A 72,089-nucleotide genomic window follows, 5' to 3' on the forward strand; every position below is an offset into this window, starting at 1 on the left:
TGTTCATTTCCAGGGCCTGGAATTCTGGCATGAGGGCATGACACTGGTTGAGGGGCAAAACTCTGGAAATAGAAAGCATGGAGTGAATCAGAAAACAGAAAGTCTACAGAGGAAGCACTAGGTATAAGTGGGTGACATCATGTAAAGGACACGAGGAAGAAAGAAGTCAGTCCCTGTCCGTGATCACATACTGGTTCCATGCCAGACATAGGTATTACAATACTGGGAAGTCAGGAAATGTTGTCAATGGCCAGAAGCAGTAACAACCAAACTCTACAGCCCTGCTTTCCACGTTTGTTAAAGATGTTGGGTGGTTTATGGACGGTCTGCCTGGGAACAGGAAGCTGAGGTGTATGATTTGAGAGGACCCCATCCAGGTGTAGAATTACCTGCCTCCGTGAATATAGCAAACAAAGGGACCTCCATTCAAATCAGAGCCGACCAGAATTCAACAATTAAGCACCTAAGAAGCCTGACAGAGAAGTTTTGCAGTTGCTCCACACCCCATGCTTTTCCAGAGCAATAGCTAATCCCCCATGAAGAATACTGGGTGTGCAGCCATCTTCTCCTTGGACACCACTGTGTTTTTCTGCAGCTCAAGTTGGCCTCCATGCTCATAGCTAACAGTCAGAGGCGAGCACACTGCTGCCAGCCAAATGGCTGGCTAATCAGCGCCTATTATGTTCTAGAAAGCCGCAATGATGTGCCTCTTAAAATTTTTCCACTGACACACCTACCATCTGACACCATACAATTAGCCCTGCTCTCTTGGAGCCCATGGTAGCAGCAATATTACCACATCAGAGAAATCATTATTTGAGTTTCAGAGCAGCCCGTGTACACACAGAGCTCCTCTGCCCTTCTAGGGCAAAGGACTGAGGGTGTTAGTCTTTATATTGTCCAAAAGTGTTAATTTTCCAGAGCATTTTCTCTTATGAAAACCATGGTGCTATACTGTCATCTGATCCATTACGATTTACCCCACTGGGAAATGTTACCCCTTCTAGGAACTGAGGAAATGGTACCGTACTGAGTATTTCTTTGTATGTTAGACTGGAGAAGAATATCTATTTGGGGAACTCTGTGACATTTCAGTTCACCAGATAATCATATAGAAAACCTCCATGACATCTCTGAATGTTCTACTTCTCACGTCTTATCCCCAGGCTAATGTCCCGTACTCCCTGCTATAAACACACACACACACACACACACACACACACACCACAGAGACACAGACATGCACACAGATAAATAGATACACAGACACAGAGACACACAGAGGCACAGACACACAGACACACAGGCACACAAAGGCACACAGACACGAAGACACACAAACACTCACACACAAAGATGCCAGACTCAAGTCCAATTCAAAATAGGACAGAAAGGACAATACTACAAAGGTAAACTCCTAGAAAAAAGTGATAAAGGTCTCAAGCATTCAAAGCAGGCAAAAAACTGGGTATAAATATTATGAATAAAATTCTAATACATAAAAAAAAATCAGGGCGCATGGTATACTATGTACAAATGTGGTTTTGAACAATGAGGACAGAGCATTAGAAACGTGAGTTGTTAGACTATTCCAGATACATACTTGTCAGGGGCATGGAAAACAGCCAGTGGTCAGCAGGCTTAGATAAAAGCTTTCTTGAGCTGTGAACTAAACCACGGTGTTTCTCCAGCAGGAAGTTTGTGGAGCAGGAGGCAATGCATTCGGGGAGCCCTGTTCACACACCGTGTACTCCTAGCGGCGATGCAAAGCCACTGGTGAGGGGCAACTGGCAAGCACAGGGAGGGAATTCAAGGTTTTAGGATAATGTAAGATATTCCCTCTGGTGCTGGTTTTATAACCAGGGAATAAGAACATTTCCACCTTTCTCCAATCTGTGTTTATCCATCTGTAGTCTCAGGAACTTACACAAATCTCCTGCTGCAATTTCAAAACAAATGAAAAAAAAAAAAGCAAAAAATCCCCTGAACCTTAGATACTGAATCATTTCAATAGTTGTTTTTGTTGTTGTTTTGGTGATGGTGGGTCCTCATTTTTTTTTCTACTTCAGCTGCTGCTCTGAAACCCGTCATATTTCTTGGGAGGTGCCAAGGGAACAGTTTCTGCTGAATTTCCAGCTGGAACTTTTAGGAATGAAAATGTCCCAGTATGCTATTTCTAGTCTTGTTTTGAATCAGAATTGACTAAGAATATGGACTTTCAGATTTTGGCAAAAAAAAAAAAAAAAAAATGGAAGACAGGAAGAAATCTTCACATTGAAATACTTTAAAGGTTTTCCAAAGACTTACCTACTTGTTTGGGGTGGGAGATGGTGGCTCCTGGTCAGGCAAAAGGTCTGTTGACTCTTTTGTATGACAGAAATGTTTCAAATGGACTTGTTTCCTATGTAAGTGATGCTTCCGAAATCACACCTCCTGATTTCCCCACAGTCAGTGGCTTACATTTATGTATTAGAGTATCTTAAAGCACAGGAGATTTCTTTTTTCTTTTATGATAGCACAGACTTTCTCAATGTAAAGGTAAACATGCTTGAAGAAAATAATGGAATGTGAAGACCTGACATCAATGTCAGCACATCTTCTAACGAGCTTTAACCATGGCGACTGCCATACCAGTGAGACCACCTGCTCCAGGCAGACAGATGGAGGCCCTATGGGGGTCATGGCTCCCCTTGTAAAGAAAGCTGGAGTCACATACGTGCACGATTTTGGCAGGAAAAAACCCACCAAGTCATTGACACTTCACAGAAGATGGTAGTGACTTTGTTAAAGAAACATCAGCCATCCCAGCTTCCTGACTCCCTCTATTCCCCATCATTTCAGGGGCTGGGCAGCCACATCCTTAGCACATTTGCCTAAGAAGAATAGGATGAGAAATTAGCATTCTCAGAGGCTCTGGCAATCATATGGATGGAATGTACATTGGGGAATGAAAATAAAACCCAGAGCAGTGCTTCTATTTGGACCCATACTCTACCAATCGCAGCCATATAGTAGTGATGAATTTTGGATGATTGAAGACAGCACTGAAAGGGAGAAAAAATGTGACACCAAGAAAGAGCTTAGATGGGAAAGAAAGGGGCACATTGGATAGAAATTCTATTTTTAAGACGGTGTATGGGTGAGCTATGCTATTAGGAGATTCTTAGGAGATATACTTAAGGAAGAAAATTTGTAATTTTAGGGGAATAAAAATATGCTCTGTGTCCTAGCAAACATGTTAATAAAATTCACATTAAAATGTGAGTATAGAAGGTGGGAATGTAGATTACTCTTGGTCCTATACAAAGCACGGCTTTATTTTTATGTTAATGTTTGAGTTTCAAAGACTTTAAAATCACTTTTCATTTGTTTTGGAAGCCATATTTTTGCTCATTAGAAAAGTTTTGACTGCATTTATCATATCAATAATGAATAGATAAATTCATTCACTAACTCATTCATTCATGCATTTGTTCCTTCACTCATGTCTCCACTATGGTGCACGATCCTGCAGACCGTTTAGAATTAACGGTTCCCACTGACTAAATACCTTGAGCATTCCCCCCCCAAAAAGAAAATAAAAAACAAAGAACAAAAACCTCAACTCATTTCCAAACATTCTGGAGAAGGAAGAACACCCCCCTATCCCCACTTCCAGTTGAGAATTCTCAAGAGAGGCTGTGGGTATAAAACAAAAATATATGGTTTCTAACTCCCAGGAATGAACAGTCAGGTGGGGAAATAGATGTGCATGTGTAATCATTTCATTGATGTGTCACCACTCAGTTTCTTGTCCTTTTAAAAACTTCTGTGCAATAATCAGTTTAGAGCCCGGCTCTTCTCTTCCCTGAGCTCAGCCTGTGCTCCCAGAGCCTTGTCATGAAGGAGGGGTATGTGCCAGACAGCTGGGGCAGCAGAGAGCCCCTTACAGCATTGACTTTGGGGGTCTGGATGGTTCCATCTGGTGCTGATCGCCTCTGCTGCAGGAAATGTGTCCAGGTAGGTGGTGTGTGGGAGTGATTTGGGGGCAAGCTATACCACCTCATTCTGTATGTCCCTGGCTGAGGAATTCCTTGACAGAGAAGCAGCACAGACTCTCTTCAGCCCTACTAGCTGCTCACATTCCCAACCTCTCGTCTAGGCTGGGTTTCCCAACCTTTGCCAGAGTAGTCATCTGAGCATCCCTACAGCTCATGCTCGTCTCTGTCTCTGGGCTCCTCCATGTGGAGCCATAGGAACAAAGGAGACCCTCTCTCGAGACTAGAGTGACTAAGGAGATATGATGACACATGCTGTGTCATGTGGTAACCTGGACTGAATCCCAACAGAATGACATTAGATAAAAGCAAGTATGATCTGAATAAAATCTGGAATTGAGTCAATCATCACACACTGATCCGATGTTGGTTTCCTCACTTTTTTAACTACACCATGGCAATGAAAGATGTTCACCTTAGTGGAAACTGGGTGAGGGGTCTATGAGAACTTGCAGCAATACCACTGCAACTTTTTATGTCAATCTAACATTATTCCAAACTAAATGCTCTAAAAAAATTAGGGAGAGCACAGAACAAAGCTTAACTCAATAGTGGGGTAACGGCCTTATCAGAAAGGATTTTATATGTCGTGTATGAGACACCTGAAGAATGTTGGTTGGAGGAGAAGCATAGTCACGTTTTTGAATTCCAGAAAGATTATATCAGAAGCTGTGTGGAGGAAAGGATTAACAGGGAGCTGAGAGCCAGAGAAGGAAGGGTGGTGTGAAGAGTTTGAATGCAGAGTTTCAACAAGAAGGCTATTGCAACAGTCTGAGAAAGAAATCATGTGGGCCTGTGTGGGAGTGTGAGTGTGTGTGTGTGTGTGTGTGTGAGAGAGAGAGAGAGAGAGAGAGAGAGAGAGAGAGAGAGGGAGTACAGCAGGCCACATCAGAACAAAGACATTTCTTGTCAAATGCTGCAAAGAGAAGTATATATAATACATTTTATAATAAAAATGAAACATAGATCATTGTTTCTATTTGGTTGTATTAGCTCTAATAGGATAAGTTCAGTTGTTTTAATGCTTTTTGAAGAAGCAGACAAAGGAAACAGCTTCATCTGATTTGGAAACAACATTGCAGATTTGGCATTAAAAAAAACTAGATTCTTGTCTTCAATCAGCTCTTTGCTATGTAATCGTGATTTAATCATTTCAATAGGACAAGTTTTTTCCATTTCTAAAACAAGGAGATTGAAACAGAATGCCTTTGATTTCTGAAATAGCTATCAGAGATGTTGCAGTGAAACAACTACATTTGGCAAATTATTGGATTAGAAGATGATTAATAAGTTTCCTCCCAGGCCTAAGGAGAGAATTAGTATTTGTCGAGTGCTTGCTATGCTAAAAACGTTTTTTACCATTAATGATTTTTTTTTTTATCCTATGAAAGTAATGTTGGCCTAAACAACATAAAATTACCTCATTAACAAGAATTCATTTCAAACTTTGCTATCTTTTAAAATTTCTATGACTTTCAATATGAAGATCTAGGACTCCAGCATTTCCAAGCAACAAGACTTGTTTTGTACCTATGAAAGTGTTTGCAGTATTAAAATTGTTCATAAAATACTTTTAATGCTTTAAGACTTCTGAGAAAGAAATCAACCATGAAAAAGTTAGACGGGCTCTTTTGCAATAGATGTTCACAGCCAAAATGTGGATGAAATTTTATAAGCCTGCATTAGTGTTGTGTGTGTGTGTGTGTGTGTGTGTGTGTGAACTATTACTAATACAAGTAAGACATTTATTTGATAAGGCAACAGTGAACAATTTGACACATTTAAGAAAATGTCCAACCTGAGAAATTTGATATAATTTTGGGGGGACAGGACACTAAGTAAATAAAACTTTTCTATTATTTAATTACACCCATGAATTTCTTTCCTGAAGCCAGCATGTTAATCACATGTTTACACTTCTCTGATACACCTATTTCCTATTGTTTCTAGTTCCTAAATATTTCCAATAAGCTTCTTTTGACATTACAAAATGACCTCTTTTATAATTAAAAAAATAGACTGAGCCTTATAAATATTTACTTTTTAAAATGTATAGTGTAGTTATCAATGAGCTCTCATTGGCAATTCATATCATTTTTGTAGAATGGAATTCTTCCCCACAGTGTATAACACTTGATGTTGCACCAAAAATCTTACTGTGGATCCTTTAAAATAAAAACTCATTATTAGCCCAGGACAGATAAATATACATGATTGCAATTAAGTTTAGTTATATTTTAGGGTCATAAAGGAGGCGCTCAGACATAACAGAAAGAAAATCTTTGCAAGATGTACATCGCAGGTTCGTAAGTGACTTCTACCATCTGTAGAAATTGTTGGAGGGAGAGTGCTTTGGCCTTGCCTTATATATTAGAGAGGTAAATCTAATTCTGATCTGTCAGAAACCAGTGAAGCTCATTTCTACTCAGCATTGATTTGGCTCTGTTTCAATTTGTGCCATTATTGAATAGCTTCTTCACTTTTAATTTTATGAGATTTAGAATGTTGAAAGCCCACATCAAGCATGAAAGAGGAAAAATGTTGTATGATTACAGATATAACTCAGCAGAACACACTAAAATTTGCATATGACCTGAAAAGGGAGCTTGATATTTGAATGACTTATTCTGACAGTTTTAGAGAAATAGAGAAGGCAACGGACATCTCAGTTGGGGCCATATCCTCATACCCCATTTTAAATGAGTACTACAGAAATATTCCCACAGATTCAATTTTGCCATAACCCAGTGCTTTAAGTGCAGCTTGCTGAGATTTCTTTCTTAATTGCATCCCATTCTGTTCTGTAAGTATTAAACCAATACTTACTTTTCAACTATTTTGGGAATCTTCCAGGTGTTCATCAAACAAGAAGGAAGCCGCTGTCTCTGTGAGATGCATCCCTACTTGTTCCTACGGTGTCTTTTAGTCACTGGGACAGCCTTGACTTTTACTTTTGTGTCCATGACCCATATGATAAATGCCACCTGAACAGAACAAAAAAAAAAAAAAAGGAAAGAATAAATGGAACACGATATTAAAGAAACATTTTAAAGGTATCTAAAAAGACCAAGCAACATTTTTGCTTTTTTTATTTTTTAAATATAACATCAGAACTCACAGTCCCTGATCTTCCAGCCTGTTATTTCAGACCACTGAGCCATGTTGCCTCTCTTAATAAGTGGACAAAGATTTAGAAATGCCTTTGCAGTGTGAGGTGACTTCAGAAAATATATTGTATCTAGAACAAAGAAGCAATGGTGCCTCTCTAATCGATCTTGTTACCACCGCTCCTTCAATCTGAGGGCCACTCCTTTCATATCATTGAAAGGCTATGCAGAGATTCCCTTCTAATGCTGGCAGAGCATAAATATATAGCAGGTTTCAAAAATAAAATGTAAAATTCCTGATCTGATTTATACACATACCCTGAGTGTGTAAGAAAGTTTCATTTCAAAATTAACACATTTTTAAATGACGGGGAATGAATGTAGGTTGTGAATACAAAAAAAGAAGAAATTAACATAAAAGCATTACTGCTGGTATATAATTACTTTTAATATATTGAAAGATACTTGGCAAATATAGGTAGTTGCTCAAGTTTTCTCTCTGACATTCTAGAAATATTGGTTTCTTTCATAGGATAAAAAATAAAGAATATTAACCATCAAACATAGTGGCTTTCCTGAGTTTGAAATTAGTATCTGTATCCTCAGAGTCAGTGTTTTCCAAAGGGTACACCAACTAGCCTTACCTACCCATGAATTCTTAGTAAATCAAGGCATCATCTCTTAGTTTCAAGAGATAGTAGTAGGTAGATGCAATTCTTCACTACCCTCAAAGCATTCCTTATTACACACACCGACACTCCAACCAAAGCGTATATATTTGATTTTGTGGGAAAGAGGGATCACACTCATTCTACAGAGGATTTGATGTTATGCCTCTTATAAACAAATGTGCACCTCAGATTTCATATTTATTTCCAAAGTCTATGATGTATAAACTACATGGTTAAACATTCAGGAGGAAATAATTTTATTAGCATTGCAAAAGTACACACTGTTATGACTAAGCCTGTGATTTACTTTCTTCTGCTTTCTACATGATTATAATATATTTAGTAATAAAATATGTATGCTCCATATAAGAAACACTTATCTAAAGTAGATTCCTGTCAACTGAGTTGACCTGTAAAAGTTTTGGCAACATTTTTGTAAAGTTTGAGATTCATTTTTCTTCTGTTACTGTCCAAAGAATAGAATATCCAAAAATTAGAATATGCTTTGGTAATTTTTGATGTTTAATGTCAGTGGAGACTGAAAAGAAAAGATTATAGGAATTTGTCCTAATAGTATCAATAGACAAATGTCCAGTGAACTTTCTCTCTGTGTTCCATTACATACATGTGATCTGCTAATTTGAATTGGAATTGAACAAAATTCAAAGTATGAAAAAAACGGTAAGAATTATACTTAGAATCACTCAACTGAGCTTAATAAAATTTAAAAATTTCATTCATAAGACCTCTAGAATAAAAGGTAAATAGTAATTTTGTTCAGAAGTCATTGCTAGATGAAACAAAGCATCACTTCAATTGAAATCACACCTAGAGATAAAGTGTTAAATATTACACAAATAACAGGTTTCTCTAATACTACGTTGCCTACTCTACTGGTCTGTGATGACACTGAAGATGCAAAACTGGTTAGCCTGCAGTAGTTGCCATGGTAGTTCTCAGTGCTACTCAGCAGGTTGGCTGGTTTTGCTCCTTGCGGACACACAAGATTGTGCTTCCCTGATCCTGTGAAGTGCAGTGACCATGTGACTTGTTTTCACAATGAGATGAGGGCACTGATGAATAATTCTTCAATTCCCTCTTCTCCTGGATCAGAGATTGTACACTCCCGTGTTAATATGGAGGAATGACAGAGAGACCAGATGGAGGCTCTCAGTCCTGGAGACCAGGCGTGAGATAGTAGAGGAGAAGCAAGACATACACCTTCACTATGTTAAGCCACTGAGATTTTGATTCCTTAATTAAGGTTCCTTAATAAAACATGCCTAGCTATTCCGATGGATATATATCTGCTGCCTTAAATAAACAGCTTTAAAAGGAAAGCAAGCTTGCACATTTTCTATTATACAGATCAAGCAAATCCCTATGTCGACCTATGAAGTTCATTCTCAAGGGAGAATGGCATATTTTTTCATCTTCTAGAATATCACCCAAAAGTATTTATGAGGACCTTGATGACAACTGAGAAATGGGTTTCCTTCTGGTTGACAGAGGCCACGAAACAATTTACTGTTATTATGGCACTAATTTACCTTTCTGAGACTTCTCAAAGTCAGTGTTATGGTATATTATGGTAATTTCTCTGTTTTTCTCTTTCAGCCTTTCAATCTGCTCTCAGGAGCTTGACTGGACAAGCCTAAAGATATAGTGGGGTGTGTTGCTATAACTTCGGAGATTATATATATATTATATATATATAATATATATAAAAAATATATATATTATATATATATAATATATATATATTATATATATGTGTGTGTGTTTCAAACATCCACTGGAGGATCATTAGAAAACAACAAACACAGGAAAAACTCTGATAGATTTTCCACATGATAAAAATCTACATAGATGAATATAATTCTAGAACCAAAAGGAAAGATTTTTCATTTGCAAATGAAAGCTTGCAGAAGTTGTATAAAATAACACAAGGGATAAATTTCACAACTTTTAAAGCTTTGCCTCTACTGCATTTAATCCATGCAGCACTCAAATCTAGAAATATTGCCCGCCTTTTTGCAGATGACGATAATGTGGCACAGAGTTTTTCTAACTAGTTTGTACTGGAAATAAACATCATATTTGGACTTCACATTCAAGGCAGACCCCAAACCTCCAAATTATAAAAATAGAAGTGATCTTCTCTGTCTCTGCTCCCTGCCCAAAGAATATAGCTATGGTGTGCGTGGGCTTAATGGAATCCCTGAGGGTTTCTAAATAACTTTTGAAAATTAATGAGCTTATAGAAACTCATATTTCAATAATTAACATACAATATTAGAGCTTATTCCACTATGCCTCATGAATGAAATTTTAGGTTAATGAACCTAAATAGACTATTATCAATGGGTCAAATAGTTTCACAGATGGTTCAGTGGGAAAATCTATCAAGTGACTGTCATTGTTTGTTACATCAAAAATGGAATTTTTTTCTATAGTCAGATGCAAGTTATTTTATGATGCGTTACCATTTAAAATAAGCAGTAGTGTGTTGTATTTTCACCAGCTCTTTTCCCATAAAGCATCTTTACATGTAGCACCAGGCAGAAGAGTTGAGATCAGTGTGTAGATACATCAACTGCTATATTATTTATGCTGACTCCACCAAAGTCAGGTAGAAAAACAATGCATGAAGTCCCCAAGAAGCTCTAGAGAATGCAGATATAATTTAAACCTTGTATTACTAACCCCAATTTTTCTCTTCATAACTTTAGCTGCTATCTGCAGGACAACCATGCCCACTTTCCCTAAAAACACCAAACCAAAAATACCTCTTCCCAAGAACTTCCCTCAAGATGGATTAATCAGTCACAGTCCTGAATATATATTCTCCCTCTCTGGTTGAACCCTGACTGATCTATCTGTCTTTATATCTATGTAGTTATGTATCTATGTTTCTATCTATCGGTCTGTCTGTTTATCTATATCTCTAAATATCTATCTATACACATGCACACACGCACACACATACATATAACATATAATACAATACACACACATATTTATGAGGGAGGGAGACAGACAGACCCAAAAATATTCATTGCAAGAAATTTGCCTACACAACAATTGTGAGCATCTGAAATCTGTAGGCTAGGCCATGAGGAAAGAATTAAGGGGATAGCATGGGCAGGTTTGAACTCACAGGCATGGGTAGAAACTGCTTTCTACAGGCTGCATTTCTTCTTCTTGAGAAAGCTTTAGCCTTGCTTTGAAGGCCTTTTAACTGATTGAATCAGGCCCCACATAGTATCCAGGATAATCTTACTTACTTAAAATCAATTGATTAGAGATTTGAATCATATCTGCAGCAACACCTACGTTAGCACTTTCTTGAATAACTGGGTACTGCAGCCTACCCAAGTGGACATAGCAAAAAAGCAATCACAATGGAGCTTTAGACCACATACAGTTTGACCACAAACTGTTTGCTTTATATTTTCCTTTTTTATTAGCCTGACCATAATTATTTATTGGCTATAGCAATGTTTAAAATGTAAGGAAGTCCAAACGTCAAGGCAACAAACATTGAATCATGCTTTGAACAATCTCAGTTGGAACTTTTCTTCCATTCAGTTAAACATTAGCTCTCTACTTTTTGTAATGACAAACATACTCAGGTTTTTCTATTTATTGTCTATTGATTTTAAGGATTTACAGACCTGTACATTTTTACTGACCTTTTCATATTAATTCACTTAATTTTTTTTCCCCCTTTGGCTGCATTGGGTCTTCGTTGCTGTGTGTGGGCTTTCTCTAGTTGTGGCAAGTGGGGGCTACTCTTTGTTGCAGTGCATGAGCTTCTCATTGCAGTAGCTTCTCTTTTTGTGGAGCATGGTCTCTAGGAGCATGGCCTTCAGTAGTTGTGGCTCGTGGGCTCTAGAACATAGGCTCAGTAGTTGTGGCGCACGGGCTTAGTTGTTCCGCAGCATGTGGGATCTTCCTGGACCAGGGATGGAACCCGTGTCCCCTGCATTGGCAGGCGGATTCTTAACCACTGTGCCATCAGGGAAGTCCCTAATTCTCTTAATTTCTAACTTGTCTCTATAATTTTTATTTTCTCATGTATGGTAAAGTTCCCTTCTGTTCAAAACTACACAGCCAGCTATAGGTAAAAGATAGGAGAAGTCAAAGGTAAAAGGTAAAAGATAGGTTGAAACAAAGAAGGAGCTGGAAAGGTATACTGAAATTCATAAGGAAATTAAAATGTCAATAGTTCATAAAGATCTATATGAAACGTAGTTATTAACAAGACTGATTCATCAAAAAATTGAATCAGAATGTACAGAAAAGCAATGGTAGAGAAATAATGGTTATGAAAGATAAAACATGAAGAACCAAAATATAAATATTTTGTATTTGTTTAATAGATATAAGGAAAAAACATTTGAGAAGAAGCAATAGTCAAAGAGCTAATGGATTTAATATTACCTGTTTGTGTATAAAAATTGTCAAAGAAAGATTTGTGTATAAAAATTGATAGGATTTATCATCTGCCAAAAATTCAATAAACTAATATGAACCCGGATATAATTACAAAAATATTTAAAGAAGCAAAGAAAGGATGCTATCAATAGCTAAGTAGTAAAAACAGTTTACATCCAAAGAAACAAAATTAGGCAGGTCTCTCACACTTTTATACATCATTAAAACTTGAAAAGAAAATACAGAGGGAAATTATCTATAGTCTTTTTAGCAAAATGAATTGGAAATCACATTTTATACCTATTGGATTCCTTTTTCTATAAATGCATGGAAAAGAATACTGTAGATACAATACTGTCAACTGTTCCTTAAAATAATCAAAATAAAAACTGGAAACTTCACATGGAAGATGGCAGAGACAACCCAGAGTACAAAGTCTCCATTTTTTCAAACTGATAAAATTACACACACACAGAAATATAATAAACTTGCAAAAATATGCACCAGCAGTAACAGAGCAAACAAAGAATTAAAATCTAATGTCAGATTCCTGCAAGCATACTTGATAGAATAACTGGTACTAGGCTTTCTCTCAGTCTGGCAAAAAATATATGAAGTAACTATTTTCCGGCAGAGCAAGACTGTGATTCTGAGGAGAAGGAAAACATCTGAGATAAGTTTTGTATCTGACCTGGCTTTGTAACTGGGGTGCTTTCCTGACCACAGCAGACGACGGCGGAGCCCCACCAGAACATGGTGATCTCACTAGGCTGAGGAGGCAGTGATGAGAGTACAGGGTTGAGGCTGTTGGAAGTCTGTTATGGGATTAAATCAAGATTTGGTGGAACAATCTGGGGATGATGGAGGAGTGGAGATTTTGTGTAGGGTATATCAAGTCTGCTGACCCAGTGAAAATGATTGCCTGGGAAGTTATGATTGACCTGCAAGTCATGGGGGGGGTTTCCTTCTTCATGTTGACTCAGAGGATTAATGGTATGAGTCATGGTCAGAACTGGCTGACCTCAAGTTTGCAGGAAAAAACGTACAGCAGTGGTTCTCAAAGGGTGGTCACCAGGACAGTGGTACTGTATCCACTGTGAAATGCTAGAAATGCAAATTAGTGGGTCCCAGCCCAGATCGACTGAAGCAGAAACTCTGGGGTTAGGACCCAGCAATTTGTGTTGTAACAAGCCCTCCAGGTGACTGTGATGCATGCTCAAGTTTGAGAACCACTGGTCTCTGCAACCTCAGGGTGTCTGGGGAGGGGACACTGAGATCTCTCGATTTATTTGTGGTTGTGAAAGGGACTCTGAGGGATAGTCTAGGAGATGACAGCTGTTGGCAGCAGGTCAGGAGACAAAGCAGTGGATTTTCTTATGATCTTCAAGCAGAAAGTATTAAAATACATTATGAGGGACCATCTATGTTAAAAAGCTTGATGACATCCACATTTTCTTCAGCTGTATATATACACTCTCATCTAATTAAAATATTGCTGTCACAGATTCAGGGCTGATAGCTGTGGCATACAAAACACTTCAGGTTGACATGGAATTTTCATTCATTTATTCAAAACATATTTGAGCACACACTGCATGTCAGATATTACAGGCAGTAAGCACTCGAAATTTAACAATAGGTCAATTAAAGAACCCCTTATGTTCTGAGGAGAAAAAAAAGAGTCAAACAAATTATTACAATACAGTAGCAGGGTTAACTACTATTTTAAAAAGACTGCAAGGTCTATAATAAGGAGAGAGCAATGTAAGGTGCCTGGTTGAGTGATACAAGTTTTTATACAGTAGGGTATGATTGAGTTGAATCTTTTTTAAAAAAAATTTTTAAATTGAAATACAATTGATGTACAATATTATACAAGTTACAGTATACTGTTTGAATCACAGTATAATATAGTGATTCAAAATTTGTGAAGATTATACTCCATTTACAGTTATTATAAAATATTGGCTATATTCCCCATGTTGTACAATATATCCTTGTAGCTTATTTGATACCTAATAGTTTGTACCTCTTACTCCCCTACCCCAATATTGCCCCTCTTCCCTTCCCTCTCCCTAGTGGTAACCACTAGTTTGTCCTATATATCTGTGAGTCTGCTTCTTTTTTGTTATATTCACCAGTTTGTTGTATTTTTTTTTTAGTTTCCATATATAAGTGATATCATACAGTATTTGTCTTTCTCTGTCTGACTTACTGCACTTAGCATAACACCCTCCAAGTCCACCCATGTTGGTAAAATTTCCTTCTTTCTTATGCCTTAGTAGTATTCCATTGTTTTATATACCACATCTTCTTTATCCACTCATCTGTTGATGGACACTTAGGTTGCTTCCATATCTTGGCAATTGTAAATAATGCTGCTATGATCACTGGGGTGCATGTATCTTTTTGAATTGATGTTTTTGTTTTTTTCAGATATATGCCCAGGAGTGGAATTGCTGGGTCATATGGTAGCTCTATTTTTAGTTTTTTGAGAAACCTCCATACTGTTTTCTACCATGGCTGCACCAATTTATGTTCCCACCAACAGTGCACTCTTGCACACCCTTGTTCCCCTTTCTCCACATCCTTGCCGACATTTGTTATTTGCATTCTTTTTGATAACAGCCATTCTGACAGGTGTGAGGTGGAATCTCATTGTGGTTTTTTGGTTTGCCTTTCCCTGATGATTAGTGATGCTGAGCATCTTTTGATATGCCTGTTGGCCATCTGCATTCCTCCTTGGAAATATGTCTATTCAGTTCTTCTGCCTATTTTTTTAAAATTGGGTTATTTGTTTTTTTGATGTTGAGTTGTATGAGTTGTTTATGTATGTTTGGTATTAAGCCATTAACAGTTATATCATTTGCAAATATTTTAACATTTAATACTTAATTTTAATTGCAAATATTTAATGAGCAAACGTTTTCCAAGTAGAAAAGTTGAAGAAAATCGAGTAAAACTGCACGTGCAAAACAAAAGTGGTATTATAAGATATGTGATATGGGTTGGAAAGCAGGATGTGTGTGTTTGAAGTAAGTTTTAAAAAGTAAATTGGGTCAGTATATGTGCCTAACACATGCTTTAGAGACACTGAAAACCATCTTAGTTGGTGGTGGTGTTTCATTTCTAAATACTCTGGTTGTATTTCCTACAAGCAAGGACGTTCTCCTGAAACTACAACCAGAAAAATCAGCAAGGTAACATCAATACAATACTACCATCTAATCCTCAGAACCCGTCCAATTTTCTCCTTTACAGCAAACAGGCCACGGCCAGGAGCATGTGCTGCATTTAGTTGTCATTTCTTTTTAGATGCCTTCAACCTGGAAGAGTTCTTTAGTCTTCCCTTCGTTTCCTTGACTTCTGAGGAGCACGGGCCAGTTATTGTATAGAATGTTTCTCAGCTAGGTTCTCCCTGATAGTTCAGCGTGACTATAGTCAGGCTATGCATCTTTGGCAGGAATTTTACTTAAGTTATATGGTTTTCTCATTCCATTTTATAATGTGGCACACATGATTTTTTTATATGTCTCCAAACTGCCAAACTTGATCTCTTCATGTAGGTGGTATCTGCTAGACTTTTCTACTGTAAAGTTGCTTTTTCATCACTATGTAATTAATATTTTGTAGGAAGGTATATTTATAGACATGTATATCTCCCATTCCTTATCAAATTTTAGTATGTTCCAGGAATCCTATTTAATGCTATTTTATTCTGTTGGTTATAATTTCTTATTATTTATTTAGATGCTCAAGTGGTTCTAGATTTGACCAAAGGGAGCTCCTACAAGCTGGCCCTTGTGTCCTTTTACCTGTTCCTGACATTCTTTGAGCATGCACCTCTTTAGTTTTAGAAACAAGATATTCTGAGATTATTTTACAATTTCTCTTACCCATACCTGGAATCAACCTCGTTCCTTCAGGGGAGAATAATATTTATTACCCAAGATCCAAGCACTAAGTGTGTTAATAGCTATTCAGGTATTGCTGCTCCCAGACCCTCTTAGTGGACAGAGCTAGAAAATACATGTGTAAATATATCTGCGTATGTATAAGCATACATGCACACACATAATACTTTCACACATTTACATCTCTACTCTGGACATACCCAAATATCTTGAGATCACACCAACATCTCCAATTCCAAATTATCATCACAGGGCTCATTCCTTTTTTTGTTGTTTTTGTTCTTTTTCTCTCTTTTCCTCTTTATTTGTAATTCTCTTCTCTGGCACTGATGAATATGACTCTCATTATCCTTATTTACTTATTGGAAATCTTCCTATATGTACCAGTCTCTTTTTGCCATCAAGTTGTCCCCACTAACCCCACCAGTACCCTCTTTTAGCCTACTCTGGCTCCAGCGCCCTGCATGGACCACCACCAGCACCCACGAGCACAAAGCCGTCTCACCTGGCCCTGGGCTCAGAAACACTGGGCCAGGCTGGTGCCTGAGAAGAAAGCCCCAATCACTCTTCCTGGGCTTCAAATCTCTGCCTTTCCCCAGGTCACTTTCCTCACCTTGCTCCGACACTGGGAAACAGGACCCCTTCCTGGTCCCAGCCCCATGCAGACTGGCTGGCACATCTCACCCCTGGTCTGCCTCTGCACACCTTACACGTAAATGACTTTTTCTTCACGCTGGGCTCTCGCATCCTGTGGCTGGGCTGCCCCATACTGCCAACAAGCCATCACCTGCTCACTCTCCAACACCCACCTCGGGGCCGCGCGGATCCTGCTTCCCACCCACCCATCTTCAGGGCACCTCTGCCCCCCAGGCATCCTCACCTTGTTAGCTTTAGGAATGAATTTTCAAGAAGAGAAACAGATAAATGGGAAGGGTAAGAGGAGGAATAAATAGGAAGAGAACGAGAACGAGCATTAATGTTTGTAAGTGGAGGAAATGATACAGTGGATTGAATTTTAGAGGGAAGAATTTGGTTGAGGATTTGGGGTTGGAAATAATTCAAGGATAAAGTAAACAATTCTTATTGCAATAAACTTTTAACGTTCAAAAGATAGTTCCTGAATGCTAAAGAATCCCCAAATTAATAAATATGAAAATGTTTGCAGAAGCTCCTACCTTCTCCTGCTGGACAGTATAGAACATTGCTTAAGTACCCTGGCTTTGGAGACAGGCTTGAGGAGAAATCCCCACTGCCACTTACTAACAGTGTGATCTCAGACAAGTCACATAAGTTCCCCAACTTTCAGTTTTCTCATCTGTAGAATGAAGATAATATCACCTATCTTATATAATTATTGTAAGGACCAATTGAAATAACATCTGTAATGTATGCCAAAGCACTTTGCACAATCTTGGCATAAAAATTCAATAAATTTTAGCTGGTAAAAAAGAAAAAAGAGACAGATGCATTTGGAAATAATAACAGGGCTGGTTCTGAAGCCATAAGGCTAATCAGGTCAGTTTTGACAAATCTGCATTACTGTAGTACATCAGGTGATGCTGACAGGAGTCTGAAATATGATTGTGACAGCAGGATCATTATAAAGGAAAAAAGAAATATTGTTGAGGTTGAAAGAAATTGATAATTAATTAGGTAATCTTTAAATAAGGGATATGAAAGGGTCATACTGACATTGAGTTTAAGCTCAAGTTTGGAATCAACAGAAGGTGATATTCAATGATTTGGGGATCTTCATCTACATAATCCTTTCTTTCACCCTTCTCCAATGTTCAGTCTAGCCTCTAACTTACCTAAGAATATTCTTTTAGATTTGTGCTCTTTTTTAGATGCACACCTACCATGTGTATCTCAAATTTTAGTATGTCCTTTAAATTTCTCATTATAGAACTCTCAGATCAGTAAAAATTCATCAGATATCTATCTTCTCAAAAGATATAATCTTTTTTATAAGCCAAATCTTTCATTTTGTTCTTAGAGACCTTATCTGCTGTCATATCTTTTCTTCAATATCATAGTAATGATAAAACATATATAGTAATGACCTTGACAAAGTACGTGTCTACCTGACTTTATAGTACTATCAGAATCATGAATCACCAGTAGATCATAATATCAATAGAAATCAGGAAAAGTAACACCCCTCAAATTATTTAAATTGCACCAGAGTCAGCAATCATGAACTTGAATGTTATTTAAGCTACCAGACTAAGCATTTCTGAGAAATGGCTTCTATCCAAAAAAAAAAAAAAAAAGGCTAAAGTGAACATCAAAGGGTGAAATAGAAAACAAAAAACAAACAGACCCTGATTTTTAATCAAAGTTTTGAAACATGCAAGGGAAGACAAGTCTATACCACCAATTTCTTTTTCATTTCTTGTTCTTGTTCCAATATCCATACATTATTATCAGCAGAGGCAAAGCCAAAACCTCTAAGTCATGAATGATCCTCCTCACTGGAAGTAATAAGACACACCCAATTCCTTCCTTTTGGACAGAGGAATCTATAGAATCTAGGGAAAGCGTGGGGAAAAAAAATAGAATATTTGGAACTTCTTGGGCTATAACATTGGCCTGAAATATCAACAGACATCTTTTCATATGGTTTCATCATTCCTTGCTTTATTTTCAATTTTCTGCCATTAAATTTTTATTTCCTAAGTCACATTAATATCTGACATATACGAAGTGCTCCTTAACTGTTTGCAGCTTAAACAAATTTGGCATTCTTTCCTCTCTTTCCATAATTGTCATAAAGGCAGTACAAAATTCTGTTAATATAGAGATAGAAGGCTCTAATATGGTAGATCCCTCCTTATGAAGTCATTTATTCGTGAGCTTATTGAGGGTCTGCTGTCTTCAAAGAACTGGGCATAAATTTGGACAAGAATAAAATAATTGGTTACAAAGGGCTTTATTTTCAAAGAATATTTAATATCATGACAGTGACAAGACATGGAAATTCACCTGTGTATTAGAACTATGTAAATGTTAGAAATTTATGTTAGGATGTAGAGAAGGAAGAGAGGACTCAGTATAAGTTAAACTGTCATGAAAAGAATCATTACTGAGTGATAATCACTTTAAAATACCTGCATTTGCTGATTTGGATTTCTAAAAGAAGAGATAATAGCCTCACATACTCATACATTTCACATATTATTCTTTCCTAGACTTAGTTGTTACATGAAAAATTTTCTAGCAACCTTGAAATCATTACATAATGATTTAAGTCAACAATGTTGTGTAATGGGTAGAACCTATGTGGTGCAGCAGAAACAGAAATAGCAGAAATATTCAGACTTGGCATTCAGGGCCTTCCATGATTTCAATCCATCCTCCTTTTCTAGCTCTATCAGCCAGTATTCCCTGTGGCAGAGATAATGCTATATGTTCAACAGATCATTTGCTTTTAGTCTTGCACACACAGGAAGATGTCATTTCCCTAACCTCCTGGCTTCTAGATGGTACCGTGTGTTAAGTCCTGGTCGATGGAATATGGTCAGAAATGATATACAGTGCATCCAGGCCTGCTCTCTAAGACCTTATGAATGATAATTTTTTATTTTAATCTCTTTGACTGTGGGCCAGCTGAACTCTTTGCAGAGATACTAGAAAAGGATGTCATATCAGAATTGAAGGACCCAGCTTTCCTGGGTCATCATGTGTAATGCTGCCTGCAAAACAACTCATGGAACTTTGATGTGAACGAGGAATAAATTTTAGTTTGTTAGGCCACTGAGATTTGGAATTTGCTGCAAAAACTAACATTAATTACCGTATTAAACACATCTATGTAAGTACTGGACTTTTTCTGTTAATATGGCATGCCTCGTGAATTCCTATTCCCACATACTCTTCTGATGTTCAGCTGGGTTACGTTCCCCAACATGTCCACTTCCAAATATTGTGCAGATACTTCAAGACCCAAATCAAATATTACCTTCCCATAGATTCCTTCTCCCTCATTTCCAAAAAGATTAAATCTCACACTCCACTGAACTTCTGTAATCTTTCTTCTAGCACTTATAGTAAAATTTGTCATTTGCTACTTACGTACACATTACCCGAGATTCTAGATCTGTTTAATGGTGTACATTCAGTGTCAAATTATTTATTCTGTATTTCCACAAATAGGTTCTAAAATGCAAATATTTGTTGAATTTGTACACAATGTTTTTTGACTTAAAAATATGATAGAATGGGTAGCCCTAGGGTTTTAGCCCTATTAAGCGAAGTTAAGATATTTAGGCTACTGTATAATTGTATTTCTGGTTGTACACATTATTAGAATATTTTCTAAAGCATCGCCCTATAACAAAAAGAGTGAAGCAAGACTAGATCTAACTGGATGCTTGAAAGTAAAATGAAGGATATGAAAACTATTATCATGATCAGAGGGCTACCACCATAAAGTTTATAGGGGGATCTGAAACAAACCTGAGGCAAATGCTAAGAGAATATTAAGAAATTCAAACACTAGCACCATGAGTGGTTAAAGCTGCAGTCTCCAATAGTGTGAAACTGGAATTTTAAAATAATAAAATAACTTTTTAAAAAGAGAAAATTTTCTATTTTTAGATTAAAAAAATTTGAATAGTCACTTTCTGCAAACTGTTTCTTTTAGGTAAATCCTTGGTGCTGTCCTTAGATTCTTATCGTAAAGCACCTTCCCTGCCATTCAGGTCCTGATTTCTGTCTCCTGGCAAAACTTCAACTAGACCCAGGGACATTTCTGACCCATAACCATAGGAGCATTTCTTTGTATAGTATCTATTATTTAATAATTTTTCTTGGTAATCTCACTTGATCTTTTTCTCCTGGATAAATTTTGTTATTGATTAATACAATGTTCTCAATACAATACAATTAAAATTAATACAATGTTTAATACTAAATTCATCTGAAAGAAGTTATTATTTTCTAATTGACCTCTCAATTCAGAAAAAGAAAGTACATTGGATTTATTGTTTTTTTGTAACAGGAGTAAATCAGTCTCTTATAACTAAAGCAATGGGTCGAGGACTCCACATCCTCCTCGCTTTCCCAACAGATGCAAACACAGAAAGAAGACACATGTCTGAGATAAGAAAGCAACTTGGGACACTGGGTATATTTCTGAATAACTGGATGTACTGAGTTGGCCAAAAAATTCATTCCAGTTTTTCCATACCATCTTATGGAAAAACCCCAACGAACTTTTTGGCCAGCCCAATGTGTCTGCTTCCTACTTGCCATCAGCCACTTACAACTTAGATGCAAATACACTGGGTGAGGTGGCACATTCCTTTAAATGCACATTTTCCAAAAATAAAAAACGGTAAAATGGAAGAATTTATGCTTGTCAAAATAATTTCAGATAACAGTGAGGAGAGAGGTAAAATGGGCAAAAAGATGCTGCTCTTGGAATTTCTGCCATTAGAACACAGGAAGCTACCAATTTTTCAGACTCTCCATTAATGCATATATTGGTTTCCAAAGTCTTATTTTATATGTTTACATAGTATAGAGAGTGCATAGCAGCACACGTTAATAGCAAAGAATATGACAATGTACATGAGTTTTGTGATAGCATATTTGTATTAATTTTATGTGCTATGTTTTTACTTTAGCTATGGAAAAAAGTCTTCCCATACATAGTCTTAAATTTGTATTCTTGCATTCACAAAATAACTTCAGGGGGCTTTCATTGCCCCTACATTGCCACTACAAGAGACATGCAACACCCTTTAAATTATATGATCTCTAAATCTTGACAATGAAAGGTTATAACATGAATATATTTTTTCCATTCAAAGACTGAGAATATGCTGCCACGGATTGATCTAAGTAACGCTATTTCAAACTCCTCACAATGGCATTAAATTCTATAAACCTTCTCCTCCTAAAGAATTTCAACTATGTTAGATTAAAAAAGCCCATTTCTATGTGGGATGAGAAGAGGCATAAAAAATTGCATTCATCTCTAAATTCTGAGGAAATGTGGAAATCAACACAAGATTCTTTGTCAGCAAAGAACTCACTGTATATACTTATGTTTAGGATTGTGAACACTAAGCACAACTACAGTCTTCAGATGGATTCTTACCACAGATATAATATTTTATTCTCTTCTATTTCTTTTTTTTTAAAGTCTCTTCTATTTCTTAATGCCAGGACCCACAAAGGCTTGGTTTGGTTATGAGGGACCTACTTTATTTCTAATTAGAATTCTATATCAAGAATGAAATACTAAAGAAATACACCCAAGTGCTTGAGAACCCAGAGTCTGAAGTATCATTGATCTGGGCTGGAAGTGAGGCTTGTCCATCCTTCTGATATCCTTGATCAAGTTAACAGTGTGTCCTTCGGTAAGTCATTTGATTTCTCTGAGGATATGTTCTCAGCCATAAATGTGAAGAACAAGAGTATCTTTCTCTCAATTTACTGTCAGAATAAAAATGGTATAACAGAACATTTACTTCTGGCTAGGATGTAGAATTTGGCAGGAGAACAACACCCCCATTAGAAACAACTTGAAAAGCCAGATAATACACAGCAGTCATCTGTAAAGTCACCACAGACTGTGGAGGTAATGAGGACTAGAGGGACTAAGCTACAGAGTGGGGAAAACCTCTGAAGACAAGCTGGGAGCAAAGAGCTGACGTTCTCTTGGGGACATTTCCTGATTCTTTATGTGGACTAGAGTTTGAGAATCTACATTTCTTTGTACACAATGTCCAATATTTAATAATCACAAGATATACAAAGAACTCATACAACTCAACATCAAAAACAAAGCAAACCAAAACAAACAACCCAATTTAAAAACGGGCAGGGCTTCCCTGGTGGCGCAGTGGTTGAGAGTCCACCTGCCGATGCAGGGGACATGGGTTTGTGCCCCGGTCCGGGAGGATCCCACATGCCGCGGAGTGGCTGGGCCTGTGAGCCATGGCCTCTGAGCCTGCACGTCTGGAGCCTGTGCTCCACAACGGGAGAGGCCACAACAGTGAGAGGCCCGCATACCGCAAAATAAAATAATAATAAAAATAAAAACGGGCAGAAGACCTGAATAGGCACTTTTCCAAGGAAGACATACAGATGGCCAAAAGGCACATGAAAATATACTCAACATCGCTAATCATCAGGGAAATGCAAATCAATACCACAACAAGAAATCACCTCACGCCTGTCAGAATGGCTATTATCAAAAAGACAACAAATGACAAGTGCTGTGAGGATGTGGAGAAAAGGGAACACTTGTGCACTATTGGTGGAAAGGAAAATTAGTAAAGCCACTATGGAAACCACTATGGAGATTCCTCAAAAAATAAAAAAAAAGAATAGAACTACCACATGATCCAGCAATTCCACTCCTGGGTATTTATATGAAGAGAACAAAGCCTAATTCAAAAAGATGTATGCACCCCTATGTTCATTGCAGCATTACTGTAAAGTAGTCAAGATATAGAAGCAACCTAAATGCCCATCAATAGATGAATGGATAAAAAAGATGTGCTATACATATATTATATACCTATATATAATATATATAGTAGAATATTAGTCATTAAAAAAGAAATCTTGCCATTTGCAACAACATGAATGGACCTAGAGGGCATTGTGCTAAGTGAAATAAGTCAGACAGAGAAAGACAAACACTGTATGATTTCACTTATATGTGCAATCTAAAAAAATCAATAAACATAACTAAACAGAAACACAGTAATAGATATAAAGAACAAACAGGTGGTCTCCAGAGGGGTGTGAGGGTAGGGGAAGTAGAGAAATAGGTGAGGGAGGTTGAGAGGTACAAACTTCCAGTTACAAAATAAATGAGTCACAGACATGAAATGTACAGTGTGGGGAATACTGTCAATAATTACGTAGTATCTTTGTATGGTAACAAATTACAACTAGACTTATCATGGTGATCTTTTTTTTTTTTTTTTTTGCGGTACGTGGGCCTCTCACTTTTGTGGCCTTTCCCGTTGCAGAGCACAGGCTCCGGACGTGCAGGCTCAGCGGCCATGGCTCACGGGCCCAGCCGCTCCGCAGCATGTGGGATCTTCCCAGACCGGGGCACAAACCCATGTCCCCTGCAATGGCAGGCGGACTCTCAGCCACTGTGCCACCAGGGAAGCCCCATGGTGATAATTTTGAAATCTATAGGAATATCAAATCACTATGTTGTGTACCAGAAACTAACATAGTGTTGAAGGTCAGTCATATGTCAAGAACAAACAGACAAGCAAGCAAGCTAATGGAAAAAGAGGTTAGATTTGTGGCTACCAGCTGCTGCTGCGGGGGGGGGGGAATTAGATGAAGGTGGTCAAAAGGTACAAACTTCCAGTTATAAGATAAATAAGTACTAGAGGTGTAATGTACAACATGATAAAGATAATTAACACTGTTGTGTGTTATAAATGAAAGTTGTTAAAAGAGTGAGTTCTTACCACAAGGAAAAAAATATCTTTTTCTTTCTATTTCTTTAATGTTGAATCTATATGAGAAAATGGATTCTGGTCATCATTTCAGGATGTATGTAAGTCATATCATGTTATATACCTTAAACTTATACAGTGCTGTATGTCAATCATATCTCAACAAAACTGGAAAAAACCCACATGGTTAAAAAAAAAAAGAAACAGGAGGGTAAATGGAGTTAATGTGTTCTAAGGTTCTATCATTACAGAAATTGTAAAAATATTGTAATATTCTAAAAATATTTTTTAAGAATATATCAAAGATACATGTTATAGGGCTTCCCTATAGTTTCTATAGGAGACTATAGAAAAAAAGCAATAGCCCCTTAGCAAAACTGACCAAATAGGGTGATGGGGGAAAATAACAGATTAGTGATTATAGGTTAAAAAGGGGGAGGGGCATCTATAATCAGGAATGAAAAACCGAGCATCACTTCATCAGACATTAACTAGATAATAAAAATACTATTATAAACAATTTAATGTAAATTAACTTGAAAGTTTAGATAAAATTTATAAATTGTCTTAACAAATAGAACTTACCCTAGCTGAAACAAGAAGTTTCAAGAAATTGAAATTCTGAAAAATACAAAACCTATTAGAGGAATGGAATCTGTTACTTAACGACTTTTCCATAATGAGAATCCCTATGCTAGTTGACTTCACTGGTCACTTATCCATCATATTTAAAGAAGAGGTAAGTCCAAACTTATCCCTGTTCTTTCAGAGAATAGATGTGTCAGTTTGGGTTCCCTAAAAAGCACTTTTGTGGATGATGGTCTGCTCTGTGAATGATGGATCTTAAAAGAATTGTTGCTTTTCAGGGTTTTTTTGTTTTAGTTTTTTCTCTTGTTGTAAGAATGAGGGTGATGACTTCCATGTTCTTAATATGTCAGACCAAAATCTACAAGTGGTTGTTTTTTAAATTATGTAAACATATTACATAATACACATATGCACATGTATTTAAGGTGTATATATAATAAAACAAAGACTTCTTTTAAGAATTCTGAACGAATACAATTAAACCTAGGTGTAAGTGAATCTTAACATCTCTTATTTTGGACATACGAAAACAAATTAATTCCATTTTTATAGTAATGTTTACACGATGAGTATTTCTTCCTAACTTACACTAAATACCTCTCCATATTCATAATCAGTCAAAGTCTTGGAGGGATAAATATATTATTCCCTGGAATGTATAATATATATAATATTATGTACTTTGTTCTTCCTTAAGTCCATTATTCCCTCTGAGTTTACTAGCTTCTAAGTGTGTTAGCTTGCTGTGCTTCTCCTCCACAAAACAAGGTTAGACACCTACCTTGCCAGACTCACTCTGCCCTCTCCAATAAAAAAAGTAAGATACCTTCCTTCCAATATCTTTTCTGTCAACTCTGAAACTCCTGTTATCCAGCAACAACCCCACTTTTTCCATTCATATCAAGACACTTATGGTTTCTAGGGAGCATCAGAGGGGTTCCCCTTCCTTCTGATTATAACTCAAAACCCTAAAGAATATACTGTCTCTGGCTCTATGGAGCCCCAGCAAAATGTCTTTCCTTTGCGCATCTCAGGCCCTTTTGTATATCCTGTTGTTTTTGCTGTTAAAAAATATATCATGGTGTTATTTGTCTTTCTACATTTATACACATTCAGATATTTATGTCTCATGTAGCCACAATGGGGGGACCATTTTACCCTAATTATATTGACAAGCCTCTGTCAAATAAATTAGCAGAGGCAGCTCAACTGATTGATTGGACAGTAAGTAAATACACATACCAGTGTGGATGTTGACCCAGGTAACCCCATTTCCTCAACATAGGGTGGTTATCAATGTGTTTTGGTGTAAATAAGCCTTAAGAAGTGGTTAATTTTCTGTATTTCTCTTGTGTGAAGTGCCCTTCTTAAGTCTGTTCTCCATAATATATTCTCTGTAACACAAGTGTCTTAAAATTTGCAACAGTGGAGGAGGAACCAAGATGGCAGAGTAGAAGGACGTGTGCTCACTCCCTCTTGAGAGAACACCAGAATCACAACTAGCTGCTGGACAATCATTGACAGGAAGATACTGGAACTCACCAAAAAAGATACCCCACATCCAAAGACAAAGGAGAAGCCACAATGAGACGGCAGGAGGGGTGCAATCACAGTAAAATCAAATCCCATAACTGCTGGGTGAGTGACTCACAGACTAGAGAACACTTATACCACAGAAGTCCACCCACTGGAGTGAAGGTTCTGAGCCCCATGTCAGGCTTCCCAACCTGAAGTTCTGGCAACGGGAGGAAGAATTCCTAGAGAATCAGACTTTGAAGTCTAGCGGGAATTGACTGCAGGACTTCGACAAGACTGAGGGAAACAGAGACTCCACTCTTGGAGGGCACACACTATGTAGTGTGCACATCGGGACTCAGGGGAAGGAGCAGTGACCCCAAGGGAGACTGAACCAGACCTACCTGCTAGTGTTGGAGGGTCTCCTACAGAGGCTGGGGAGGTGGGGGGGCTGTGGCTCACCGTGGGGACAAGGACACTGACAGCAGAAGTTCTGGGAAGTACTCCTTGGTGTGAGCCCTCCCAGAGTCTGTCATTAACCTGACCAAAGAGCCCAGGTAGGCTCCAATGTTGCATTGCCTCAGGCCAAACAACCAACAGGGAGGGAACTCAGCCTCACCAATCAACAGTCAAGTGGATTAAAGTTTTACTGAGCTCTGCCCAACAGAGCAACAGTCAGCTCTACAGACCACCAATCCCTCCCATCAAGCCTCTTAGATAGCCTCATCCACCAGAGGGCAGAGAGCAGAAGCAAGAAGAACTACAATCCTGCATCCTGTGGAACAAAAGCCACATTCACAGAAAGACAAGATGAAAAGGCAGAGGGCTATGTACCAGATGAAGAAACAAGATAAAACCCCAGAAAAACAACTAAATGAAGTGGAGATAGGCAACCTTCCAGAAAAAGAATTCAGAATAATGATAGTGAAGAGGATCCAGGACCTCGGAAAAACAATGGAGGCAAAGGTCGAGAAGATGCAAGAAATGTTTAACAAAGACCTAGAAGAATTAAAGGACAAACAAACAGAGATGAACAATACAACAACTGAAATGAAAACTACACTAGAAGGAATCAATACCAGAATAACTGAGGCAGAAGAACAGATAAGTGACCTGGAACACGGAATGGTGGAATTCATTGCTGTGGAACAGAATAAAGAAAAAAGAATGAAAATAAATGAAGACAGCCTAAGAGACCTCTGGGACAACATTAAACACAACAACATTCACATTATAGGGGTCCCAGAAGGAGAAGAGAGAGAGAAGGGACAAGAGAAAATATTTGAAGAGATTATAGTCGAAAACGTCTCTAACATGGGAAGGGAAATAGCCACCCAAGTACAGGAAGCGCAGTGAGTCCCATAAAGGATAAACCCAAGGAGACACACACCAAGACACATAGTAATCAAATCGGCAAAAATTAAAGACAAAGAAAAATTATTGAAAGCAGCAAGGGAAAAACGAAAAATAACATACAAGGGAACTCCCATAAGGTTAACAGCTAATTTCTCAGCAGAAACTCTACAAGCCAGAAGGGAGTGGCATGATATACTTAAAGTGATGAAAGGGAAGAACCTACAACCAAGATTACTCTAACCAGCAAGGATCTCATTCAGATTCGATGGAGAAATCAAAAGCTTTACAGACAAGCAAAAGCTAAGAGAATTCAGCAACACAAAACAAGCTCTACAACAAATGCTAAAGGAACTTCTCTAAGTGGGAAACACAAAAGAAGAAAAAGACCCACAAAAACAAACCAAAAACAATTAAGAAAATGGTCATAGGAACATACATAGCGATAATGACCTTAAACGTGAATGGATTAAATGCTCCAAGCAAAAGACCCAGGCTTGCTGAATGGATATAAAAACAAGACCCATATACATGCTGTCTACAAGAGACCCACTTCAGACCTAGGGCCATATAGAGTGAGGGGATGGAAAAAGATATTCCATGCAAATGGAAATCAAAAGAAAGCTGGAGTAGCAATACTCATATCAGATAAAATAGACTTTAAAATAAAGCCTGTTACAAGAGACAAGGAAGGACACTACATAATGATCAAGGGATCAACCCAAGAAGATATAACAATTATAAATATATATGCACCCAACATAGCAGCACCTCAATACATAAGGCAACTGCTAACAGCTATAAAAGAGGAAATCGACAGTAACACAATAATAGTGGGGGACTTTAACACCTCACTTACACCAATGGACAGATCATCCAAAATGAAAATAAATAAGGAAACAGAAGATTTAAATGACACAATACAGCAGATAGATTTAATTGATATTTACAGGACATTCCATCCAAAAACAGCAGATTACCCTTTCTTCTCAAGTGCACATGGAACATTCTCCAGGATGGATCACATCTTGGGTCACAAATCAAGCCTCAGTAAGTTTAAGAAAACTGAAATCATATAAAGCATCTTTTCTGACCACAATGCTATGAGATTAGAAATCAATTACAGGGAAAAAAAGTAAAAAACACAAACACATGGAGGCTAAAACATATGTTACTAAATAACCAAGAGATCACTGAAGAAATCAAAGACGAAATCAAAATATACCTAGAGACAAATCACAATGAAAACACGATGATCCAAATGCTATGGGATGCAGCAAAAGCAGTTCTAAGAGGGAAGTTTGTAGCTATATGAGCCTGCCTCAAGAAACAAGAAAAATCTCAAGTAAACAATCTAACCTTACACCTAAAGGAACTAGAGAAAGAAGGGCAAACAAAACCCAAAGTTAGCAGAAGGAAAGAAATCATAAAGATCAGAGCAGAAATAAATGAAATAGAAACAAAGAAAACAATAGCAAAGATCAATAAAACTAAAAGCTGGTTCTTTGAGAAGACAAACAAAATTGATAAACCATTAGCCAGACTCATCAAGAAAAACAGGGAGAGGACTCAAATCAATAAAATTAGAAATGAAAAAGGAGAAGTTACAACAGACACCACAGAAATACAAAGCATACTAAGAAACTACTACAAGCAACTATATGCCAATAAAATGGACAACTGGGAAGAAATGGACAAATTCTTAAAAAGGTATAACCTTCCAAGACTGAACCAGGAAGAAACAGAAAATATGAACAGACCAATCACAAGTAATGAAACTGAAACTGTGATTAAAAATCTTCCAACAAACAAAAGTCCAGGACCAGATGGCTTCACAGGTGAATTCTATTAAACACTTAAAGAACAGCTAACAAGCACCCTTCTCAAACTCTTCCAAAAAACTGCAGAGGAAGGAACATTCCCAAACCCATTCTATGAGGCCACCATCACCCTGATACCAAAACCAGAGAAAGATACTACAAAAAAAAAATTACAGACCAATATCACTGGTGAATATAGATGCAAAAATCCTCAACAAAATACTAGCAAACAGAATCCAACAACACATCGAAAGGATCATACACCATGATCAAGTGGGATTTATCCCACGGATGCAAGGATTCTTCAATATACACAAATCAATCAATGTGATACACCATATTAATAAGCTGAAGGAGAAAAACCATATGATCCTCTCAATAGATGCAGAAAGAGCTTTTGACAAAATTCAACACCCATTTAGGATAAGAACTCTCCAGAAGGTGGGCATAGAGGGAATCTACCTCCACATAATAAAGGCCACATACGACAAACCCACAGCAAACATCATTCTCAATGGTGAAAAACTGAAAGCATTTCCTCTAAGATCAGGAACGAGACAAGGATGTCCACTCTCACCACTATTATTCAACATAGTTTTGGAAGTCCTAGCCACGGCAATCAGAGAAGGAAAAGAAATAAAAGGAATACAAATTGGAAAAGAAGAAGTAAAACTGTCACTGTTTGCAGATGACATGATAGTATACGTAGAGAATCCTAAAAGCCACCAGAAAACTACTAGAGGTAATCAATGAATTTGGTAAAGCTGCAGGATACAAAATTAATGCACAGAAGTCTCTTGCATTCCTATTCGCTAATGATAAAAAATCTGAAAGAGAAATTATGGAAACACTGCCATTTACCATTACAACAAAAAGAATAAAATACCTAGGAATAAACCTACCAAGGGAAACCAAAGACCTGTATGCATGAAACTATAAGACACCGATGAAAGAAATTAAAGATGTTACCAACAGATGGAGAGATATACAATATTCTTGGATTGGAAGAATAAATATTGTGAAAATGACTATACTACCCAAAGCAATCTACAGATTCAGTGCAACCCCCATCAAATTACCAATGGCATTTTTTACAGAACTAGAACGAATCATCTTAAAATTTGTATGGAGACACAAAAGACCCCGAAGAGCCAAAGCAGTCTTGAGGGAAAAAAACAGAGCTGGAGGAATCAGACTCCCTGACTTCAGACTATACTACAAAACTACAGTAATCAAGACAATATGGTAATGGCACAAAAACAGAAACACAGATCAATGGAATAAGATAGAAAGCCCAGAGTTAAACCCACGCACCTATGGTCAACTAATCTATGACAAAGGAGGGAAGGATATACAATGGAGAACAGACAGTCTTTTCAATAGGTAGTGCTGGGAAAACTGGACAGCTACATGTAAAAGAATGAAATTAGAACACTCCCTAACACCATACACAAAAATAAACTCAAAATGAAATCGAGACCTAAATGTAAGACCAGACACTATAAAACTCTTAGAGGAAAATATAGGAAGAACATTTTTTGACATAAATCACAGTAAGATCTTTTTTGATCCACCTCCTAGAGTAATGGAAACAAAAACAAAAATAAACAAATGGGACCTAATGAAACTTCAAAGCTTTTGCACAGAAAAGGAAACCATAAACAAGATGAAAAGACAACCCTCAGAATGGGAGAAAATATTCGCAAACGCATCAACGGACAAAGGAGTAATCTCCAATATACATAAACAGTACATGCAGCTCAATATTGAAGAAACAAACCACCCAATCCAAAAATGGGCAGAAGACCTAAATTGACATTTCTGCAAAGAAGACATACAGATGGCCAAAAAGCACATGAAAAGCTGCTCAATATCACTAATTATTAGAGAAATGCAAATCAAAACTACAATGGGGTATCACCTCACACCAGTTAGAATGGGCATCTTCAGAAAATCTACAAACAACAAATGCTGGAAAGGGTGTGGAGAAAAGGGAACACTCTTGCACTGTTGGTGGGAATGTAAATTGATACAGCCACTATGGAGAACAGTATGGAGGTTCCTTAAAAAACTAAAAATAGAATTACCATATGATCTAGCAATCCCACTACTGGGCATATACCCAGAGAAAACCATAATTCAAAAAAACACATGCACCCCAATGTTCACTGCAGCACTATTTACAATAGCCAGGACATGGAAGTAACCTAAATGCCCATCAACAGATGAATGGATATAGAAGATGTGGTACATATACACAATGGAATATTACTCAGCCATAAAAAGGAACGAAATTGAGTCATTTGTTGAGACGTGGATGGAACTAGAGACTATCATACAGAGTGAAGTATGTCAGAAAGAGAAAAACAAATATCGTATATTAACACATGTATGTGGAATCTAGAAAAATGGTACAGATGAACCAGTTTGCAGGGCAGAAGTTGAGACAGAGATGTAGAGAACAAATGTATGGACACCAAGGTGGGGGGGGAAACCGTGGGGGGGTGGGGATGGTGGTGTGCTGAATTGCACGATTGGGATTGACATGTATACACTGATGTGTATAAAATTGATGACTAATAAGAACCTGCCGTATAAAAAAACAAACACACAAACAAAAAAACAACTAATACTAAACATTTTTGGGGTTATTTGTATGGAAACATGTTAATATAACTGTTTCGGACATTACATGAAATTTCTAAAAATCTTATATGTTCTGGTATAATAAGTCATAATTCTAGTTATTACTTTAAAATGTATATCTCAGAAATAACTAAATTTCCTTGTCAATTGCATTATTATGAACTTTCATCAAATCTTTAACCATGGTCATTTTAAAATCTTTTGTCATTTACAGACAGTTCTGGGTGTACTCTGATGCTTTCACAAAAATGGTCCTATAAAAGGGTTTCATCTTCAAAGAATTCATGGAAAAGACTCTGACAAGTACAGGTTTCTGGTAACTGACTATACTGCTGAACTGAATGAGTAAGTATTTTCAGAACTCTAATGGAAAACTGATGAATTCATAAAAGTGCTAACAAAAGATCAAGATGAAAAAAAATTAATTACATGGGACTAAGTGAACTGATGAGGATGATTATAATTTTTGTGACTTTCTGTTTGAATAATAATAAAAAAAATCCCACAAGGACTGAGAGGCAAAAAAATATACAAATCAATTTTCACTGCAAGGTAAAGGAGCTGTTACAGTGGAGGATTACTGGACTGAATGTCAATATTATGACATAGTATGAGTGTGTTTTGTGTTTGGGAATTGCAATCATTGTTGCTTTTGTTGTGGGCATCCATTTACAATGCTTGGTGTCAGTTTATTTACCTGTTGTAAAAATAAAATACAATGTGTGTATGTGTGAGTTGTGAAAAAAAAATGAAAAAGGAAACTTTAAAAAAAACATTTGAAACAGTACAAAAAGCCATCTGGTATTTAACTAGTCTATGTTATATTATGAGAGATTGTTGGTGAACGGAAGTTTACTACTCTGACTAAGGGAAACAGTTGAGTTTGGGATGTCCATTTTAGCAGATGTGTAGGGTTTTTGAACAGATGTATAATTTTCAGATCTTTTTTTTTCAGGACAGGTCAGGAATATGATACGAATGTCACAAGATCTATGTTTAACTGAATGTGTTTTATTTACTTCAATCTAAATCCTTCTCACATTGAAACGTTTCAATTATCATAACTTTCAAAAAGAAAATGAACTTTATTTTTTTGTACTGGGGGAAAAACCCTAAAACTAGAACAACGTTTTTTCTTTTTATCACTTCATGTTTATAAATTCAAAACTGAAATAAGGTCAGAATGCATGGAGAATAAAAAGGTAGAAAATACTTTTTAATTTGCCAAGTTTTTTATAGACTTTGAGATAGTCAAAGACAGGGATTATGTCTTATTCATCTTTGAAACCCTCACCCAGGTTAGTTACAGCAGATAAAAGTTTCTAAATATATGTTAATTAACCTAATCACTGTATTTGTATCTTTCCTCTGATTGAACTGAGGGCAAACACTGTAGTCCATTGATGTTCTATTATACATAGCAGCTAGACAAATGTTTTATGTAAAGGTTTAAACTTATTGTGGCCGGGGTTAAACACATCTTCTTTCCTCTATAACCTTTCCCATATCAGCACTTTCTTCTTATTGAGGGGCAGTGAGGATGGGGTACAAAGTGGAGGCTCTGGAATCAGATGGCCTGAGGTTAAGTCCCAGCCCTATTATTTACCCTGTGTGTGACTTTGGGTACATAGCTTATAATTGCTGTGCTTTAGTTCCTCATGTGTAAAATTGGAATTATAATAATAGTGCCTGTCTTATGTGGTGGTTGTAAAATAATATATTTTTGGATGTAAATCACTTGGCACTCTGCCTGGCACATGAAAGTATTCCATAAGAATTGGCTATTATAAATTCCCATTTTGTTAAAATGATCCTAAGTCTCCCAGTTAGCCAAGAACCAAATGTTAATCATTTATTAGTAATTTGTCAATTGAGTATTAGCTATGTAACAGAAATTCTACTAAATCTAAATTAGTTAACATTAGGCTAACTAAAAAGGCAATTAAGCAACAAAATGTGAGGAATTTTGTAAGAAAAATAAGAGGAAGATATGGAAACAGAAAGTAGAAGTATTTAACATGCAGGAAGGGTCAGGGAACTGTGTTCATTGAGAATTTTTATCATTAATAGATGCTAAATTTTGCCAAATTATTTTTCTGCTCCTATTAGGGTGATAACATTTTTATTAGACTTTTGGTATGGTGTATTACATTAATTGATTTTCAACATTGAACCACCATGAATTCCCTACTTAGTCATGATATATTATCCTTTTTTTTTTGCGGTAGGCAGGCCTCTCACTGTTGTGGCCTCTCCCCTTGCGGAGCACAGGCTCCGGACGCTCAGGCTCAGCGGCCATGGCTCACGGGCCCAGCCGCTCCACGGCATGCGGGATCCTCCCAGACCTCCCAGGCACAAACCCGTGTCCCCTGCATCGGCAGGTGGACTCTCAACCACTGCGCCACCAGGGAAGCCCCCTATCCTTTCTTTATATGGTTTAATTTGCTAAAATTTTAGGAAAATCATGAAGGGAGTTGGTCTGTTGTTTTCTCTGAATGTCTTCATCTGATTTGGGTATCAAAGCAATGCTGGCCTGATAGAATGAGCTGGGAAGTGTTATCTCCTTTTCAATTTTCATGAATAATTGGTGCAGAGTCGCTGTTATTTCTAATATTTGGTAGAATTTAAAGGTAAAGACTCTTAGCCCTGGAGTTGTTCTTGTGGGAAGATTTTAAACTATAAATTCCATTTATTTAACAGATATGAGGTTTTTCAGTTATCTATTACCTTTTGCATGAACTTTGGTAGTTTGGATATTTCAAGGAATTTGTCCATTGCATCTAAGTTGTTGAACTTATTGAAATTATATTATTTATTATATTCCTGTACTAATTAAAAGGAAGACCATATTTCCTCTGCTCACAATACTTCAGACACCAAATATGTGGGATTTTTTTTTTCAACATCAATCAATTCTTCAACTCTCTGGACACCAACTGAGTATCCTACCAAAACAGGAGAGAAGAGGGCAGGGCACAACCTCTAAAAGAATGACATAGCCCTTGAGTATAGACATAAACTGGCTAGAACCAACTTGGTCCAAGATGGCGGAAGATTCAATTTCCAGTGGACCTTGAGCCTCATTATACACTCATTTTAATATATTAGCTAGGGGCTTCCCTGGTGGCGCAGTGGTTGAGAGTCTGCCTGCCGATGCAGGGGACACGGGTTCGTGCCCTGGTCTGGGAGGATCCCGCATGCCGCGGAGCAACTGGGCCCGTGAGCCAAAATTACTGAGCCTGCGCGTCTGGAGCCTGTGCTCCGCAATGAGAGAGGCCGCGATAGTGAGAGGCCTGCGCACCGCGATGAAGAGTGGCCCCCGCTCTCCACAACTAGAGAAAGCCCTCGCACAGAAACGAAGACCCAACACAGCCAAAAATAAATAAATAAAGCAAAACTGTCAACAAGTAAAAATAAACGCTATTTAAAAAAAAAAAAAAATATATATATATATATATATATATACATAAGCTAAATGACACGCTCACCAGCACCATGACAGTTCGGAGGCTTAGCATAAAAGGTCAAAAAGTGGGCAGTGGCCCACTTGGAATTCCAGAATTCCCGAATTCCCGGAAATCTCCACCCCCTTCCCCAAAATAGTTGGGATAATTCTCCCATTCATTAGCCTATGAAATTACCCAGCCCATAAAAACAAACCACCCCATATTTCAGGGCCTCTCACCTTCTGAGATGGCCCATACTCTGTCTGTGGAGTGTGATTCTCCCAAGGTTGTTCTCACCTTTTGAGATGGACTGCATTCTGGCTATGGAATGTGTACCTCTCTAAATAAATCCACTTCTTACTTATCACTTTGTCTCTCACAGAATTCTTTCTGTGACGAGATAGAAAGAATCTGAGCTTCTTTAAGTCCTGAGGCCAGCTGCGTGATCTCAATTAAAAGATCGTGGGTTCAAGTCCCAACCTGAATTTTGGCCAACTGGCTATAAATTGGGAGGTTCCAACAACCCACTCCTCAGGTTTGGTAATTTGCTACAAAGACTCTCAGATCTCAGGGAAACACTTACTATATTTACCAGTTTATTATAAAGATATGATTAAGGATACAGATAAACAGCCAGATGAAGAAATACATAGGGCAAGGCCCAGAAGGGTCCTGAATTCAAGATTTTCTGTCCCTGTGGAGTTGAGATGTGACCACACTCCCAGCATATAGATATGTTCACCATCCCAGATGCTCTCCAAACCCCATAGTTTAGGGATTTTTATGGAGGCTTTATTACATATGCCTGATTAATTGATAACTCAATATCCAGCCCTTCTCTCCTCCCTGGAAAATAGGGGTGGGGCTGAAAGTTACAAGCTTCTAATCGTGGTTTGGTTTTTCTGGTGACCAACCTCTGCCCTGAAGCTATCTGGAGGCTCCCAGCCTTGTCATCTCATTAGGATACAAAAAGACGCTATTATTACTCCAGAGACCCCCAAGTGTCTTAGAAGTTTTTATGTCAGGGAACAGAATCAAAGATCAAATATTAGAACAAAACATACTCCTAGCACCCCTATTACTAAGGAAATTACAAGGGTTTTAGGATATCTGTACCAGGAACTGGGGACAAGACCAAATATATTTCTTATTATAATACCATTTGAAGAATAAGTAGAAATATCACTTTTCTCATTCCTGGTACTGGTAATTTGTGTGTGTGTGTGTGTGTGTGTGTGTGTGTGTGTGTGTGTGTGTTTTCTTTTGGTCCTGATGAGTCTCACTAGACATTTATTAATTTTATTGATCTTTTCAAGAAAAAAAATATTAATTTTCCTATGTGTTCTCTATTTTCCATTTAATTTGTTTTCTCATATTTATTTCCTTTTAATATACTTACTTACTCTGGATTTAATTTGCTTTTTTTTCTAGTTTTTTAATGTGGATGCTTAGGGCATTAATTTGAGACCTTTTATCTTTTTCAGTGTAAGTCTTTCGTCATATAAATTTCCCTATAAGTATTGCCTCAGCTTCATCTCTCAAATATTAATATGCTATATTTTCATTTATTTCTGTTCAAAATATATCTGAATTTCCTTTTTTTTTTCCTTTGACCCATGGATTATATACTAGTTTCCAAATATTTGGGGAGTTTTAAGATATCTTTCTGTTATTAATAACTAATATAATTTTGGTCATAGCACATAGTTTTATGGTTGAATTCTTTTAAGTTTATTGAGATGTTTTATGGCTCATAGAGTATGTTCTATGTGTGTACTTTTAAAGAATGAGTATTCTGCTATTGTTGAGTAGAAATGTTCTAAAAATATTCATTCCATTCAGTTGGTTGATAGTATTGTTCAGGTCTTCTGAATACTTACTGATTTTTCTGTCTAGTTGTTCTATCAATTATTGAGAGATAGATTTTGTAATCACTGACATAATTTAAAATGTCTCTATTTCTTCTATCAGTTCTATCAGTTTTTGCTTCACGTTTTGAAGCTCTGTTATGGGATACATAAACATTTATGATCATTATGCCTCCTGATGCCTCCTGTATCATTATGAAATATCCCATTTATCCTGGTAATATTTTTTTGCTCTGAAATCTATTTTTTCTAAATATTAATACAGTTACTCTAGCTTTGTTTTTATGTGTTAGTATTATATACAGTTTTCCATCCTTTTAAACTATTTGAGTTTTTATATTTGTAATAGATTTCTTACAGATAGCATACAGTTGGGACTTGATTATTTTTTAAAATCCAATCTAAGAATCTCAGCCTTTAATTTGGGGTATTTATAACACTACCATTTAATGTGATTATTAATATGGTTTGGCTTAAGTCTATCATCTTGTGTTGGTTTTCTATTTTTTCCTCAATCCTTTGGTCCCTTTAACTTCTTTTCTGCTTTGTTTTGAAGTGTTTTTATAATTACATCCTGTCCCCTTTGTTTATTTATTAGCTATATCTTTGTTTTTTTGATGGTTCATTAGGGTTTACACAATATATTTTTAACTTATTGTAGTCTACCTTCAGGTAACACGACACTGCTTCATCTTTAGTAGAAGAATATACAAGTGTCCATTTCCTATCTGCCAATCTTTGTGCTATCTTAATTCTACATTGTACTCCAACATTTATTACAAGCTTAAAAAATATATTGCTATTACTTTGCATTATGTAATTCTTTTAAATTGATTTCAAAAACAGAAACTTTAAAAAAATATTTAGTGACAAATTTATCATATCCAGTATCTTTATCCCATTGTGTAGATGAGCATATTTACATCTAGTATTAGTTTCCATATCTGAAGGAATTCCTTTATCATTTTTTGTAGTGCAAGTCTGATGATGACAAAATTTTTAGCTTTTCTATGTCTAACAATGTCATTTCATATTGATTATTGAAAGATAATTCCATGAACAGGAAATTTAGTTCGACAGCTTCTTCTTCTGGTATTTACAGACTCTCTTCTGTCTTTCAGAGGTTCCTAATAGAAGTCTATCCTCAGGCTCATCTTCTTTCATCACTTGTACATAATGATATTGTGCCTTTCTCCTCTGGCTGCTTTCACACTTTTCTCTTTAAAATTAGTTTCAACCAATTTCATTAACATATGCCTTGTTGTTTTCTTCATGCTTCTTTTGTTTGTGGCTTATTGAGCTTCTTGAATCTATGCATTGGTGGTTTTCATTAAATTTGGAAAATATTTGGCCATTAGTTTAAAAAATATTTTTCTCTCCATTCCATCTCTTCTTTTTCTGAGAATTCAATATGCATATGCATTTAGTGACTTGAAGTTGTACCACAGCTAAGTTCTGTCCTTTGTTTTGTTTTGTTGTTTCAGTTTGGATAGTTTCTATTTATGTCCTCACGTTCACCAGTGTTTTCTTTTGCAGTGTCTAATTTTTTTGTTAATTCCATCTAGTATATTTGTTCATCTCAGGCATTGCATTTTATCTACAAAAGTTAAATTTAATTCGTTTTTTTATAACTTGCCATGTTTCTACTTGACAAAATCAATCTTTATGAACATATAAAATATAATTATAATATCTGTGTTAATCTTTTGTCTACTAATTCTGTCATCTGTGGTATTTCTGGGGCAGTTATTTAAAAATTAATAGACTACTTTTGGAGCAGTTTTTGATTTAGAAAATATTGAGCAGAAAGTTCAGACAGTGTCCATATATATCCTCTCCACATAGATTCCTCTACTATTAACATCTTGCATTAGTGTGGTACATTTGTTACAATTGATGAGGCAATATCAATGCATTATAGTTAACTAAAGTTCATTTTTTTTCATTAGAGTTCACTCTTGTTTTGTACATTCTATGGGCTTTGACAAATGTAAAATGACAGGAATCTACCACTAGAGTGTGATGGAGAATATTTCACTGCCCTAAAAGTCCCTTGTGCTCCATATCCCTCCCTCCCTTCCCAAATACCACTGGCAATCATTGATCTCTCTACTGTCTCCGTAGTTTTATCTGTTGTAGAATATCATATATCTAGAATTATACAGTAGGTAGTCTTCTCAGTGTCTTCTCTCACTTAGCAATATGCACCTAAGTTTCTACCATCTCTTTTTGTGGCTCGATAGCTCATTTCTTCTTAACACTGAATAATATTGAATTGAGTGGATGTACCACAGTTTGTTTACCCATTCACATATTAAAGAACATCTTGGTTGATTTCAAATTTTGGCAACTATGAATAAAGCTACTATAAACATTTGTGTTCATGTTTTCTGTGTGGACATAAATTTTCAACTTGGTTGGGTAAATACCAAGGAACATGATTTCTGGGTTGTATGAAAATTTGTTTAATTTTGTAAGAACTCATCAAACTGTCTTCCAAAGTGGTTGTACTATTTTACATTCCTACTAACAATTAATGAGAGTTCCTGTTGCTCCAATTTCTCACCAGCATTTGGTATTGTCAATGTTATGGATTTAGCTATTCTAATAGGTGTGTAGTAGTATCTCATTATTGTTTTAATTTGTAATCCCTGATGGAATATGATGTTAAGCATCTTTTCATGTGCTTACTTGCCATCCGTATATCTTTGGTGATGTATCTCTACAGATGTTTATGCCATTTTTCACTTGTGTTATTTGCTTTCCCTCTCCCCCCAGCCCTGGACAACCATCATTCTATTCCATTCTATTTTCTGTTTCTATGAAATCAAATTTTAAAAATGTTTTTTTAGATTCCACATGTAAGTGATACCATATAATATTTGTCTTTCTCTTTCTGGCTTAGTTCACTTAGCATCATGCCCTCTAGATCCACCCACGTTGTCATATATGGAAGGATTTCCTTCTTTCTTATGGCAGTCTATTTACTTTTTTCTCTTTGCTTTTCAGTTTTTTTTTTTTTTTTTTTTTTTGCTGCACGCGGGCCTCTCACTGTTGTGGCCTCTCCCATTGCGGAGCACAGGCTCCGGACGCACAGGCTCAGCGGCCATGGCTCACGGGCCCAGCCGCTCCGCGGCATATGGGATCCTCCCAGACCGGGGCACGAACCCGTATCCCCTGCATCGGCAGGCGGACTCTCAACCACTGCGCCACCAGGGAGGCCCTGCTTTTCAGTTTTGAAAGTTTCTGTTGACCTCTCTTCAAGTTCACTGATTCTTTCCTCAGCTGCTTGAAGTCCAGTGATGTGCCCATCAAAGACATTCTTCATTTGTGTTGCTATGTTGATTCTTAGAGTTTCCATCTCTCTGCTTACATTACTCTCTGTTCTTTCATGTTGCTTACTTTTAAAAATTAGATGCCTTAACATATTAATCATAGTTATTTTAAAATCTTAATGTGATAATTTCAAGATCTCTGTCATATCTGGATCTGTAAATGGTGTTTTGTCTTTAGTGCCTTGTAAGATTTGTGGAAAGCTGGACATAATGTCTTGGGTAAAAGGAATCTGGTACTAGCTCTAGTGGTGGGCTTCTGTTCTGCAGTTCTGATCTAATAAGCTATAATTTTCTGTATTCACCTGTCTCTCAAATTTGGAGGCAGAAGTTTGCCAGTGACCTCAGTTCTCTAGTGAATCTGAGAAGAGTTACTGATTTTCACCTTCTTTAGCTCTTTTCTTGTTTTGAGGATTAGAATGACTTCCAAGATCATTACATATTAGACCAGAAAAAGGCTGGTTCAGTTTTCATCAATTTACTTTTCTCTTCATTTTGTATCTTTTTTTTTTCTTTCTTCTCTGCATGCTTAATTTTTGAATAGATGAGAGACATTGTGCATTTTTTATTATTGGATTCCAGATAATTTTGTATTAAAAATATTCTTGGACATTGAAACCAGCTTGATATTTTTGATGTTTGCTTTTAATCTTCATCAGATGAATCAGAGAAGATATTAGTCTATGGCTAGTTTTGCCCCACTACTGTGTCACTACTTAAAAGTACTCTACCTGGGGCCCTGTGTATTATGCAGTTTAACTCTTGCTTGTGGTTCAGTATAAACTCCTTTGTGAAAGCCTACTCCTTCCAGATGGTTCTTATCCTATTTTAATATGGTTTCTTTGCAACATACACTAACCACTACTTATCTGAACACTTGAGGGTGATCCTCTGCAGATCTCTGGAGCTCCTTCTGAAACTCTCTCTGTGACTCTGCCTTGCAATTTCCGGCTGCCTTGGCCAACATGATTCCCAATTTTATGTCTTCAGCTAAGGGAGGGTGCTGAGATCTGCTTCTGTTTCCCCTCCCCTGTGCTGATTCCTGGAAACTCTCTAGGCTGTAAGCTCATCTCATTTCTTCTTTTCTCATAGGAATTAATTATTAATTATAGTAATTTCCCTAATGTTCCTCTTTAGGGAACTTGATTCATTGCTTCTGCCCTCTCAATCTGTCATCTTTTAAATGATTTTTCTTGTCCTATAGTGCTAGCTAGATTGTCCCAGTAAAATGTTGAAAAACAATGGTGATGGCAGGCAACTTTTTATTACCCAGTTTTTAAAGAGAATGTTTCTAATGTTTTACTGTTAAAGATGATATTTGTTGTACATTCATCACATTGGTCATTCCCAATTTAAGCAATTATCTTTCCATTCTGTATTTTCCAAGAAATTTCAATACATTTGAGTTGAGTTTTATATACAAGTTTGTATTAATAAGGTCAAATAGTTTTTCTCCTTCAGTCTCTTAAGACTAAACTCTTCCAATATTCCTTTGATGGACTCTACTTAGTTATATATAATATTGTTATTATTTGTACAATGTTGACTGTAGGTAAGGATTTCATTATTCTTATCTCCGCATACCCCATCATACCTATGCCTTGCAAATAATGGATACCAAAGGAAGTGAATGAATTAAGTTTATCTGAATTCATGTTATTTGAAATCTCTGAAGTAGCACATAACAACTTAAAACAATTTTTCAAATTCTTCTAATCTTTACTCTTGATCTTACTTAACTACAGTCTAGAGTATCTACCATATGTCAGATAGGAAGAAAAGAACATTCTGAATGAAGGAAACTAAAAGGAGATAAATACTGTTCATGGAATCACCGAGGCATATACAAGATGGAATACCAGGGGCTAAATTTGGGTTTAACAAATGTAAGTTTCATGGGTCAGTATGTTGGGCTTAACTAGAAACTACTGTGACTACGGAACATTTCATCAGTTTCACTGATGTTCTTTTATGGTGATGCATGATGAGGATTTTAAGCACTTAAGCTTTATACAATAACATCATTGCTTTCACAAGAGTTCAAACACACACACATACTCCACAGGTTTTCAAGAATAAGTAATTCCCATTACTCTAGGAGGTGGATCAAAAAAGATCTTGCTGTGATTTATGTCAAATAGTGTTCTTCCTGTTTTCCTCTAAGAGTTTTATAGTGTCCAGTCTTAAATTTAGGTCTCAAATCCATTTTGAGCTTATTTTTGTGTATGGTGTTAGGGAGTGTTCTAATTTCATTCTTTTACATGTAGCAGTCCAGTTTTCCCAGCACCACTTATGAAGAGACTGTCTTTTCTCCATTGTATATCCTTGCCTCCTTTGTCATAGATTAGTTGACCATAGGCGTGTGGGTTTATCTCTGGGTTTCTATCTTGTTCCATTGATCTATGTTTCTGTTTTTGTGCCAGTACCATATTGGTACAGATGAACTGGTTTGCAGGGCAGAAGTTGAGACACAGATGTAGAGAACAAACACATGGACACTAAGGGGGGAAAGCCACTGGGGGGTGGGGATGGTGGTGTGACAAATTGGGCGATTGGGATTGACACGTATACACTGATGTGTATAAAATTGATGTCTAATAAAAACCTGCTGTATAAAAAAATAAATAAAATAAAATTCCAGAAAAAAAAGAAGTGATTCATTGTGGTGCACAACTTCTATAGAGACCTTGATATCCAAAATTTGTCCTGGCTGATCTCTTTCTGCTTTATTTTGCTGTGTTGATTTTTTACCCTGGGTGGACTCTTCTGTATTCAATTAGCACCACCTTCTGCCTGAATAATAAAATATCTCTACATACCTGACTAATTAATGGAAATATTGGGCAGTAGTGGTATGGGAGTTGGGATGGAGGGTGAGCGTGGAAAACATCCACAGAAAATGGAATAGATTGCTAAGGAAAGCAGACCTTTACAATTTTATGAGACCTAGTCTCTAGGTTTGAGCTGAACTCAAGAAATCATGGAGAAAATCAGCTAGACGATAGCATATTCAATAACTTAACACACTGTTAAATATTCAATTAAAAATTCTCTTTACAAAGCATGGGTTAGAAGCATTATATACAAAGTGCCACACCATATAATAGAACTTACTGAAGCCTTACTTCTTGACAAGCTCTGAGCTTGATGTTACTCAATTCACCTTACGGATTCTCCAAGTACTGTGATCAGTAGGTAGCATTACTCATATTTTACCAGCAAAGGCAATGAAAATATGGAAGTTTAAGAAACCTGCCTATAATTACAAAGACAGAAGGTGACTGAGCTGTGATCAAAATAAAGACCAGTTTTATTCTAATATTAATGTCAATATATAATTGTTAAAAATAGATTCTTAAATACATTCTTGGCAACAACAACAAAAAACTTCAAAAAATTTTACTGTATAGTTGTGTTCTTTGGTCCCCAGAAGACTTGAAGAATTTTCACAGTGGAGATGCATATAATTTTAGCCTTTTTAAAAAACCATTCCTAGGATTTTGTTTTTCTAGGGCTATGATTCTTGTCATTGTAAAGCTGTTCTTTTTTTTTTTTTTTTTTCTCTCACAATAGTAGCTTAAGTCTATGGCTCTTACAATAACTTTGCCTCCTTATGCTGATGGTAGATGCCCTGTTGGCATTTCCTATTTCTTCTTCAGTCTACAAAGGTCAACATACTGAGATGACTGCTACAGATCTGAGGCTCACCCTTCATTCTGCAATGAATCATTTTCTATGTGTGATTGTTCACATTTTTATTAAGGGAACTTTACTTTTTGTAACTGCATATGATTTTTTCTCCTTTCATTCCCATGTACTTAAAAATGCTTTACTGTAAAATCACACATTTCTCCCACTCAATTCATGTAATTTTTCTCTTTGAATCATTCCTCTGGCACCCACTTGCTTTCCACATATAATTCAAGCTTCTTGAGCTTACCTTTAGTAATTTACTTCACTTATTAATTTACTTCTATAAACTTTTTTTCCTTTTTCCATATAGTCTATGACTTTAGTGCTACCTTACCTGCCCCCCACCAAATTTCCCTTAATGCTCCTCTCTTCGTGTAAATTCCCATCACAAAAATCATTAGTAAAGTCTTGATTGGCCTAAAACCTCAAAAAAAGGTCTCTCTCCTCCCTGTATTTTCCTGTGTAGTGTGAGACATCTGAAAAATGTCAAAATAGGTGCCCCAAAATGTGTCCTTGTATGTGAACAGAGTCAGTTTAACACTGTGTGTGTGTGTGTGTGTTTGCGCAAATAATAAAGATTTCTTTAATTCTCTTCTAATTGTTCATTCTGTTTCTTTAAAGATCTTGTGTATAACCAAGGAAACTCAAAAGCTATTATATACAAAAGTATATAATAGGACTTCCCTGGTGGCGCAGTGGTTGAGAGTCTGCCTGCGATGCAGAGGACACGGGTTCGTGCCCCGGTCCGGGAAGATCCCACATGCCACGGAGCAGCTAGGGACGTGAGCCATGGCCGCTGAGCCTGCGCATCCGGTGCCTGTGCTCTGCAACGGGAGAGGCCACAACAGTGAGAGGCCCGTGTAAGGCAAAAAAAAAAAAAAAAAAAAGTATATAATATAAGTTCTGTTCATATTAAATCACCAGTCTTTGTTCCATAATAGGAGGAAGCCATATGCAGTGAGTTCTAATGGAATAGAGGAAATCAAGGTAGTTAGCTTGGTCTGTGCTATAAGATGTTTTCAGTTTAAAGAAAGTAAAATGGGACTATGAAAATAAATACAATCCTGGGCTGTATATGAGTGCCAGTAAAAGAACGAACAAACCGAGATAAGCATTTAAGAGAGGGAAGGATCCCAAACGTCTGTGGGCATCAGGGAATATTTTATGTAGGTGGCACTGTTTGTGCCGTACCTGAAATATACGTGAGATTCTGACCGGCAGAGAAAGCATGGAGTATACAAGCATGGTAAATGCAGAGAGTCTGGGAAATATTGGGGATGTTCAGAGGACAGAGATGGAAGCCATATTTACGGGCATACACAGTGCAGTGTGGGAGGTAAGTTTGAAAAGATAAGACAGAACCATAGGATAAGGGGTCTTAGACAAATGACCAAGTTTCTTGTTTTAATTGGTAAATAATAGCTGTGACATTTAATAAAATTGTTTGAAAATTTGAATGAACACTTATTGTGGCTTTTTTCGTCTTTTCTCCTTCTGGCATTAAAAGAAGGGAAGGGTCACCATAACAAGAATCACAAGGTGCCTGATCATAATTTTTCAACTAAGAGGGAAAATGGAGGCCAACCTTTTTGACATGTTCTGAGCTCTGAGAGCTGAGAGATACAAGAAACTGACACATGTGAGCTGTGCACCTTAGGTGGCCAGGATACAAAAGTGGATGTGTAGGAATAGAAAAGAGTGTCTCTTGCAACCTGAGTTGAGGATCTCTTGAGTACTTCTGGAATTTAGAACAGAAAGTAGCTAGATAAGAATGTGAAATTACATGTGTCTATGTTTTTGTAATTTTACTATTCATTCAAGTGTGTTTATGATTTACCATTTGGGAATGCTCAAACTATGAACCTCTGTGACTTTGTCACCACCTGGTGACAGGATGCTAAATTTTTAGATTTATTTATTAGATATTCATTTAAAAAATTGTGTATAAAACTGTAAAACAGCATCACATATATGAGAATGAAATCTGAAATCGGTGGACCAGGCGTTCCTATTACCAATGGAACATGAAGGAAGAGAGAGCATAATTTAACATGATACCCTTTCTGCATCCTCTGGATCCATTTTCCATTGTTCCCTTCCCTTCTAGTGTTAAGAAATTTGCATGGCAAAAATCAGGGTTACAGTGAAGCAGAAGGTATTATTTCTTCTTGTAAGGAATTAATAATGTTTGTAAAGATCAGGTTTATACATAAAAGATAAACTCATGCAGAATAGAGTGATCTCAAAAACAATCGATTATTGTTGAAAAAAGGAAGAGATCACTATGGGTGGCACAGGAAAGAAAAGCTTCATAGAAAGGAAGAGACTTCAGTTGGCACTTGTAGGAATAGAACTTAGACAAGTTTAGGCCATTTCCAGGGAGCATGAATAATAAAGTCATGGAGGTAGAGATGTATAACTGGACAAATGTGAGATAACTGAACAAGTTGTGTTAGCATGGCTGTTATCCATCGTGGAGGGAAAAGAATTCACGTGTACAGCCCTCCAATGAACGCCTTCCTAAATCTTGTTTAAATCTTATTTAATGATACTCCATGACATAATTTAAGTATAAATATTATAGGATGGTTCCTTTTTTTTTTTGCAGTACGCAGGCCTCTCACTGTTGTGGCCTCTCCCATTGCGGAGCACAGGCTCCGGACGCACAAGCTCAGTGGCCATGGCTCATGGGCCCAGCCGCTCCGCGGCATGTGAGATCCTCCCGGACAGGGGCACAAACCCATGTCCCCTGCATCGGCAGGCGGACTCCCAACCACTGCGCCACCAGGGAAGCCCTAGGATGTTTCCTTTTTATAGTTGTTTCAACATTTCTTTAATGACAAATACAGTTTTATGTTTATTAGCTAATTGAGCAATATTTGTTAAATTCAAGAAGGAAGGTAGCAAGGGAATGAAGAGGAATAAATGAAATATGCCATATTTTAGAGGATCTGGACTAGCAAGATAAAACAAAAATACTGACTCACCAATCCTTTCCTTCTCAGGGTGAATCTTGCTTTTGGTAATAAAGACAGATATAAGTTATGGTTAGGTCTCGGTTTAGATTTTAATGGCTATTAACTAGCACTAATTAGGTAATGCTAATTAAGTAATAGCCATTTTGATGGCTAGAAAGCCACTTGCAATTCTCCACTATTTATATGTTCATTGATATATATGATTGTGTCAATACTTCGCTGCAGAAACAACCCTACACATGTCCAACTCATGATATAATGCCCACCAAAAAAAGGTCATCCATAAAAAGACCTTTTTATGGAGAAACTTCATAAAGTGCAATGGGTTTGCATGAACATGTTAGGACCAAGGGCGAATAAGACTAAGTTTCCTCTCAAAAATCTTGCAAGTCAGAATGAAAGGAGTTTTTCCATTCTTCTCTTAAGCTCCATGTTGTAATAAGGCAAGCTGGGTGAGGCTGGAAGTAGCCAATAGGACTTTGCAAACATTCTAACAAATATTCTGAATCCTCGTTTTAAGGTTACAAGTAGTGAAGTCTTACTTTCACAGACTAAATTTTAGTAAAGAGTAACACTTATGAAAGAAGACACTCAGGTATGATTCCTTCAAGAGGAAGGCATTTTATTTGTTTTGGTTAGTACCAAAAGGTCACTACCGCATCTCACAGCAGTCAGCCGGGACAGTCCACCTTGTACCCCATCGGGGAGGACTCTACCAGACCTTCCAAGGCGAAGTCTGAAGGAAGAGCTAATTACATGTCACCCTGCTCTCCTCTCCTTCCTTTCTCAGGAGTGGTGAGGATGACAAAAAGAGGCAAAACATGAACTTTATATAAACTGCATGGGCATGTGACATTCTTGAGGAGGAAAGATATTCAGCTAATCACTCCCCAGCTTTCCAGGACACCAACCTTCCAAGCTAAACACATGAACTTTTTCTGGCATTTTTATTTTCACCATAACAATAGAAAAAGAATTCCAACCACAAAGGGAAGAAAAGCCACCTGTTTGAAAATACTTTTGCCCTTCAACAGACTGTTCCTGCACACCCATTACTTGTACACTGAGGATGTGAAAGCCTTTATTAAGCTCCATTCACTGGGTCTCAAACCATTAAGTTGAAGCACAGTTGCTTATTTTAAAGTCCAAAGACAAGTTCAATCCTTATTCTTTTAGAAGTACTCTTCCACAATGATGTAAAATAGGACAAGGCAGTCTTTCAACTTTCGAAGTTGAGCTCTTAAAGTTATGTTTTTGTGCATTTTGCTTCATACTGGGACAGATTGTCTCATAAAATATAATTCTTTTCATAGAAAATAATTAGGAAGAATAATACAATTGTCTACAATTATTATCTGTTGAGGGGGAAACCAGCAAATACTAGACTCCAAAACTAAATAGAAATAGTAGGTGGGACATTTTCTTTCTTATTTCCTATTAATCTACCATCTCTGCTAAACATGAAAAATAATCAAATTTGGTATCAGATATTGGATGTGTGACATTAAAAGTTACATATCATAACGATGTCTTTTTTTTTTTTTAAGTATACACATTTCTTGTGTAAATCAGAGTCATTCACCAAGACGGAACAGTAATACCCTTGAATGGACAGGACAGTAAAAGAAAGAAAGGTAGCCAAGAGCCTAGCAGATCGAGGTTTTTGGACGCCTTAAACATGCAGACCAAGTAAAAAGACAAGTTAAGGGGTGTCCCATTACCAGGTTTTGCAAGAAACATTGTTATTAAGAATGAGGCCATGGGGGCCTCCCTGGTGGCGCAGTGGTTGAGAGTCCGCCTGCCGATGCAGGGGATACGGGTTCGTGCCCCGGTCTGGGAGGATCCCATATGCCGCGGAGCGGCTGGGCCCGTGAGCCATGGCCGCTGGGCCTGCGCATCCGGAGCCTGTGCTCCGCAACGGGGGAGGCCACAACAGTGAGAGGCCCGCATACCGCAAAAAGAAAAAAAAAAAAAAAAAAAAGAATGAGGCCATGACTAATAATATAAATGACAATATCCTTCTAGATTATTATTAATAGAATTCACATGCTAATTTCAGCTCATAATCAATGAGAAAAGGGGATAAAAAGTGTAACAGTGGTTCATGCAGATAAAGAGATTTCTGTTTCCTGTTGAGAATGACTCATTGGGAATACGATGCAGAAACCATGCTATTTAAATAAATGTAGAGCCAATGCCTTCAATTCTTTTAAAATTCATTATTAAGTGTTTACTTCCATCTGTGGAATGGAAAACTTTCCAGAGAGCTCTGGGTGTAACTTTTCAAACTATGGTTCTATTACTTAACTTTAGTTTATTTTTAAATAAAAATAATAATGAAATAACTACAAGAAGTCAAAGATAATTCTGGCACAACTTTGAAAAGCATATGCTGTGCAATATAATGGAAAGAAATAGACTTTTATAACATTAATGTAGAAATATAAAACCAGCCTCCATAAATAGATACTAATTAAAAACTTGAGGAATTGTTAATGAAAAGACACTTCATTCATTAAGACACTATTATCTAATAATCTTAACTGTATTTTTCTTTAACATAAAATAGGCTGTTCTTATCATTTGTTTTTTAAATTAAAAAAACTATTTTTAACATCTTTATTGGAGTATAACTGCTTTACAATAGTGTGTTAGTTTCTGCTGTATAACAAAGTGAAACAGCTATACATATACATACTTCCCCATAACTCTTCCCTCTTGCATCTCCCTCCCACCGTCCCTATCCTACTCCTCTAGGTGGTCACAAAACACCGAGCTGATCTCCCTGTACTATGCGGCTGCTTGCCACTAGCTATCTATTTTACGTTTGGTAGTGTATATATCTCCATGCCACTCTCTCACTTGGTCCCAGCTTACCCTTCCCCCTCCCTGTGTCCTCAACGCCATTCTCTATGTCTGCATCTTTATTTCTGTCCTGCCCCTAAGTTCTTCAGAAACATTTATTTTCTTCTTTTTTTTTTTTTAGAATCCATATATATGTGTTAGAGTATGGTTCTCGTTTTTCTCTTTCTGACTTACTTCACTCGGTATGACAGACTCTAGATCCATCCAACTCACTACAAATAACTCAAATTCATTTCTTTTTATGGCTGAGTAATATTCCATTGCATATATGTGCCACATCTTCTTTATCCATTCATCTGTCGATGGACACTTAGGTTGCTTCCATGTCCTGGCTACGGTAAATACAGCTTCAATGAACATTGTGGTACATGACTCTTTTTGAATTATAGTTTTCTCAGGGTATATGCCCAGTAGTGGGATTGCTGGGTCGTATGGCATTTCTATTTTTAGTTTTTTAGGGAACCTCCATACTGTTCTCCATAGTGGTTGTATCGCTTGACATCCCCATGAACAATGCAAGATGGTTCCCTTTTCTCCACACTCTCTCCAGCATTGTTTGTAGATTTTTTGATGATGGCCATTCGGACTGGTGTGAGGTGATATCTCATTGTGGTTTTGATTTGCATTTCTCTAATGATTAGTGATGTTGAACATCTTTTCATGTGTTTGTTGGCAATCTATATATCTTCTTTGGAGAAATGTCTATTTAGGTCTTCGCCCCATATGTGGATTGGGTTGTTTGTTTCTTTGATATTGAGCTGCTGGAGCTACTTGTATATTTTGGAGATTAATCCTTTATCCATTGATTCGTTTGCAAATATTTTCTCCCATTCTGACGGTTGTCTTTTCGCCTTGTTTATGGTTTCCTTTGCTGTGCAAAAGCTTGTAGGTTTGATTAGGTCCCATTTGTTTATTTTTGTTTTTATTTCCACTTTTCTAGGAAGTGAGTAAAAAGGATCTTGCTGTGAGTTATGTCATAGAGTGTCCTGCCTATGTTTTTCTCTAAGAGTTTTATAGTGTCTGGCCTTACATTTAGGTCTTTAATCCATTTTGAGTTTATTTTTGTGTATGGTGTTAGGGAGTGTTATAATTTCATTCTTTTACATGTAGCTGTCCAGTTTTCTCAGCACCGCTTATTGAAGAGGTGGTCTCTTCTCCATTGTATATTCTTGTCTCCTTTATCAAATATAAGGTGACCATATGTTCGTGGGTTTATCTCGGGGCTTTCTATTCTGTTCCATTGATCTATATTTCTGTTTTTGTGCCAGAACCATAAGGTCCTGATTACTGTAGCTTTGTAGTATAGTCTGAAGTCAGGGAGCCTGATTCCTTCAGTTCCGTTTTTCTTTCTCAAGATTGCTTTGGCTATTCGGGGTCTTTTGTGTTTCCATACAAATTGTGAAATTTTTTGTTCTAATTCTGTGAAAAATGCCATTGGTAGTCTGATAAGGATTGCAATGAATCTGTAGATTGCTTTGGGTAGTAGAGTCATTTTCACAATGTTGATTCCTCCAATCCAAGAACATAGTATATCTCTCCATCTCTTTGTATCATCTTTAATTTCTTTCATCAGTGTCTTATAATTTTCTGCATACAGGTCTTTTGTCTCCCTAGGTAGGTTTATTCATAGGTATTTTATTCTTTTTGTTGCAATGGTAAATGGGAGTGTTTCCTTAATTTCTTTTTCAGATTTTTCATCATTAGTGTACAGGAATGCAAGAGATTTTGTGCATTAATTTTGTATCCTGCTACTTTACCAAATTCATCGATTAGCTCTAGTAGTTTTCTGGTAGCATCTTTAGGATTCTCTATGTATATATATAGAATCATGTCATCTGCAAACAGTGACAGCTTTTACTTCTTATTTTCCATTTGTATTCCTTTTATTTCTTTTTCTTCTCTGATTGCTGTGGCTAAAACTTCCAAAACTATGTTGAATAATAGTGGTGAGACTGGGCATCCTTGTCTTGCTCCTGATTTTAGAGGAAATGGTTTCAGTTTCTCACCATTGAGAATGATGTTGGCTGTGGGTTTGTCATATATGGCCCTAATTATGTTGACGTAAGTTCCCTCTATCCCTACTTTCTGGAGGGTTTTTATTATAAATGGATATTGAATTTTGTCAAAAGCTTTTTCTGCATTCATTGAGATGATCATTTGGTTTCTCTCCTTCAATTTGTTAATATGGTTTATCACATTGATTGACTTGTGTATATTGTAGAATCCTTTCATTCCTGGGATAAACCCCACTTGATAATGGTGTATGATCCTTTTAATGTGCTGTTGGATTCTGTTTGCTAGTAGTTTGCTGAGGATTTTTGCATCTAGGTTCATCAGTGATATTGGCCTGAAGTTTTCTTTTTTTGTGGTATCTTTGTCTGGTTTTGGTATCAGAGTGATGGTGGCCTCATAGAATGAGTTCGGGAGTGTTCCTGTCTCTGCTATATTTTGGAAGAGTTTGAAAAGTATAGGTGTTAGCTCTTCTCTAAATGTTTGATAGAATTCACCTGTGAAGCCATCTGGTTATAGGCTTTTGTTTGTTGGAAGATTTTTAATCACAGTTTCAATTTCTGTGCTTGTGATTGGTCTGTTCATATTTTCTATTTCTTCCTGATTCAGTCTTGGCAGGTTGTGCATTTCTAAGAATTTGTCCAGTTCTTCCAGGTTGTCCATTTTATTGGCATGGAGTTGCTTGTAGTAATCTCTCATGATCTTTTGTATTTCTGCAGTGTCAGTTGTTACTTCTCCTTTTTCATTTCTGATTCTATTGATTTGAGTCTTCTCCCTTTTTTTCTTGATGAGTCTGGCTAATGGTTTATCAATTTTGTGTATCTTCTCAAAGAACCAGCTTTTAGTTTTATTGATCTTTGCTATCGTTTCCTTCATTTCTTTTTCATTTATTTCTGATCTGATCTTTATGATTTCTTTCCTTCTACTAGAGTTTTTTGTTCTTCTTTCTCTAATTGCTTTAGGTGTAACGTTAGTTTGTTTATTTGAGATGTTTCTTGTTTCTTGAGGTAGGATTCTGTTGCTATAAACTTCCCTCTTAGAACTACTTTTCCTGCATCCCATAGGTTTTGGGTCATCGTGTTTTCATTGTCATTTGTTTCTAGGTATTTTTTAATTTCCTCTTTGATTTCTTCAGTGATCTCTTGGTTATTTAGCAGTGTATGGTTTAGCCTCCATGTGTCTGTATTTTTTACAGATTTTTTCCTGTAATTGATATCTAGTCTCACAGCATTGTGATCAGAAAAGATACTTGATATGATTTCAATTTTCTTAAATTTACCGAGGCTTGATTTATGACCCAAGATATGATCTATCCTGGAGAATGTTCCATGAGCACTTGAGAAGAAAGTGTAATCTGCTGTTTTTGGATGGAACGTCCTATAAATATCAATTAAGTCCATCTTGTTTAATGTGTTATTTAAAGCTGTGTTTATTTATTTTCATTTTGGATGATCTGTCCATTGTGAAAGTGGGGTGTTAAAGTCCCCTACTATTATTTTGTTACTGTCGATTTCCCCTTTTATGGCTGTTAGCATTTGCCTTATGTATTGAGGTGTTCCTATACTGGGTGCATAAATATTTACAGTTGTTATATCTTCTTCTTGGATTGATCCCTTGATCATTATGTAGTGTCCTTTCTCTTGTAATAGTCTTTAAAGTCTATTTTGTCTGAGATGAGAATTGCTACCACAGCTTTCTTCTGATATACATTTGTATGGAGTATCTTTTTCTATTCCCTGACTTTCAGTCTGTATGCATCCCTAGGTCTGAAGTGGATCTCTTGTAGACAGCATATATATGGGTCTTGTTTTTGTATCCATTCAGCCAGTCTATATCTTTTGGTTGTAGCATTTAATCCATTTACATTTAAGGTAGTTATCGATATGTATGTTCCCATTGCCATTTTCTTAATTGTTTGGGGTTTGTTGTTGTAAATCTTTTCCTTCTCTTGTGTTTCCTGCTAGAGAAGTTCCTTTACCATTTGTTGTAGAGCTGGTTTGCTGATGCTGAATTCTCTTAGCTTTTGCTTCTCTGTAAAGCTTTTAATATCTCTGACGAATCTGAATGAGATCCTTGCTGAGTACAGTAATCTTGGGTGTAGGTTTTTCCCTTTCTTCACTTTAAATATGTCCTGCCACTCCCTTCTGGCTTGCAGAGTTTTTGCTGAAAGATCAGCTGTTAACCTTATGGGGATTCCTTTTTATATTAATTGTTGCTTTTCTCTAGCTGCTTTTAATATTTTTTATTTGTATTTAATTTTTGATAGTATGATTAATATGTGTCTTGGTGTGTTTCTCCTTGGATTTATCCGGTATGGGACTCTCTGCGTCTCCTGGACTTGACTATTTCCTCACCCATATTAGGGATGTTTTCAACTATAATATCTTCAAATATTTTCTCAGTCCCTTTTTTCTTCTCTTCTTCTTCTGGGACCCCTATAATTTGAATGTTGGTGCATTTAATGTTGTCACAGATGTCTCTGAGATTGTCCTCAAGTCTTTTCATTCTTTTTTCTTTATTCTGCTCTGCAATCATTATTTCCACTATTTTATCTTCCATGTCAGTTTCCATTTTTCTGCTTCAGTTATTCTGCTATTGACTCCTTCTAGGGAATTTTTAATTTCACTTATTGTGTTTTTCATCATTGTTTGTTTGCTCTGTAGTCTTCTAGGTCCTTGTTAAATGTTTCTTTTATTTTCTCCATTGTATTTCCAAGATTTTGGATCATCTTTACTATCATTACTCTGAATTCTTTTTCAGGTAGATTGCCTATTTCCTTTTCATTTGTTTGGTTTGGTGGGTTTTTACCTTGCTCCTTCATGTGCTGTGTATTTCTCTGTCTTCTCATGTTAACTTACTGTGTTTGGGGTCTCCATTTCGCAGGCTGCAGTTTCATAGTTTCTATGGTTTTTGGTGTCTGCTCCCAGTGGGTATGGTTGGTTCAGTCGGTTGTGTAGGTTTCCCGCTGGAGGGGATTGGTACCCGTGTTTTGGTGGATGAGGCTGGATCTTGTGTTTCTGGTGGGCAGGACCACGTCCAGTGGTGTGTTTTGGGGTGTCTGTGAACTTATTATGATTTTAGGCAGCCTCTCTGCTAATGGGTGGGGTTGTGTTCCTGTCATGCTAGTTGTTTGGCATACGGTGTCCAGCACTGTAGCTGTCTGGTCATTGAGTGGAGCTCGGTTTTAGCATTGAGATGGAGATCTCTGGGAGAGCTTTTGCCGTTTGATACTACATGGGACTGGGAGGTCTCTGGGGGATCAATGTCCTGAACTCGGCTCTCCCACCTCAGAGGCTCAGGCCTGACACCCGGCCAGAGCACCAAGACACTGTCAGCCACATGGTTCAGAAGAAAAGGGAGAAGGAAGGAAGGGAGAAGGAAGGAAGGAAGGAAGGAAACAAAGAAAACAAAGAAAAGCAAGAAAGAATGAAAAAATAAGTAAATAAAATAAAGTTATTAAAATAAAAAATATTAAAAATAAAAAAGTAATTTAAAAAAGGGAGAAAGAAAGAAGATAGCAACGAAACCAAAAAACAAATCCACCAATGATAACAAGCACTAAAATCTATACTAAAAAAAAAAAAAATGACAGAACCCTAGGACAAATGGCAAAAGCGAAGCTATACAGACAAAATCACACAAGAAGTGAATACATACACACTCACAAAAAGTGAAAAAGAAAAATGTATATATATATATATATATATATATATAAAATAAAAAAAGGAAGAGACCAACCAAATCAATAAACAAATCTACAAATAATAATAAACTCTATATACTAAACTAAGATAAACATGAAACCAGAAACAAATTAGATGCAGAAAGTAAACCCCAATTCTACAGCTGCTCCCAAAGTCCACTGCCTCAATTTTGGGATGATTCGTTGTCTATTCAGGTATTCCACAGATGCAGGGTATATCAAGTTGATTGTGGAGATTTAATCCACTGCTCCTGAGGCTGCTGGGAGAAATTTTCCTTTCTCTTCTTTGTTCGCACAGCTCCTGGGGTTCAGCTTTAGATTTGGCTGCATCTCTGTGTGCAGGTCACCTGAGGGTGTCTGTTCCCACCCAGACAGGACGGGGTTAAAGAAGTGGCTGATTAGGGGGCTCTGGTTCACTCAGGCCGGGGGAGGGGAGGGCACAGAATGTGGGACGAGCCTGTGGTGGCAGAGGCTGGCATGACGTTGCAACACCCTGAGGCGTGCCATGTGTTCTCCCAGGGAAGTTATCCCTGGATCACAGGACTCTGGCAGTGGCGGGCTGCACAGGCTCCCAGGAGGGGAGATGTGGATAGTGACCTGTGCTTGCACACAGGATTCTTGATGGCTGCAGCAGCAGCCTCAGCATTTCATGCCCATCTCTGGTGTCCGCGCTGATAACTGTGGCTCACGTCCTTCTCTGGAGCTCATGGAGGCAGTGCTCTGAATCCCCTCTCCTTGCACATCCCAAAACAATGGTCTTTTGCCTCTTAGGCAGGTCTAGGCATTTTCCTGGACTTCCCCACTGGCTAGCTGTGGCACACTAGCCACCTTCAGGCTGTGTTCACACAGCCAACCTCCGTCCTCTCCCTGGTATCTAAACTCTGAAGCCCGAGCCTCAGCTCCCAGCCCCAGCTGGTGCACCCCAGCAGGTGAGCAGACAAGCCTCTCAGGCTGCTGAGTGCTGATTGGCACCAATCCTCTGTGTGGGAATCTCTCCACTTTGCCCTCTGCACCCGTGTTGCTGTTGTCTCCTCCATGGCTCCAAAGCTTCCCCCCGCCCACCCTCCGTCCCTGCCAATGAAGGGGCTTCCTAGTGTGTGGAAACTTTTCCTCCTTCACAGCTCCCTCCCCGAGGTGCAGGTCCCATCCCTATTCTTTTGTCTCTGTTTTTTCTTTTTCCTTTTTCCCTACCCAGGTATGTGGGAAGTTGCTTGCCTTTTGGGAAGTCTGAGGTCTTCTGCCAACATTCAGTAGGTGTTATGTAGGAGTTTTCCCAAAAGTAAATATAGTTTTGATGTATTTGTGGGGAGGAAGGTGATCTCCACTTCTTACTCCTCTCCTATCTTGAAGGCACACCCACCCCGTTCTTATCATTTTTAAAAGCATATCCTACCCTATAAACAAATCCATCTACAGTGTCTGCTTTGTCACAATTGTCATGAAAATGGATTAATAGAAATTTCCTCTTCTGACAGTACGTAAAAGGAAACTGAATGAGCTGACTAAAACATTAAAAGCACATAAATGGAAATGTTTGTTATGATTATGCATAAATCCAACAAGACTAACAAACTCTACTGACCCAGTGTCTTATCTGATGAACTTCCCTGAGTCCTTCCAATGCATTCATTTTTTTCTACAGAGACATGCCTTTTGTCCTTTCCTCTCTTCCCATCGACGCACACCTGAAACTTCAGGTTTATCTTAGTTTATGTAATCTATTTGGCCCTTGACAAAGGGAATGTAGACTCTAACCTTACAGTGAGGAATTGTCCATCAACATTTTTTCCTAAGTTCTTGCCCAGATTGATTCCAAGTCTATTGTGTTTTGACCTTTAATACTTCTTTGTCTTGCAAGTGATAACCATGACCTAGAAGTAATGGCACCACTTCTTGCCTTTTTCCCTAGTCTTTTCAAAGTCTGAAGTCTGAGCTGGATCTCTACTACCTGATGCTAACTGTGGTTGGCTTTGCCTGTGCAACACAAGGACAGTGAATTATCTCCTATGTTATTAAACTCTGACACTGTCCATGGATCCTCCACCTGGGACCTTCACTCACATTCCTCTCACATCATACTTTTCCTTCTTCTTTGCTACTAATACTATTTTTTATAGCAGCATATGTTCTGCAAATCTCAGTGGGCCCTTCTTGTCCCCAGATCTTCAGTTTAACTTAATTTGGCACATTTACCTCTGATAAAATAGCTGTGCTAATGGCTAATATAATCATGGAATATGGCCAGAAACTGAAAACATTATGACAGTCTCTGAATTAATTCTTAATTAATTCTTTGACCAATTTTGTTTCAACAGCAATTACAAAGAATAGCCTATGTCATATTACTTAAGTGATCAGAATCTTGATATTCAACATGTCCTTAACTTTTCTTTCAGCAACAATATACTTAGCGTTAATAATTTGGGTGGCATTTCTAAAAAATGTCAAGAGACATACTGAATCATTACACAGAAGTTGTGTTATAAATGTACTTTCCTGAATTTCAGATGAAGAAAATAAAAGGTTTTATATAAGACAGGAATAAATTTTTCAATCACACTAATGTAGTATGCTAATGAAGAAACCTAATTTTCATTATATGTGTATTAAAATTTTACTCCTTTCATTATGTCTATGGATGCAGCTATCATATCTATGGATGCTCCTTTTTTTATGGACCAGGGTTTAACTAAGGATAAAAAGGGGAAAAAAAATTCATCCGCATAGACAAATGATGTACTTCTTGGATACTTCTTGGAGCCACAAACAATGATGTTTTAGGAGATGAGATGACTAATGAGGACATCAGGCTATGAGAAGCTTAATATATAAGAATGATATCAGAGTATTCCTAATAAAAATTATGTTTTTGTTCATGACAATGTGGTTTACTATATAAACTGAAAAAAACCTCCAATTACAGGGCAAAGAGAAATTCTGAATGAATATAACAAACATTCATTAAGATGCACAGTTAAGCTCCTGTGGAATTAAGAGGAATCTTCTAAGGTAAAAAGAAAAATTAAAAGAAGAATAGCAAAATGGGTTGACAAAGAGGTTTTCATGGGAAGATATGCAGGTCTTGATAACCAATGAGTTACAATTTTAATGGCCATGGGGAACAGAGATGAGTACAATTGATTCTTGAATAACTGACTCACAGGTTTGAATTGCACATGTCCACTTACACATGGATTTTTTTCAATAAATAATGACAATACTACATAATCCGAGGTTAATTGAACCTGTGGATGTGGAACCATGGATACGGAGGGCCTACTGTAGTTCTGGAACATCCACAGATTTTGATATTCGGGGCAGATCCTGGAACCAATCCCCCACAGACACCCAGGGACGACTGTACGTGGTCCCAGGTAAGGTAAAGTTAACATTTAGACCCACCACAAAAAGGCAGGGTTTTGATGGCTACAATCTCAATGAAGAGATAGACTAGAAAAGCTGTCCATCAGTCCAGCAGATAAAGACAAAAATGAAACTTGACTCTCTCGGTCTGCTCTCTTGCTTGAAATAATATAGTCTATCTTGAGAATGTGTGGTCTTAGACCTACTATCACAAAGTTGGGGTTTCCAATGTGTGCTATCTATAAGTTACACAAAACCTTGGGCTGTAAATTAACATTAAAAAGTGATCCCAGCCTGACAAGACCTCTGAATTAATTTGTAGAAGTCAATAAAAACTTTTTATAAGGGAAACACATTTAATCAAAACCTCATAGTTAGCTAAAACTGATCTCACATAAGAAACAATATGTATACCCCAAGAACTTCATATACACAACCATTAGATAAGGATTTTAAATATGAAGATTATAAATAAACATGTTAACTGGCAAAGACATGAAACATTACAATATGAGAAAAAACAAGGCACTTATCAAAAGGAGAAAATTACTTCAAAAGACCAAAATTACTTCAGAAAAGAACACACAGACACAAAGAAATGAAAATTTTAGTCAATAAAATTAAAACCTCAATGGATAGTTATATAACAGACTTAAAATATTTTCAAAAACTAGAAAAATAGATCTGATAAAACTCTAGAATACATACAGTAACAGAGTTCTAGTATACAGAGGAAAAAAACATAGAATTTACAGAAGGAACAGGAACACTTCTATTCATCAAAACTGTGGCCTATCTAGTGGCATCATCATACATATTGGTAAGTTCAAATGTCCCCAGCTCTAGAGTTTTCAGTAAAATTTTCAGTATAAGGTGCTGAAACACTGACAGTATTAAATCTGAAACTATCTGACAGCAACATTAGCTCCTTAAGTGATGCTTAACTGGGGAGATAACTACTTAATGTAATTATCAATTATCACTCCAATTTTAATATATACAGCTAAGATTCTAGAGAGACACAAGAGGTGAGAAAAGAGAATATATGAGAAGGGAAAGACCATTTCTTAGTACTTGGGATTATTTTTCAACATAGGAAATAATGTGTAACACCTCTTGGAAGATGTGTCCATGAATATACAACTAAACAAATGGCCACGTTAGTCTACCTTAGTATTAATGCCATTGAATTTTTTTCACCAACAAAGTGAGCAAATATGTGTGTTCTTACTTATCATAATGGCAGTCATGCTGAAGTAGCAAATCTCACCTTAGTACTATAATTTCTTTATTTTAAAAGGAAGGAAATGAACCCATGAAAATAAAACCATTATTCTTACCTCTCTGGCATAAATTACAATTCCCCAGAGGTGAAGTCACAAAGCCTGATGGGATAAAAAAGGATATACGTAATTTGTTATGAATCCGTGATAAATGTGTTCTTTGACCCAGTTATTCTCTGAGACTTACATTGGTATACGTTCCTTTACGTTTTCCATTAGAAAAGAGTAGCCAAAAACTAAGACCAAAGGCTGATATTTTTCTTAGTGCAATCATGGCTTTCATGTCAAAACGTAAAGTTGCGTCTGGCTTCGGAGGAAGGTTTTAATTCCAAGGATATACCCTGACACTCCCTACCCCTGATGATATATATAACCAAAGTAATGCTATCTGTCTCAATATTATGCACAAGCAAATAGTACATTGTCTTTTTTTCCATATTTATTGAGGTATATTGACAAAATTCTAAGACATTTAAAGTGTACGTGTGATGATTTGATATATGTATACACTGTGAAAGGATTCCTTCCACAGGAGTTAATTAACACATCCATCACCTCCCATATTTACTTTTTTGGGGTGATAATATTTCAGTTCTACGCTCTTAGTAAATTTCAATTATACAATACAGTATTATCAACTACAGTTCATATGAGTTCAACTTTTTAACTTATGTTTTTCAATTCCACATGTAAGTGCTAACATGGATTATTTGTCTTTCTCTGTCTGGCTTATTTCACTTAGCATATACTCCAATATCCTCCAGGTTCATCCATGTTGTTGCCAATGACACGATTTCTTCTGTTTTTGTAAGGTTAAATTATATTCAGTGGTGCCCAGTTTAAAAATGCACACAGGCCTGAATAGATATTTTTCTAAAGAAGATGTACAAATGACCAACAGTTACTTGAAAACATGTTCAATATCACTAGTCATCTGGAAAATGCAAATCAAAACCCCAGTGAGATCACCTCACACTTGTTAGGATGGCTATTATAAAAAAGAGAAGAGATAACAAATGCTGGTGAGAATGTGGAGAAAAGGGAACCCTTTTGCATTGTTGGTGGGATTGTAAATTGGTACAGACACAGTGGAAAACAGTATGGAGATTCCTCAAGAAATTAAAAACAGTGCTACCTTATGATCCAGCAATCCCATTTCTTGATCTATATCCAAAGGCAATGAAATCATTATCTTCAAGAGATATTTGCACTCCCATGTTCATAGAAGCACCATTCACAATAACAAAGGTATGGAAACAAGCTAAGTGTCTGCCGATAGATTTATGAATAAAGACAATTGTCCATTGTCTTGATAGAGGCACTTTATTTCAGGAATTCAGAGAAATGAATCAGTGATGTTATTATGATAAACTTGTGAATTATGTTAGTATTTTGTAAGTCAAAAAACAAGTATAGAGATATTAAATGCCTTGCTTCATAAGGCTTCTCCTAATAAACGTGATAGGGTAAAAATTGTTAATATGGAGTCTAGAAGTTTAAGCTCTGCTCATCCAAAGTGAACTCTGATTCCTTAGCTTCTTCTCCTACCTCACCAGTTAATGTTCTTTGGGCTTGTGTCCTATAGAATTAAGAAACATTTCTTTATATACAATAAAGAAAGCATTTGGGGAGAAATGACATATTGAATAGGCTGGCAAGGGAGGATTTCAGTGAGTTAGAAGAGAGAGCTGAAATATATGAAGAGAGATTCCAGGGTGCTTGCTCTAGGTTATACAGTATTTTCTGAGTGTTAAAAAAACATGATTAAGGCATTTATGGAATTTTATCAAATCTGTGGTCCCTGATTAAAAGATATAACATTTTATGACACTAAGAAAAGTAAATGCTGCCCTTTAAACTAAGACACACTATTAACTAAGAGATGTAAAAGTGTGGGAAAATGTGTGTCTTAGAGTAAATGAAATTCAGTAAGTTAATCAAAAATTGCTTTTTGATTGTCATATTGTGTTTCTTCCACAAGAACTTCATTTTGAAAGTTGGCTTCCCAGGAAGCAGCTTCATTTTCTATACTCCATAAACTCTGGGAAATCCAGTCTCCTCAGGAGATGCAGAATTGCAATGGGAAGTGGTAAAATGAACTAAAGACACCCAGGAAGAATTCTCAGAAGAAAAATAAAGACAAAAAAAGAGGAACAATCTCTAAGGAGCCAGTCAGGACTATGGCAAGGCATGGTGGGAGGCGAGTATTTTTGCCACCATGCCTTGCCACGGCAAAGTAGGCAGTGGTGAATGGGAAAGAATACTGTGAGGATTTGGTGAGTGAGAGGGCCCATGGTATGTGGGGGTAAGGGAGTTGGGGATGAGAGAAATATTGCTAGGGGTTAGAACTTGGAACTCCTTAATATCATTCAAGAAAAAACAATGAATTGTGCATTCCTTTAAATTATTTTGTATGTGTTTTGGACTGTGCTTTTAAAACTGTGATCTGAATTTACAAAAAAAAAAGTAACCTATTGTATCTAAATATCTATATACAGATACAGATATATTTTTTAACCTCAGAAATAAAATAAAGTCAAAGAGAAAAATCTGGAAATCAAGGAGAATTTGTATAGTAAATTGTTTAGTTCCTTTTTTATTTTAACACCCTCTTTCTACCACACCAACTTCCCTTTTGTATTATGAACTGTCCACGTTTGCAAGACAAACTCATTGGTTTCAGGTTCAGCCAGGCCATCACATCTTGGTGATGTGATGGTTTTGTTGTTGTTTTATTTTGCCGTCTGTTTTGTTTCATTTTAGATTTCCTGTGTGTGGTGGAAGCTGGGCTCCATATAAAGGATCAGAAGGGAGTGAGAAGACTGGAGAGGTTGTATGCAAGGGGAGGAATCCTCTCCCACAGAAAAAAAAGGCTGAATTTGCACAAGACCTGGGCCTGATCATCGTGGATTTCTGGACCCTGAAAGCTTTGTGCCCAGAAAACTCCCTCAGATAGCTCCATCCTTCATTTGTTTTTCCTTCCTGTCCTCTCCTTCTTCTTCTCTGACCTCTCCTCCCCCTCCTTCTCCTCCTCCTTTTCAGGTTTTTTGAGATATAATTGATATATAATAAAATTCACCCTTTTTGTGTAAATTTAATGAATTTTGATAAACACACAATCATATGACCACCACCATCACCACAAGAGCATTTCCACCATCCCAAAAAGTTCTACCTCATTCTTTGTATTTAATCTCTTCCTCCCAGGCCCAGCCCCAGGAAATCTCTAATTTGCTTTCTGTTCCCTTAGGTTTGTTTTTTCCAGAATGTCATATAAATGAAATCATACAGTATTTATACAACTTTTTGAATTCGGTTTCTTTATCTTAACATGATGCATTTGAGATGTATTCCCGTTATTGAAAGTAGAGGTAGTCAATTCATTCTTATTGCTGAATAGTATTTCAATATATGGATATTCTATTTACCAGCTCATGAACATTTTGATTGCTTCTAGTTTGGGGCAATTACGAATAAAGCCACTCTAAGTGTTTGCATGCATGTTTTTGTGTGGACATCTGTTTTATTTCTCTTAGGTAAATATCTAGCAGTGGAATTGCTGGACCATAGTAGGGTGCATGTTTAACTTTATAAGAAACTTCCAAACTGTTTCCCAGAGTGGCTGCACCTTTTTGCATTTCCACCAGCAATCTATGAGAAGTCCACTTGCTTTGCATTTTTTCCAGGACTTGGTATTTTCAATTTTCCTTTTAAGCCATTCTGGTAATTCTAACAGGTACGCATTGTCAACAGGTTTTTGATGATTATGTCTTGAGCAGAGTCACAGGAAAGTAAAATCTTATCAATAAATGTGTGTTCTGATGAAGTCTGTGCTACTGAGTTATATTACTTTATTATCATTGCAAAAGATTATAAAGGAGGAAGTCGAAATGAGATGAGGCTATTATTGGATAATACTGAATAAGTGTTTCTGCAAAAGAAGGAGGAAAAAATTAAAGATTCTTTTGTATTTTCATTAGAGCTATAAGATATCTGTGTATTCCATTGTGAACTTGGTTGCACTTTTAAAAAGACACTGAATTTAAAAATAATAATAACCTGGGCCTCCCTGGTGGCGCAGTGGTTGAGAGTCCGCCTGCCGATGCAGGGGATGCGGGTTCGTGCCCCGGTCTGGGAGGATCCCATATGCCGCGGAGCGGCTGGGCCCGTGAGCCATGGCCGCTGGGCCTGCGCGTCCGGAGCCTGTGCTCCGCAACGGGAGAGGCCACAACAGTGAGAGGCCCGCATACCGCAAAAAGAAAAAAAAAAAATAATAATAATAATAATAACCTAAGAAAAATGTTTCTCCAGGAGAAAAAGAGTCAAGTTGAAATTGACTCTAGTATACACTAGCAAAGGTGCCAAATAGAATAATTTACATTTCTTCCTATGCTTTGCATTTATTAACTGAATTTAGGAACTACCATACATATAGATTTCTCAGAATGGTGTTATATTTATGCCAAAATTCTCAGTTTTCAATAGCATTTATTTCCAAATAAGGGGTAAGGTCTAATTCCCTACTTGAACCTGAATATTATAATAGAATAAAATTCCACTTGCATAGAACAAAACATTATTGAATGGCCACAGAATATACTCTTAATTCTGGCTAGTCATCTTGCAAATTGCAAATACTATTATTCTAATTGGAAAAAAAAATTTCACCCTGAATTAATTAGCATCAAGATCAGGCTTGTCACAATTAAAATTTTTTTAAAATAATAATTTTTAAATGCAAACTTGGGGATGAGTTTGACAGATCACAGACAGAAAACAGAAAGTGAGATAAGAAATACAAATTCCCAGAGTTAGGTTTTCAAGCCCCTGTCAAACACCAGATCAAGAGAAGTAAAAGAATGATTAGGCTCATGGGCTCACTGGCCCCACAGTAAGAAAGGCAAAGTGCTATAAGAAAAAAGAATTCCTGGTGATCTTCAATCTGACTGTGATGTAGCTGAGAATCCACGAAAGAACATGGTGTTTGAAACTGGAAGGATCCAAGTTCAAATTCTGACTATATCACTTATCATTTATGTGACATTGGGCAAATCATGAAAATATTCCATGACTCAACAATGTCTTACTTCAGTAATAGGGTAATGCTGGCCTCATAGAGTGAGTTAGGAAGTGTTTTCTCTGCTTCTTTTAGAAGAGATTGCAGAATTGGTATAATTTCTTCCTTAAATGTCTGGTAGAATTCACCAGTGGACCCATCTGGGGCTAAATGGTGTCTGCTCTGAAAGGTTATTATTAATGAGATTTATTTAATAGTTATGGGTCTATTTGGATTGTCTATTTCTTCATGTGTGATTTTTAGCAGATTGTGTCTTTTAAGGAATTGGTCCATTTCATCTAGGTGATCAACTTAGTGGGCATGGAGCTGTTCATGATACTCCTTTTTTATCCTTTTGATGTCTGTGGGATTTGTAGTAATGTCCTTTCCTTCATTTCTGATATGAGTAATTTGCATCAATTCATATTTTCTTTAGTTTGCTTGGCTAAAGGCTTATTGATTTTACTGATCTTTTCAAGAGCCAGCTTTTCATTTTGTTGATTTTCTCTGTGGATTTCATTGATTTTGACTCTAATTTTTATTTCTTTTCTTCTGCTTATTTTAGATTTATTTTGTTCTTCTTTCCAGTGTCCTAAGGTGAAAGCATACATGATTAATTTTAGATCTTTCTTCTTTTTTAATATATACATTCCATGCTATATTTCCCTCTAAATTTTTACATTCTATTTTCAATTTCATTTAGTTCAAGTTATTTAAAAAATTTCTTTTTGACTTGTGCATTACTTGGAAATGTGTTGTTTAATCTCCAAGTATTTGGGGGATTTTCCAACTATCTTACTGTTATTGATTTCTGCTTTAATTCCACTGTGGTGTGAGAACAGACACTGCATAATTTCTATTCTTCTAAATTTATTAAGGTGTGTTTTATGGTCCCAACTGTGGTCTACTGTGGTGAATGCTCCAAGCTGGAGAAATATGTGTATTCAGCTGTTGTTGGATGAAGCTGTTGATAGATGTCCATTGTATCCAGTTAATTGATGGTGCTTTGAGTTCTACTGTGTCCATACTGATTTTCTGCTTGCTGGATCCACCCATTTCTGATAGAGAGATGTTGAAGCCTCCAACTACAATAGTAGATTCACCTACTTCTCTTTGCACTTCAATCAGTTTCTACCTCAGGTATTTTGATGCTCTGTTTTTAGGTACATAACACATTAAGAACTGCTATATTCTTTTGGAGAACTGACTCCTTTATCAATATGTAATTCTCCTCTTTATCCTCGAGAACTTTCCTTGCTCTGAAGTCTAAAGCAGCTACTCCTGCTTTCTTCTGATTACTGTTAGCATGATATATCTTATTCCATCCCTGTATTTTTAACCAATATGTGTCTTTATATTTCAAGTGGATTTCTTATAGACAGCATATTGTTGGGTCTTATTTTTTTTGTGTGTGTGGTATGTGGGCCTCTCACTGTTGTGGCCTCTCCCGTTGTGGAGCACAGGCTCCGGACGTGCAGGCTCAACGGCCATGGCTCACGGGCCCAGCTGCTCCACAGCATGGGGGATCCTCCCGGACCGGGGCACGAACCCACGTCCCCTGCATCAGCAGGCGGACTCTCAACCACTGCGCCACCAGGGAAGCCCTGGGTCTTATATTTGACCCACTCTGACAATCTCTGTCTTTTAACTGGTATTTTCAGACCACTGACGTTCAAAGTAATTATTGATATAATTAGATAAATATCTACCATACTTGTCATTATTTTCTACTTTTTGTCCTTGTTTTTTGTTTTTATTTTTGTCTTGCACACTTTTTTTGCCTTTGTGATTTTAATTGAACATTTCATATGCTTCCATTTTCTCTTCTTTTTTAACTTTTTTAAGTGGCTGTCCTAGAATTTGCAATATACATTTACAGATAATACAAGTCCACTTTCAGATAACACTCTACTGATTTACAAGTAGTGCAGGTACCTTATAAAATATTCCTAATTCCTCACACACACCCACTGTGAGTTTCATTTGTTACTTTGAGCATTAAATTCTATTTAATTTGAAAGTTTTCCCAAATTGTTTAAATAAAATACTGTATCTGAAATTAAGTCTGTACCTATAATTAATTCTGTGGTGTTTCATCTTAGTATTTTTGTTTGTTTGTTTTGTTTTGCGGTATGCAGGCCTCTCACTGTGTAGCCTCTCCTGTTGTGGAGCACAGGCTCTGGACGCGCAGGCTCAGCGGCCATGGCTCACGGGCCCAGCCGCTCTGTGGCACGTGGGATCTTCCCAGACCGGGGCATGAACCTGTGTCCCCTGCATCAGCAGGCGGACTCTCAACCACTGCGCCACCAGGGAAGCCCCCTAGTATGTTTTTTTTTATGTATTTGAAATTTTGGCTTAAAGCTTTATTTTAAATGGAAAAAATTATGTTTTTAATTTTATTTGTCTGTTTCTTTCTCACTATACCCTTTCTTATCTAAAGTTTTAGGTATTTCTTCCACCTGATTGCTTGTAGCTCCCAGGTAGGAACGAGGTTTAGAGATCCTTCTCTGCAATGATCTTGGAATATTTAAACACCTCTTCATAGAGTAGATGTTATTCTGCCCCACCTCCTTGGCATGAGAATTCATCTTTGGCTTCTGGCCTTCCTAGGCCCAGAGTTTCCTATGAAGTCATGGACCCATGCAGTGTAGTTGTTCCAGTCTTTCCTGTATATTGTTAAGGACCAATTTCTCCAATCCCTGGCTTTAAATGTAGGTATTCATCTTCTCAGCCCTTCTTGCATGAGCACTCTTAGGCTTTGTTCCCTGGCAGGAACCAAGACCCTAGGTACCACTGCCTGCCTCCCTTTTAGCTTTCAGTTTTCTGTACTCTTAGCATGGATGGAAATATCTATCTTGTTTATGAGGCTAGAGACAACCTATCAACTATCTCATTTACATTGTTATTTATTATTATTTTATATTTATGCATTTGGATATAAATGATATACAAAGCATACATTTATTGTGCCATACTTAAAGTATATTTCTTGCCGATTCATTAATCTTACAATATTCCCTACCTCTAAAAATGTTGTAAGCTGACAAATTGATCTAAAACTCCCCTGCCACAAATTTATAGATTTTTTTTCTTTATGGTTATCTTGCTAACACCCATGTGGCTTCCAGAAAGAATCTATCATCAATAAAAGAATTATAAATGCCATACTAGATGGCAATAAGTCTTATTCCTTTAAAGAAAAAAAGGAAAAAAAAGCGAAAAAAAAAATGAAGAAAAAGTCCCAATTCCTAAATGTAGCAATTTTGAAGAACCATCCAGCTTGGTAAAATGGGATCATTGAATTGCTATTCATTTTCCAGATTTGTAACTTTTATTGTCACCCTCATTAAGTAGCATATAATTGAGTGTTCCTTTGGTATTTGGCACTGTTCTAGGTGTTGTAGTATTTAGCTAAGGAATTAATGAACAGTGGAAGCAAATCAGTATATGAGGTTTTTATCTCTCCAACAAATAGCCAAAATACACCCAGGGCAGATTTTTGGAATTCAGATAGCCCAATATAATGTAAAATATTGTTAGCTCCATCACCTCTGTGGTAATTATTCCAGCCCTCTAACAGTGTATTTTGCAATGTTGGATTGATCACTTATTGAATAATTATTTTAACAAATGCTTAGAGAGCACCTATTTGGGGACAAGCACTCTACCAGATGGAGAGACAAATTATTGCATATCAATATCTCTGATTTGTGTCTCTTTGCAATCACTCCTAATATTATGCCTAGCTTATGTTAAGTGCTTAGTGGATGTTTGCTGAAATTAACAAGGGAGTGAATCAATCCATGAATAAAATTAAATGCCTGTAGAGAATAAAAGTGATAGAATAGGCAGTTTTGTTCTTCTAATAAAATATATTAGCCCCTTAAACTTTTAGCACAAAGTCATCACACATCCGCTGGGATAAATTAATTTACCCATTAATTTTCTCATATAGCCCAGTCTGTTTACTGATCACTTTCTATGTTTCTAAGATGCAAACACAACCATATTCCCAAACTTCCCTTATACTTTGGAAATTCCAGCTCAAGCAACGTGAGCAGAAACAATGTAGTGTGAAGAAGTGACCACCTACACAAGATTTTACCTTTTCATTTCCCACGCAGCTAGAATAGTGAAAAGGCGAACCTAGGAACCATGTATTGAAAAAGGAGCCTTAAGATAGAGTGAGAGGGATCTCCAAATAACTCCTCAGAAGAGAACTGTTCAAGTAGAAAGGCTCACATTGGTTTGATAAGTACACTAGAAACAGACTTTTATTGTGCTAAGCAACAGAAGTTTTAGATTTGATCTGTTACAGACGTTAGTAATACCTTAATGAATCAACTCTTTTCTCAAGAACAAGTTCACGTGACAGTGTAAGAATTAAACAATGTGATCTCTTCGTTATTATATGTAGGTATTATATCCTTGCATAGTTTAGTAAATGAGGGTTAATATTTTTATAAATATTTTTCCTTATTTTTTTATAATAAATACCCACCAGAGATTGAATTCTGTAGAGAATCCAGAGGAAGGGTGCAAAAAGAGAAGAGACTGACAATTTTACCAAGTTACATATATTGGTCATTTTGTGTTTTATTTTTCTTTTTTAAAAAAATAAACTGAAGCATTACTAATAGCCCAGTCATAGAAAGGATTGTGGTATTACCTAAGTGTTTGCCACCAAACCAAATCTGAGGACAGTTTAGTCCATCAAATTGCCTTTCATCTCTATAAAGTTTGGTCATTGACTGAAGGAAACTAGCAACAGCAAATTGCTTATAGTTCATTAAACCCAGCATGGTGTTTCTTGTCTATTTCTTCTGTCTGGCATGACCTTGCCTGCTTCTTCACTTGGTTACTGACTCTTCATATTGCCTAAGGCATCACCATCTCAAAGGCTGACCCTCCAAGGCTGAGCTAAGTGACCTTTATATACTGAAATTATCTTTTTCTGTCTCTTCCACACATCTATAGGCACATCAATGGCAGGGACTGTGTCTGACTCATTGTTCAATTCCTAATACCTAGTACAGTGCTTGTTACAGGTGCCTGGGCCTTAGTAAAATCTGTGTATGACCAAAAGAGCTACAGGATAGGAGGGATCACTTTTGACTGGGGAGGAATCAAAAAGCATGACCAGAGCAATGTAACATACCACTTGGTTTTTAAAAGATGGGCTGGCTTTCCACTGTGCTGTGGAGAGGTACAGTATTCCAGACAGAGGGGAAGCTATAATTAAGGATGTGAAGGGAGTAATATAAATACTTAGGGAGATGCTGGAGAAATAAGATGTGAATGGATAAAATGTTTATGTATGTTAACAGGACAGTTAAGTCTAGAAAGGTAAATTATGAAGATATTGTGGAAGACTTTGAATTATTTGCCAAGTTAGGCCATTGGACCTTCATCGGATTAGACTGGACAATTGTTTAAAAAGGTTTGAAGAGGAAATCGGCATCACTCATTTCACCAGGAATTATAGGTATCTAGGGGTTGTACTATGGTGTCGAGAATGAAACTGAAAAGGTAGGAGTGCATGGGACAGATAACAAAGGGCTCAATGACAGATTTCAGGTTTTGGAGGCAGTCAACGATGGCACCCAGGTTCCAAGTCTGGACACCCTGGGAATAATGGCTTTGGTTCATCAGTTGGGAATATGTTCAGCTGCAAGTAACAGGAAACCTAATTTACAAAAGTTTATACAACAAGCAGATTATTTCACATATTACAAAAAGTCTGAAGTTGAGTGACCACTGACATTAACTTAGTAGCTTAACGAAGATAGACACACAGGATCTGTGTCATTCTCTTGGCCTTTCCTTTCCAGGCACAAGTTGGATGCTGAAGCGTCAGCAACATATGTGCATTGGAGACAAAAATAAGTGGGGGAAGGGATTTTAGGAGCTGCAAGTGTCCTTTCCTCAGTAGGCTTCAGCCAAGTCTTCTTGTCGAAAAC

The sequence above is a fragment of the Mesoplodon mirus genome (assembly GCF_964341445.2).
Source record: "Mesoplodon mirus genome assembly, chromosome: 4".
Classification (NCBI taxonomy): domain Eukaryota; kingdom Metazoa; phylum Chordata; class Mammalia; order Artiodactyla; family Ziphiidae; genus Mesoplodon; species Mesoplodon mirus.